The following is a 72,089-nucleotide window of genomic DNA, read 5'->3' as shown; positions in this document are numbered from 1 at the left end:
GACCCTTACTGACGTAAGGTATTACTTGGACGACCCAGTGCACTTGCTGGTTAGTGGTACGAGTTGTGAAAAGTGTGATTTCCAATTCGTGCACCAAGTTTTTGGCGCCGTTGCCGGGGATTGTTCGAGTTTGGACAACTGACGGTCTATTTTGTTGCTTAGATTAGGAAAATTTTTCTTTTTGGTTTAGATTCTTCTATTATTGTTTTTTGTTAAAATTTTAAAATCCTTATTTTATTTTTCTTAATTATTTTCGAAAAATTTTCAAAACCAATAACTTCATAATTTAGTCTTCTGTTTGAGTTTAGTTTCATATTTTAAGTTTGGTGTAAATTGCATAATTTTATTTTTATTTTTCCTTTCATTTTTTTCGAATTATTAGTGCTCAGAATATTGAGAAAAAGACAAATAGGTCTCTGACCTTTTGTCCCGTGGACATTTTTGTCCCTGACCATTGAAAAATACTTTTAAGTCCCTGACCTTCACAAAACTTGGACGGATCAGTCCCTCCGTCTAAATGCCTCCGTCAGGGACTGATCCGTCCAAATGTCTCCATCAAGGACTAATCCGTCCAAGTTTTGTGAAGGTCAGGGACTTAAAAGTATTTTTCAATGGTCAGGGACAAAAATGTCCACGGGACAAAAGGTCAGAGACCTATTTGTCCTTTTCTCATATAAAATTTTTTAAGTTTGGTGTCCTCTGTGTTTCTGTTTTCAAAAATTTTTTTCAAAAAGTTGCTCTCAGTGTTCGTTTTGATATTCAAAGCATCCTTGTTTGTTTTCTTTGTTTTGATCTAAAAATTTAAAGTTTTGTATCATTTTTCCTGTTTTTCTCTTTCTTCATTAAATTCAAAAATATGTTTTCTCTTTATTTTAATTGATTTTTGAATTCTGCCTTTAAAATTTCAGATTTTATTTTAAAAATTTGTTATTTTATCTTAGTTTTGGAATTTCAAAATTCAAATCTTTTTCAAAAATCATATCCAAGGTTTTTCAAATTTTCTTAATTAAGTAATTATTTTAGTTTTAGAATTTATTTTTCCTTTTTCTCTTAATTTTCGAAATTTATATTTTTGATTCTAATTATTTTATTTTATCTTATTTCTTTTTTTTTACTTATTCGGTTGTTTTTAGTTAAATAAAATAAAAATAAAAATATATTTTATTTGCAATTCACATCAATTCCCTTTTTTCCATCATGGACCAAAGTGGAAATGAACAGTCTAGAAGGACTCTAGAGTCATATGCTAACCCCATTACTGCTGCATATGGGAGTAGCATCTGTATACCTCCCATCAGAGCAAGCAGTTTTGAGCTAAATCCTCAGCTCATTGTCATGGTGCAGCAAAATTGCCAGTATTCCGGTCTCCCACAGGAAGAACCTACTGAGTTTCCGGCACAGTTCTTGCAAATTGCTGACACAGTACATGACAAGGAAGTAGATCAGAATGTCTATAGATTATTACTATTCCCATTTGCTGTAAAAGATCAAGCTAAGAGGTGGTTAAATAACCAACCCACAGCAAGCATCAGAACATGGAAACAGTTATCAGACAAATTCCTGAATCAATATTTCCCTCCAAAAAGGATGACACAGCTAAGGCTGGACATTCAAGGCTTTAAACAAGAGGATGATGAATCCCTTTATAACGCCCAGGAGAGGTACAGAGGGATGCTAAGGAAATGCCCCTCTGAAATATTTTCAGAGTGGGTGCAGTTAGACATCTTCTTCTACGGGCTTACAGAAAAAGCTCAGGTATCTCTAGACCACTCAGCTGGTGGATCTATACATATAAGAAAGACTATTGAAGAGGCTCAAGAGCTTATCGATATAGTTGCTAGAAATCAGCATCTGTACATAAGTAATGAGTCCTCCATGAAAGAAGAAACTAAGGCAGTATCAACTGACTTTAGTCCTCAGGAACAAGTTGCTGAATTTAATCAGCAACTATCTTCTATAACAAGGCAGTTAGCAGAATTCAAGGAGATGCTACAAGAAACCAAAAATTCTAACAAGGATATGGAATCACAATTGAATCAGACAAAACAGCAGTTATCAAAACAGATAACAGAGGAGTGCCAAGCAGTTCAATTAAGAAATGGAAATACATTAAATACCTCATCTCAAAGCAGCAGAAAGCCAAGAAAAGAACAACTAACAGAGGATGAGCAACCTACTACCCAAAATCCCTCTGAGGACAGTAAGAGCCCAGAGAGGACTAAGTCTGGCATTCAAATGCAAGAAAAGGGTGAAAAATTGGCGTTAAACGCCCAATCCATGTCCAGTTCAGGCATTCAAACGCCAGAAAAAGAGTAGGAATCTGGCGTCAAACGCCCAATCCATGTCCAGTTCTGGCGTTAAAATGCCAGTGAGGGATCAGACACTTGTAAGTGCTGATAATAACTTCCTCAAGAAGGCTTCCCAACCTGCCTCTGTAGGAATTAAACCTGCAGTAACTAAGGTTGAAGAATATAAAGCCAAAATGCCTTATCCTCAGAAACTCCGCCAAGCGGAACAGGATAAACAATTTGCCTTCTTTGCAGACTATCACAGGACTCTTGAAATAAAGATTCCATTTGCAGAGGCACTTGAGTAAACACCCTCTTATGCTAAGTTCATGAAAGAGATCTTAAGTCATAAGAAGGATTGGAGAGAAACAGAAAAAGTTTTTCTCACTGAAGAATGCAGTGCAGTCATTCTAACAAGCTTACCAGAAAAGCTTAAGGATCCAGGAAGCTTTATGATACCATGCACATTAGAGGGTACTTGTACCAAGACAACTCTATGTGACCTTGGGGCAAGTATCAATCTAATCCCTGCATCCACTATCAGAAAGCTTGGCTTGACTGAAGAGGTCAAACCAACCTGAATATGTCTTCAACTTGCTGATGGCTCCATTAAATATCCATTAGGCATAATTGAGGACATGATTGTCAAGGTTGGGTCATTTGCCTTTCCCACTGACTTTATAGTGCTGGAAATAGAGGAGCACAAGAGTGCAACTCTCATTCTAGGAAGACCTTTCCTAGCAACTGGACGAACCCTCATTGATGTCCAAAAATGGGAAGTGACCCTGAGAGTCAATGAGGATGAGTTCAAGTTAAATGCTGTCAAAGCTATGCAGCATCCAGACACAGCAAATGACTGCATGAGTGTTGATATTATTGACTCCCTAGTAGAGGAGATCAACATGGCTGAGAGTCTCGAATTAGAGCTAGAGGACATCTTTAAAGATGCTCAGCCTGATTTGGAGGAACCAGAGGAAATAAAAGAACCTCTAAAAATTCCTCAGCAAGAGGAGAAACCTCCTAAACCCGAGCTCAAACCACTACCACCATCCCTAAAATATGCATTTCTGGGAGAAGGTAACACTTTTTCGGTGATCATAAGCTCTGCTTTAAATCCACAGGAAGTGAAAGCACTACTTCAAGTGCTAAGGACACACAACATAGCTCTTGGGTGGTCCATAAGTGATCTTAAGAGCATCAGCCCAGCAAGATGCATGCACAAGATCCTATTGGAGGACGTTGCTAAGCCAATGGTTCAACCACAGAGGCGGCTAAATCCAGCCATGAAGGAGGTGGTGTAGAAAGAGGTCACCAAGTTACTGGAGGTTGGGATTATCTATCCTATTTCTAATAGCCCCTGGGTAAGCCCTGTCCAAGTTGTCCCCAAGAAGGGAGGCATGACAGTGATTTATAATGAAAAGAATGAATTGGTTCCTACAAGAACAGTTACAAGGTGGCGTATGTGTATTGACTACAGAAGGCTCAATACAGCCACCAGGAAGGATCACTTTCCTTTACCATTCATAGACCAGATGCTAGAAAGACTAGCAGGTCATGAATATTACTGCTTTTTGGATGGCTATTCAGGTTACAACCAAATTGCAGTAGATCCTCAGGACTAAGAGAAAACAACATTCACATGTCCTTCTGGAGTATTTGCCTACAGAAGGATGCCTTTTGGTCTGTGCAATGCACCTGCAACCTTTCAGAGGTGCATGCTCTCTATCTTCTCTGATATGGTAGAGAAATTTCTAGAAGTCTTCATGGATGACTTCTCAGTATTTGGAGACTCATTCAGCTCCTGCCTTGACCATTTAGCTCTTGTTCTGAAAAGGTGCCAAGAGACCAACCTAGTTTTAAACTCGGAAAAATGTCACTTTATGGTGACTGAAGTAATTGTCCTTGGGCATAAAATTTCAAACAAGGGAATAGAGGTGGATCAAGCTAAAGTGGAGGTAATTGAAAGATTACCACCGCCTGCCAATGTTAAGGCAATCAGAAGCTTTCTGGGGCATGCAGGATTCTATAGGAGGTTTATAAAGGATTTTTCAAAAATTGCAAAACCTCTGAGCAATCTGCTAGCTACTGACACGCTATTTGTGTTTGACACAGAGTGTCTACAGGCGTTTGAAACTCTGAAAGCTAAGCTGGTCACAGCACCAGTTATTTTTGCACCAGACTGGACATTACCATTCGAACTAATGTGTGATGCCAATGACCATGCCATTGGTGTAGTACTGGGACAGAGGCATAACAAGCTTCTGCATGTCATTTATTATGCTAGCCGTGTTTTAAATGATGCGCAGAGGAATTACACAACCACAGAAAAAGAGCTGCTTGCAGTGGTTTATGCCATTGACAAGTTTATATCATACTTAGTAGGATCAAAAGTGGTTGTGTACACTGACCATGCTGCTCTTAAATATCTACTTACAAAGCAGTATTCAAAACCCAGGCTCATAAGATGGGTGTTGCTTCTACAAGAGTTTGATATAGAAATAAGAGACAGAAAAGGGACAGAGAACCAAGTGGCTGATCATCTGTCCTGGATAGAACCAGTAGAAGGGGCGTCCTCCCCCTCTATTGAGATTTTTGAAACCTTTCTAGATGAGAAATTATTTGCCATTCAGGAAACACCATGGTTTGGAGACATTGCAAACTATAAAGCTGTAAGATTCATACCCAAAGAGTACTGCAGGCAGCAAATAAAGAAATTGATTTCTGATGCAAAGTACTACTTATGGGATGAACCATATCTGTTTAAGAGATGTACAGATGGGATAATCCATAGATGTGTGCCCAAGGAAGAGGCACAGAAGATCTTATGGCATTGCCATGGATCACAATATGGAGGCCATTTCGGAGGTGAGCGAACAGCCACCAAGGTTCTCCAATGTGGCTTCTACTGGCCTACTCTCTATAGAGACTCCCGAGAGTTCGTACATAACTGTGACAGTTGCCAGAGAGCTGGTAATCTGCCTCATGGTTACGCCATGCCTCACAAGGGATCTTGGAGATTGAGTTGTTTGATGTATGGGGTATTGACTTCATGGGGATTTTCCCAACATCATACTCAAACACGTATATTCTGGTGGCAGTAGACTATGTATCTAAATGGGTAGAGGCAATTGCAACACCCACTAATGATACTAAGACAGTGATGAAGTTCCTCCAGAAACATATCTTTAACAGGTTTGGTGTCCCTAGAGTACTAATCAGTGATGGGGCACTCACTTCTACAATAAACAGCTTTACTCTGCTATGGTCCGATACGGAATTAGCCACAAAGTAGCAACTCCATATCATCAATAGACAAATGGGCAAGCTGAAGTCTCTAATAGAGAACTAAAAAGAATCCTGGAACGGACTGTAATTACCCGTAGAAGGGATTGGGCAAAAAGCTTGGATGATGCTCTGTGGGCATACAAAACAGCATTCAAGACTCCTATAGGGACCTCTCCATACCATCTTGTGTATGGGAAAGCATGCCATTTTCCAGTGGAACTGGAACACAAGGCCTACTGGGCAACCAGATTCCTAAATCTTGATGCCAAGTTAGCTGGAGAGAAAAGATTGCTCCAGTTGAATGAGCTAGAAGAATTCAGACTCAATGCTTTTGAAAATGCAAAAATTTACAAGGAGAAAGCAAAAAGGTGGCATGACAAGAAACTGTCACCCAGAGTCTTTGAGCCAGGACAGAAAGTTCTACTGTTCAACTTTAGGCTCAGATTGTTCCCTGGGAAACTGAAATCTCGGTGGAAGGGACCATATGTGATTACGAGTGTGTCACCATATGGGTATGTAGAGCTTCAAGATATTAACTCTAATAAGAGGTTCATTGTTAATGGACAGAGATTCAAGCATTATCTTGAAGGTAATGTTGAGCAAGAATGCTCAAAGCTGAGACTAGATTAAAGCTCAGTAAAGTCCATCTAAAGACAATAAAGAAGCACTTGCTGGGAGACAACCCAGCCATTAGCAATGTTTATTTGTTATGCAAATAATAGTTATATGAGTTTTATATAAATTATCTTTAAGAATGATTAACAATTGCAGGAGTTCACAGAGTTACAGAAGAATTCAGAGCATAAAGCAGAGAAAATGAGCTCACTGGCACAAAAATGCCAGTAAAGGGAATTGTGGGCGTTAAACGCCCAAAAGAAGCATCTACTGGGCGTTTAATGCCAGAATTGCAGCATCCTGGGCATTTAGAAAAACGCCCAGTGACAAAGGATTTCTGGTGTTTAACGCCAGCCAGGGTACCTGGCTGGGCGTTAAACGCCCAAAACAAGCAACAAATGGGCGTTTAACACCAGAAGTGTGGAGGGGAGGAAGTTGGTTTTTCACTTCAATTTTTCTCAAATTTTCATATTTCTATCCATGATTTCTTGCATGAACATGTTACAAATTCTCATTTTTCAATTTCAATTTCAAAATAATTTCAAGGCTAAAAATCTTTCTTCATTCTTCTTCAACTTCTTTTCAAATCTTTTTCAAAACTCAACTATCTTTTTAAATTCTTTTCAAATCTTTTTCAAATCTCTCTCTTATCTTTTCAATTTTAAAACTATATCTTTTGCATATCATAATTATCTTTTTACAAATCATATCCCCTAGCATATCTTTTTCAAAATTTTCGAACCCACCCCCTCCTCTTTAAATTCACATTCGGCCACCCCCTTTCCTCCACAATTCGAATTTGTCTCTCCTTCTATTCCTCTCCTTTCCTTTCTTTTGCTTGAGGACAAGCAAACCTCTAAGTTTGGTGTGCTTTTCGTGATCACTGAGCTAAGACTCACTAAGATCATGGCTCCAAAAGGAAAACAAACCACTTCAAGAGGCAAAAAGGAGAATGTTCCAAAACCACTTTGGAATCAAGAGAGGTTCTCAACCAAAGAACATGCAGACCATTACTACAAAATAATGGGTCTAAGATCAGTGATCCCGGAAGTTAAATTCGATCTGAAAGAAGACGAATATCCGGAGATCCAAGAGTAGATTCGAAAAAGAGGCTGGGAAATTCTGGCTAATCTTGAGACAAAGGTGGGTAGAAACATGGTTCAGGAATTCTACTCAAATCTGTGGCAAACAGATAAGCAGAGATTAACAGGAGCCGCCTTCTATACCTTTCGAACCTTGGTCAGAGGGAAGGTTATTTACTTCCACCAGGATAAAATAAGAGAGGTTTTCAAGCTACCTCAACTACAAGATGATCCAGAATCCTTTAATAGGAGAATAGTGAGATTAGATAAGCACTTAAACCAAGTTCTAGAGGACATATGCATCCATGGAACCAAGTGGATAACCAATACAAAGGGAGTCCCAAATTAACTCAAGAGAGGAGACCTCAAACCAATTGCTAGGGGCTGGCTGGACTTCATTGGGCGTTCTATACTGCCCACCAACAACCGCTCTGAAGTCACTATCAAAAGAGCAGTGATAATCCACTGCATTATGCTGGGAAACGAAGTGGAGATTCATCATCTGATTTCTTGTGAGCTTTACACAATTGCAAACAAGAACTCCACTGACACCAAATTGGCTTACCCAAGCCTAATATCTCTGCTATGTAAAGATGCTGGGGTGAAGATGGGAGTAGATGAGTATATCTCAGTCGAGCACCCAATCACCAAAAAGTTAATGAAAGGACAACAAGTGCAGGATAACTCCATCAAAAAGAGGGCACAGGAGTTCCTCCCAGAAATCCCTCAAATTGACTACTGGACCCGCCTAGAAGCATCTGTCACCAAGTTGCAAGAAGCTATGGATCAACTGAAAGAAGAGTAGCAAACTTAAAATAACATGCTCTGCAAACTGCTGAAGGAAGAAGAGAAGTAAGGGCGTGAACTACAGGAGCTGAAGCGCCACAAGCTGTCTCTTGAAGGGCCAGACACCCCACAGATTGAAGGAGCATCCATCTCCCAAGATAAAGGTTGTTGATTCCTAATCTTAACTCTGTGATAACTTTTGCTATTAGAGATCTACCTTAGGAGTCATATGAATAATAGTAATTAGTATCTTTAATTTTATTTTCTTATTGTCTTCAATTAAGGTATAATTTATTTTTCTCATCATCATTAAACATGAATAAAATGGCAGATTTTTTTAGAGTAAGGAGGCAATTTTATTTTCGAGTTCTTAATAAGAAAAATTCAAATTATTTATATGTGGTGGCAATACTTTTTGTCTTCTGAATGAATGCTTGAACAGTGCATAATTTTTGATAGTGAAGTTTATGAATTTTAAATTTGTTGGCTCTTGAAAGAATAGTGAAAAAGGAGAAATGTCGTTTATAATCTGAAAAATCATAAAATTAATTCTTGAAGCAAGAAAAAGCAGTGAATACAAGCTTGCGAAAAAAAAGAGATAGAACAAGCAAGCAGAAAAAGCCAACAGCCCTTTAAACCAAAAGGCAAGGGTAAAAAGGATCCAAGGCTTTGAGCATTAATGAGTAGGAGGGCCTAAAGGAATGAAATCCTGGCCTAAGCGGCTAAACCAAGCTGTCCCTAACCATGTGCTTGTGGCGTGAAGGTGTCAAGTGAAAAACTTGAGACTGAGCGGTTAAAGTCGTGATCCAAAGCAAAACGAGTATGCTTAAGAACTCTGGACACCTCTAACTGGGAATTTTAGCAAAGCTAGGTCACAATCTGAAAAGGTTCACCCAGTTATGTGTCTGTGGCATTTATGTATCCGGTGGTAATACTGGAAAACAAAGTGCTTAGGGCCACGGCCAAGACTCATAAAGTAGCTGTGTTCAAGAATCAACATACTAAACTAGGAGAATCAATAACACTATCTGAATTCTGAGTTCCTATAGATGCCAATCTTTCTGAACTTCAATGGATAAAGTGAGATGCCAAAACTATTCAAGAGGCAAAAAGCTACAAGTCCTACTCATCTAATTGGAGCTAAGTTTCATTGATATTTTGGAATTTATAGTATATTCTCTTCTTTTTATCCTATTTGATTTTCAGTTGCTTGGGGACAAGCAACAATTTAAGTTTGGTGTTGTGATGAGCGGATAATTTATACGCTTTTTGGCATTGTTTTTACATAGTTTTCAGTATAATTTAGTTAGTTTTTAGTATATTTTTATTAGTTTTTAAATAAAAATCACATTTCTGGACTTTACTATGAGTTTGTGTGCTTTTCTGTGATTTCAGGTATTTTCTGGCTGGAATTGAGGGACTTGAGCAAAAATCAGATTCAAAGGTTGAAGAAAGACTGCAGATGTTGTTGGATTCTGACCTCCCTGCACTAAAAGTAGATTTTCTGGAGCTACAGAACTCAAAATGGTGCGTTCTCAGTTGCGTTGGAAAGTAGACATCTAGGGCTTTCCAGAAATATATAATAGTCTATACTTTTCTCGAGTTTAGATGATGCAAACTGGCTTCAACCCCAGTTCCATGATGCATTCTGGAGTTAATCGCTAGAAACAGGTTGCAAAGTGGAGTTAAACGCCAGAAATAGGTTACAAACTGGCGTTCAACTCCAAGAGAAGCCTCTACACGTGTAAAGCTCAATGCTCAGCCCAAGCACGCACCAAGTGGGCTCTAGAAGTGGATTTCTGCATCATTTACTCAATTCTGTAAATCCTAGCAACTAGTTTAGTATAAATAGGACTTTTTACTATTGTATTTACATCTTTGGATTATCTTTTGATCTTTAGATCACGTTTGGGGGCTGGCCATTTGGCCATGCCTGAACCTTATCACTTATGTATTTTCAACGGTAGAGTTTCTACACTCCATAGATTAAGGTGTGGAGCTCTGCTGTTCCTCATGAATTAATACAAAGTACTACTGTTTTTCTATTCAATTCAAGCTTATTCCTTCTCTAAGATATCCATTCGCACCCAAGAACATGATGAATGCGATGATTATGTTACGCTCATCATCATTCTCACCCATGAATGCGTGCCGGACAAACACTTCCATTCTACATGCAAACAAGCTAGAATGAGTATCTCTTAGATATCTAATACAGAGGACCGAGTCTGAGATATTAGAATCTTTGTGGTATAAGTTAGAATCCATGGATGGCCATTCTTGAGATCCGGAAAGTCTAAACCTTGTCTGTGGTATTTCGAGTAGGATCTCGGAAGGGATGGCTGTGACGAGCTTCAAACTCGCGAGTGCTGGGCATAGTGACAGACGCAAAAGGATAGTAAATCCTATTCCAGTATGATCGAGAACCGACAGATGATTAGCCATGCAGTGACAGCGCATTGGACCATTTTCACAGAGAGGATGGGATGTAGCCATTGACAACGGTGATGCCCTACATAAAGCTTGCCATGGAAAGGAGTAGAAATGATTGGATGAAGATAGAAGAAAAGCAGAGGTTCAGAGGAACGAAAGCATCTCTATACGCTTATCTGAATTTCTCACTAATGAATTACATAAGTATCTCTATCCTAGTTATATTTTATTTATCTTTTTTTATTATCAATTCACCATAACCATTTGAATCTGCCTGACTGAGATTTACAGGGTGACCATAGCTTGCTTCAGGCCGACAATCTCCGTGGGATAGACCCTTACTCACGTAAGGTTTATTACTTGGACGACCCAGTGCACTTGCTGGTTAGTTGTGCGAAGTTGTGATAAAGAGTTGAGATTACAATTGTGCGTACCAAGTTGTTGGCGTCATTGATGATCACAATTTCGTGCACCAAGTTTTTGGCGCCGTTGCCGGGGATTGTTCTAGTTTGGACAACTAACGGTTCATCTTGTTGCTCAGATTAGGTAATTTTATTTTAATTTTAAGCTTTTTATTTCTTATTTTCAAAAAATACAAAAAAAATATTTCTTCTTTTTCGTTTTTCCCAAAATAATTTTTGAAAAAAAAAACAAAAAAATTAACAAAATCAAAAAATCAGAAAATATTTTTGTGTTTCTTGTTTGAGTCTAGAGTCAATTTTTAAGTTTGGTGTCTTGCATGTGTTTGTTTTTCTCAAGAATTTTCAAAAATTCATCATATATCCTTCATGATCTTTAAGTTGTTCCTGGCCAGTCTTCTTGTTTGATCTTTATATTTTCTTGTTTTGTATCTTTTCTTGTTTTTCATATGCATTCTTGAAACATTAATGCCTAATGAATAAAAATTTTTAAGTTTGGTGTCTTGCATGTTTTCTTTTCTTGAAAATTTTTCAAAAATAAGTTCTTGGCGTTCATCTTGACATTCAAAGTGTTCTTGGTATTCATCTTAACATTCATAGTGTTCTTGCATGCATTAGGTGTTTTGATTCATAATTTTCATGATTTGTTTCAATTTTGTGTTTTTCTCTTTCATCATTAAAAATTCAAAAATAAAAAAAAATATCTTTCCCTTTTTCACTCATCAAATTCGAAAATTTGAGTTGAATTTTTCAATTTTTTTTAAAATCTAGTTGTTTTATGAGTCAAATCAAATTTTCAATTTAAAAATCTTATCTTTTTCAAAATCTTTTTCAAAGTCAAATCTTTTTCAATTTTCTTTTCATATTTTCGAATTCCTTTTTAAAATTTTTCAAAATCTTTTTCATTTTTTCGAAAATATTCAAATTAATTTTCAAAATCTTTTTCTTATTTTATTTCTTAATTTTCGAAAATTTTATTAGCATTTAATGTTTTGATTCAAAATTTTTCAAAGTTGTTACTTGCCTATTAAAAAAGGTTCAATCTTTAAACTCTAGAATCATATCTTTTTAGTTTCTTGTTAGCCAAGTAATCAACTTTAATTTTCAAAATCAAATCTTTTTAAATTTCTTTTTCAAATATTTTTCAAAATAAATTTCAATCACATCTTTTTCAAAATCAATTTCAAAATCTTTTCTAACTTCTTATCTTTTCAAAATTGATTTTCAAATCTCTTTTAATCAATCATATCTTTTTGTTTCAATCATATCTTTTTCAAAACTGCCTAACTAATTCTTTACCTCTAATTTTCGAAAATTCCTTCTCTTTTTTTCAAAAATTCCTTTTTAATTAACTAATTGTTTTAATTTTAATTTAATTTCAATTTTAATTTTTGAATTTTAAATTTAATTTTAAAATATTTTTATTTTATTTTGTTTAATTTTTGAATTCCTTTCTTATCTCTCATCTCCTTCTATTTATTTATTCATCTACTAACAATTTTCCTCACCCAAAAATTCAAACCCATTCTTCTCCTCTGAGTTCGAATTCTTCTCTTCTTCATTCTTTTTCTTCTTTTCTTCTACTCACACAAGGGAACCTCTATACTGTGGTAAAAAGGATCCCTATTATTATTTTCTGTTCCCTTCTTTTTCATATGAGCAGGAGCAAGGACAAGAACATTCTTGTTGAAGCAGATCCTGAACCAGAAAGGATTCTGAAGAGGAAACTAAGAGAAGCTAAAATACAACAATCCAGAGACAACCTTACAGAAATTTTCAAAAAGAAAGAGGAGATGGCAGCCGAAAATAATAATAATGCAAGGAAGATGCTTGGTGACTTTATTGCACCTAATTCCAATTTACATGGAAGAAGCATCTCAATCCTTACCATTGGAGCAAACAATTTTGAGCTTAAACCTCAATTAGTTTCTCTGATGCAACAGAACTGCAAGTTTCATGGACTTCCATCCGAAGATCTTTTTCAGTTCTTAACTGAATTCTTACAGATCTGTGATACTGTTAAGACCAATGGGGTTGATCCCGAGGTCTACAGGCTTATGCTTTTTCCATTTGCTGTAAGAGACAGAGCTAGAGTATGGTTGGACTCTCAACCTAAAGATAGCCTGAACTCTTGGGATAAGCTGGTCATGACTTTCTTAGCCAAGTTCTTTCCTCCTCAAAAGCTTAGCAAGCTTAGAGTGGATGTTCAAACCTTCAGACAGAAAGAAGGTGAATCCCTCTATGAAGCTTGAGAGAGATACAAGGAACTGACCAAAAAGTGTCCTTCTGACATGCTTTCAGAATGGACCATCCTGGATATATTCTATGATGGTCTGTCTGAGCTATCAAAGATGTCACTGGACCATTCTGCAGGTGATTCCATTCACCTAAAGAAAACGCCTGCAGAAGCTTAAGAACTCATTGACATGGTTGCAAATAACAAGTTCATGTACACTTCTGAAAGGAATCTTGTGAATAATGGGACGCCTATGAGGAAGGGAGTTCTTGAAATTAATACTCTGAATGCCATATTGGCTCAGAATAAAATATTGACTCAGCAAGTCAATATGATCTCTCAGAGTCTGAATGGATTGAAGGAATCATCCAACAGTACTAAAGAGAGATCTTCTGAAGAAGAAGCTTATGATCCTGAGAACCCTGCAATAGCAGAGGTGAATTACATGGGTGAACCCTATGGAAACACCTATAATCCCTCATGGATAAATCATCCAAATTTCTCATGGAAGGAATAACAAAAGCCTCAACAAGGCTTTAATAATGGTGGAAGAAACAGGTTTAGCAATAGCAAGCCTTTTCCATCATCCACTCAGCAACAGACAGAGAGTTCTGAGCAGAATCCATCTAACTTAGCAAATATAGTCTCTGATCTATCTAAGGCCACTGTAAGTTTCATGAATGAAACACGGTCCTCCATTAGGAATTTGGAGGCACAAGTAGGCCAGCTGAGTAAAAGAGTCACTGAAACTCCTCCTAGTACTCTCCCAAGGAATACAGAAGAGAATCCAAAAAGAGAGTGCAAGGCCATTGATTTAACCATCATGGCCGAACCTACAAGGGAGGGAAAGGACGTGAATCCCAGTGAGGAAGACCTCCTGGTACGTCCAGTGATCAACAAGGAGTTTCCCTCTGAGGAACCAAAGGAATCTGAGGCTCATCTAGAGACCATAGAGATTCCTTTGAACCTCCTTATGCCATTCATGAGCTCTGATGAGTATTCTTCTTCTGAAGAGAATGAAGATGTCACTGAAGAGCAAGTTGCCAAGTACCTTGGAGCAATCATGAAGCTGAATGCCAAATTATTTGGTAATGAGACTTGGGAAGATGAACTTCCCTTGCTCATCAATGAACTGAGAGATCTGGATCAACTGAAATTGCCTCAGAAGAAACAGGATCCTGGAAAGTTCTTAATACCTTGTACCATAGGCACTGGTGCACGAAATTACAATCACACTTTTGCAACTCTGCACAACTAACCAGCAAGTGCACTGGGTCGTCCAAGTAATACCTTACGTGTGTAAGGGTCGATCCCACGGAGATTGTCGGCTTGAAGCAAGCTATGGTTATCTTGTAACTCTTAGTCAGGATATCAATAATTCTCAGATTTAATTGTAAAAAGTAAAAGAACTTGAAATAAATACTTGTTATGCAGTAATGAAGAACAGGTTGAGGCTTTGGAGATGTTTTGTCTTCTGAATCTCTGCTTTCCTACTATCTTCTTCATGCACGCAAGGCTCCTTCCATGGCAAGCTTTATGTTGGGCATCACCGTTGTCAATGGCTACTTCCCGTCCTCTCAGTGAAAACGTTCCAAATGCGCTGTCACCAAACGGCTAATCATTTGTCGGTTCTCGATCATGCTGGAATAGGATCCATTGATCCTTTTGCGTCTGTCACACGCCCAACAATCATGAGTTTGAAGCTCGTCACAGCCATCCCTTCCCAGATCCTACTCAGAATACCATAGACAAGGTTTTGACGTTTTGGATCTCAGAAATGGCTGCCAATAATTCTAGCTTATACCACGAAGACTCTGATTTGAATCATGAGGCTAAGAGATATGCATTCAATCTAAGGTAGAACGGAGGTGGTTGTCAAGCACGCGTTCATAGGTGAGAATGATGATGAGTGTCACGGATCATCACATTCATCAAGTTGAAGTGCGAATGAATATCTTAGAATGGAAGGAAGCGTGATAGAATGGAAAACAGTAGTAATTGCATTAATTCATGAAGAACAACAGAGCTCCTCACCCCCAACAATGGGGTTTAGAGATTCATGCCGTAGAGAACACAACAAGAAACGTGTAAAGTGTCATGAGCGACAATATGAATCACTAAAAGTAGTATTTATAGTAAACTAGTGACCTAGGGTTACAGAAAATAAGTAAGCTAGGGTGTTTATTGTAAATTTCCACTTCCGGGGCCCACTTGGTGTGTGCTTGGGCTGAGCATTGAAGCTTTCATGTGTAGAGACATTTCTTGGAGTTAAACGCCAGCTTTTATGCTAGTTTGGGCGTTTAACTCCAGCTTTTGTGCCAGTTCTGGAGTTAAACGCCAAAATTCTTGAGCTGACTTGGAACACCTGTTTGGGCCATCAAATCTCGAGCAAAGTATGGACTATTATATATTGCTGGAAAGCCCAGGATGTCTACTTCGAGTGCAGGAAGGTCAGAATCCAACAGCATCTGCAGTCCTTTTTCAGCCTCTGAATCAGATTTTTGCTCAGGTCCCTCAATTTCAGCCAGAAAATACCTGAAATCATAGAAGAATACACAAACTCATAGTAAAACCCAGAAAAGTGATTTTTATTTAAAAACTAATAAAAACATAATAAAAACTAACTAAAATGTACTAAAAATATACTAAAAATAATGCCAAAAAGCGTATAAATTATCCGCTCATCACAACACCAAACTTAAATTGTTGCTTGTCCCCAAGCAACTAAAAATCAAATAGGATAAAAAGAAGAGAATATACAATGAATTCCAAAAACATCTATGAAGATCAGTATTAATTAGATGAGCGGGGCTTTTAGCTTTTTGCCTCTGAACAGTTTTGGCATCTCACTTTATCCTTTGAAGTTTAGAATGATTGGCTTCTATAGGAACTCAGAATCCAGATAGTGTTATTGATTCTCCTAGTTAAGTATGTTGATTCTTGAACACAGCTAATTTATGAGTCTTGGCCGTGACCCTAAGCACTTTGTTTTCCAGTATTACCACCAGATACATAAATGCCACAGACACATAACTGGGTGAACCTTTTCAGATTGTGACTCAGCTTTGCTAGAGTCCCCAATTAGAGGTGTCCAGAGCTCTTAAGCACACTCTTTTTGCTTTGGACCATGACTTTAACCGCTCAGTCTCAAGTTTTCACTTGACACCTTCACACCACAAGCACATGGTTAGGGACAACTTGGTTTAGCCGTTTAGGCCAGGATTTTATTCCCGTGGGCCCTCCTATCCACTGATGCTCAAAGCCTTGGATCCTTTTTATCACCCTTGCCTTTTGGTTTAAAGGGGTATTGGCCTTTTCTGCTTGCTTTTCTCTTTTTTTCTTTTTTTTTGCAAGCTTTCTATTCACTGCTTTTTCTTGCTTCAAGAATCAATTTTATAATTTTTCAGATTATCAAATAACATTACTCCTTTTTCTTTCATTCTTTCAAGAGCCAACAATTTTAACATTCATAAACAATCAAATTCAAAAATATGCACTGTTCAAGCATTCATTCAGAAAGACAATAGTATTGCCACCACATCAAAATAATTAAACTATTTTAAAATTCAAAATTCATGTATTTCTTTTCTTTTTCAATTAAGAACATTTTTCTTTTAAGAAAGGTGATGGATTCATAGGACATTCATAGCTTTAAGACATAAACTTTAATTTTATTGATGATGGAATAAAAATAAGACTCAAAAATAAATATAAAGGCAAACCCACAATAATAGAAGACAGAAAATTAAAAGCAGAAAAAAATAAATGACTCTTAAAATAGACTCTTAATAATAAAGGTTATCACAGAGTTAGGACTCAACAACCTTGATTTTGAGAAGTGGATGCTCCCTCTTTTTGTGGAGTTGTCTTGCACTTGTCCTTCCATTGAATTCTTGGTGATTGGGTGTTCAATTGGGATGAATTCATCTACTCCCATCCTCACCCCAGCATCTTTACATAGCAGAAAAATTAAGCTTGGGTAGGCCAGTTTGGCTTCAGTGGAGTTCTTGTTTGCAATTGTGTAAATCTCACAAGAAATCAGATGATGAATCTCCACTTCTTTTCCAAGCATAATACAATGAATCATCACTGCTGTTTTGACAGTGACCTCAGAGCGGTTGCTAGTAGCCAATATAGAACGCCCAATGAAGTCCAGCCAGCCTCTTGCAACTGGTTTGAGATCTCCTCTCTTGAGTTGGTTTGGGACACCTTTGGAATTGGTTATCCACTTAGTTCCAGGGAGGCATATGTCCTCTAGAACTTGATCCAACCCCTTATCTACTCTCACCATTCTCCTATTAAAGGATTCAGGATCATCTTGTAGTTGAGGTAGTATGAAGACCTCTCTTATTTTGTCCAGATGGAAGTAAATAATTCTTCCTCTGACCATGGTTCTGTAGGTATGAAAGGCGGTTCCAGTCATTCTCTGCTTATCTGTCAGCCACAGATTTGAATAGAATTCCTGAACCATGTTTCTTCCAACCTTTGTCTCAGGATTGGCTAGAATTTCCCATCCTCTGTTTCGAATTTGCTCTTGGATCTCCGGATATTCATCTTCTTTCAGATTGAATTTAACTTCCGGGATCACTGACCTCAGACCCATTATTTTGTAGTAATGGTCTGCATGTTCTTTGGTTATGAACCTTTCTTGATTCCAAAGACTCTTTAGAGTATTCTCTTTCTTGCCTCTTGATTTGGTTTGTTTTCCCTTAGGTGCCATGATCTTGATGACTCTTAGCTTAGTGATCACGGAAAAGCACACCAAATTTAGAGGTTTACTTGCCCTCAAGCAAAAGAAAGGAAAGGGAAGAGAGAGGAGAAGAGGTAAATTCGAATGGTGTAGAGGAGGGGATGGCCGAAACTATTTTTATAGGAGGAGGGGATGGCTTTCGAAAAATTTGAGAGAGATATGAAAAGATATGGAAAGAATTTGAGAAGATATTTGAGTTTTTGAAGAAGATTTGGAAAGGATTTGAAAGAAATTTGAAAAATAATTTAGAAAATTATTGAATGATGAAAACTGAGGGTGAATGATGAAAGTTTGAAACATGTTTATGCAGAAAATTCTGAGTCAAAACATGAAAATTTGAAAAAAATTTGAAGTTGGAAACAAAATCTCCTCCTCTTGCCTTTCTGCCATTATGGGCGTTTAACTCCCAGCCAGGTACCCTGGCTGGCGTTAAACGCCAGAAACTCCTTTATCACTGGGCGTTTTTCTGAACGCCTAGGATACGGCAATTCTGGCGTTAAACGCCCAGAATGGTACCCATTCTAGCGTTTAACGCCTAAAATGGTACCTTTACTGGCGTTAAACGCCCAGAATGATACCCATTCTGGCGTTTAACGCCCAAAATGCCCCTTACTGGCATTTTCTTGCCAGCAAGCTCCTTTTCTCTGCTTTTTGCACTGAATCCTTCATTTTTGATGATTAACCTTTAATGAAAATGTATATCAAGCCTCTACAAGTATTAATTTAAAATAAATAATTTGCTAATGGCTGGGTTGCCTCCCAGCAAGCGCTTCTTTATTGTCTTTAGCTGGACCTTTACTGAGCTTCATTCAAGCCTCAGTTTTGAGCATTCTTGCTCAAAATTGCCTTCAAGATAATGTTTGATTCTCTGTCCATTGACAATGAACTTTTTGTCAGAATCAATATCTTTAAGCTCAACATATCCATATGGTGACACTCCTGTAATCACATATGGTCCCCTCCACCGGGATTTTAATTTCCCACGGAGTAATCTGAGCCTAGAGTTGAATAGTAGAACTTTTTGTCCTGGCTCAAAGACTCTGGATGACAATTTCTTGTCATGCCACTTTTTTGCTTTTTCCTTATAAATTTTTGCATTTTCAAAAGCATTGAGTCTGAACTCTTCCAGCTCATTTAGCTGGAGCAATCTTTTCTCACTAGCTAACTTAGCATCCATGTTTAGGAATCTGGTTGCCCAGTAGGCTTTATATTCCAGTTCCACGGGCAGATGATAAGCCTTGCCATACACAAGCTGGTATGGAGAGGTTCCTATAGGAGTCTTGAATGCTGTTCTGTATGCCCACAGAGCATCATCCAAGCTCTTTGCCCAATCCTTTCTACGGGAAATTACAGTCCGTTTCAGGATTCTCTTTAGTTCTCTATTAGAGACTTCAGCCTGCCCATTTGTCTGTGGATGATACGGAGTTGCTACTTTGTGGCTAATTCCATATCGGACCATAGCAGAGTAAAGCTGTTTATTTCAGAAATGGGTTCCCCCATCACTGATTAGTACTCTGGAAACACCAAATCTGCTGAAAATATGTTTCTGGAGGAACTTCAGCACAGTCTTGGTATTATTAGTGGGTGTGGCAATTGCTTCCACCCATTTAGATACGTAGTCTACTGCCACCATAATGTAAGTGTTTGAGTATGATGGTGGAAAAGGACCCATGAAGTCAATACCCCATACATCAAACAACTCAATCTCTAAGATCCCTTGTTGAGGCATGGCATAACCATAAGGCAAGTTACCAGCTCTTTGGCAACTGTCACAGTTACGCACAAACTCTCGGGCATCTCTATAGAGAGTAGGCCAATAGAAGCCACATTGGAGGACTTTAGTGGTGGTTCGCTCACTTCCGAAATGTCCTCCATACTGTGATCCATGGCAATGCCACAAGATCTTCTGTGCCTCCTCTCTAGGGACGCATCTGCGGATTATTCCGTCAGTGCATCTCTTAAAGAGATATGGTTCATCCCATAAGTAGTACTTTGCATCAGAAATTAGTTTTTCCTTTTGCATCCTGCTGTACTCCTGGGGTATGAACCTCACAGCTTTATAATTTGCAATGTCTGCAAACCATGGTGCCTCCTGAATGGCAAAGAGTTTCTCATCCGGAAAGGTCTCAGAGATCTCAGTGGAAGGGAGGGACGCCCCAGCCACTGGTTCTAATCGGGACAGGTGATCAGCTACCTGGTTCTCTGTCCCTTTTCTGTCTCTTATTTCTATATCAAACTCTTGTAAAAGCAACACCCATCTTATGAGCCTGGGTTTTGAATCCTGCTTTGTGAGTAGATATTTAAGAGCAGCATGGTCAGTGTACACAATCACTTTTGATCCTACTAAATAGGATCTAAACTTGTCAATGACATAAACCACTGCAAGCAGCTCTTTTTCTGTGGTTGTGTAATTCTTCTGTGCATCATTTAGAACACGACTGGCATAGTAATTGACGTGCAGAAGCTTGTTATGCCTTTGTCCCAACACTGCACCAATGGCATGGTCACTGGCATCACACATTAATTCGAATGGTAATGTCTAGTCAGGTGCAGAGATGACTGGTGCTATGACCAGCTTGGCTTTCAGGGTTTCAAATGCCTGCAGACACTCTGGGTCAAACACAAATGGCGTGTCAGCAGCTAGCAGGTTGCTCAGAGGTTTTGCAATTTTTGAAAAATCCTTTATGAACCTCCTATAGAATCCTACATGCCCCAGAAAGCTTCTGATTGCCTTTACATTGGCAGGTGGCGGTAATTTTTCAATTACCTCTACCTTGGCTTGATCTACCTCTATTCCCTTGCTTGAAATTTTGTGCCCAAGGACAATTCCTTCAGTCACCATAAAGTGACATTTTTCCCAGTTTAAGACCATGTTAGTTTCTTGGCACCTTTTCAGGACAAGTGCTAGATGATCAAGACAGGAGCTGAATGAGTCTCCAAATACTGAGAAGTCATCCATGAAGACTTCCAGGAACTTCTCTACCATATCAGAGAAAATAGAGAGCGTGCACCTCTGAAAGGTTGCAGGTGCATTGCAGAGACCAAAAGGCATTCTTCTGTAAGCAAATACTCCAGATGGACATGTGAATGTTGTTTTCTCTTGGTCTTGAGGGTCCACTGCAATTTGATTGTAGCCTGAATAGCCATCCAAAAAGTAGTAGTATTCATGACGTGCTAGTCTTTCTAGCATTTGGTCTATGAATGGTAAAGGAAAATGATCCTTTCTGGTGGTTGTATTGAGCCTTCTGTAATCAATACACATACGCCACCATGTAACTGTTCTTGTGGGAACTAGTTCATTCTTTTCATTATGGACCACTGTCATGCCTCCCTTCTTGGGGACAACTTGGACAGGGCTCACCCAGGGGCTATCAGAAATAGGATAAATAATCCCAGCCTCTAGTAAATTAGTGACCTCTTTCTGCACCACTTCCTTCATGGCTGGATTTAGCCGCCTCTGTGGTTGAACCACTAGCTTAGCATCATCCTCCAATAGGATCTTGTGCATACATCTTGCTGGGCTGATGCCCTTAAGATCACTTATGGACCATCCAAGAGCTGTCTTGTGTGTCTTTAGCACTTGAATTAGTGCTTTCTCTTCTTGTGGATTTAAAGCAGAGCTTATGATCATTGGAAAAGTGTCACCCTCTCCCAGAAATGCATATTTCAGGGATGGTGGTAATGGTTTGAGCTCGGGTTTAGGAGGTTTCTCCTCTTCTTGAGGGATTTTCAGAGGTTCTTTTATTTCCTCTGATTCCTCCAGATCAGGCTGAACATCTTTAAATATGTCCTCTAGCTCTGATTCAAGACTTTCAGTCATATTGATCTCTTCCACCAAAGAGTCAATAATATTAGTGCTCATGCAGTCATTTGATGTGTCTGGATGCTGCATTGCTTTGACAGCATTTAACTTGAACTCATCCTCATTGACTCTCAGGGTCACTTCTCCTTTTTGTACATCAATAAGAGTTCGTCCAGTTGCTAGGAAGGGTCTTCCTAGAATGAGAGTTGCACTCTTGTGCTCCTCCATTTTCAGCACTACAAAATCAGTGGGAAAGGCAAATGGCCCAACTTTGACAATCATGTCCTCAATGATGCCTGATGGATATTTAATGGAGCCATTAGCAAGTTGAAGACAAATCCGGGTTGGTTTGACTTCTTCAGTCAAGCCAAGCTTTCTAATAGTAGATGCAGGTATTAGGTTAATACTTGCTCCAAGGTCACATAGGGCTGTCTTGGTACAAGCACCCTCTAATGTGCATGGTATCATAAAGCTTCCTGGATCTTGAAGCTTCTCTGGTAAGCTTTTCAGAATGACTACACTGCATTCTTCAGTGAGAAAAACTTTTTCAGTTTCTCTCCAATCCTTCTTATGACTTAAGATCTCTTTCATGAACTTAGCATAAGAGGGTATTTGCTCAAGTGCCTCTGCAAACAGAATCTTTATTTCAAGAGTCCTGAGATAGTCTGCAAAGCGGGCAAATTGTTTATCCTGTTCCGCTTGGCGGAGTTTCTGAGGATAGGACATCTTGGCTTTATATTCTTCAACCTTAGTTGCTGCAGGTTTATTTCCTACAGAGGTGATTGGAGAAGCCTTCTTAGAGGGGTTATCATCAGCACTTGCAGGTGTTTGATCCCTCATTGGCATTTGAACGCTAGGAGTGGGTGCAGAATAGGCATTTAACGCCAGGTTCCCACCTTTTTCTGGCGTTTGAACGCCAGATTTGGGCATCCATTGGGCGTTTAACGCCAGTTTTTCCCCCTTTTCTGGCATTTGAACGCCAGAGTTATTCCTCTCTGGGCTCTTGATGTCCTCAGAGGGATCTTGGGTAGTGGTTTGGCTTCCTCTGTCATTTGTTCCTTTCTTAACTTTTTGCTACTTTGAGCTGAGTTATTCAATGTCTTCCCGCTCCTTAGTTGGACAGCTTGGCATTCTTCTGTTATCTGTTTAGATAGCTGCTGTCTTGTCTGATTCAATTGTGCTTCTATATTCTTGTTAGCATTTTTAGTGTCTTGGAGCATCTCTTTGAATTCTGCTAATTGTTTTGTCATAAGGAGTAATTGCTGATTAAGTTCAACAATCTGTTCTTGAGGATTAGGATCAGTAGTTACTGCCATAGCCTTTTCTTTTATGGAGGACTCACTGTTTGAGTACAGATGTTGATTTCTAGCAACTATATCTATGAGCTCTTGAGCTTCTTCAATTATTTTTCTCATGTGTATAGATCTACCAGCTGAGTGGTCTAGGGACATCTAAGCTTTTTCTGTAATCCCATAGTAGAAGATGTCTAACTGTACCCACTCTGAAAACATTTCAGAAGGGCATTTTCTTAGCATCCCTCTGTACCTCTCCCAAGCATTATAAAGAGATTCATGATCTTCTTGTTTAAAGCCTTGGATGTCCAGCCTTAGCTGTGTCATCCTTTTTGGAGGGTAAAATTGATTCAGGAATTTGTCTGTTAATTGTCTCCATGTTTTTTTGCTTGCTGTGGGTTGGTTATTTAACCACCTCTTAGCTTGATCTTTTACAGCAAATGGAAACAGTAATAATCTGTAGACATCCTGATCCAATTTTTTATCACGTACTGTGTCAGCAATTTGTAAGAACTGTGCCAGAAACTCAGTAGGTTCTTCTTGTGGAAGACCGGAATACTGGCAATTTTGCTGCACCATGATAATGAGCTGAGGATTTAGCTCAAAGCTGCTTGCTTTGATGGGAGGTATACAGATGCTACTCCCATATGCAGCTGTAATGGGGCTAGCATATGACCCCAGAGTCCTTCTGGACTGTTCACTTCCACTTATGTCCATGATGGAGAAAAGGGAATTGATATGAATTATATATTTTTTTTATTATTTATTATTTATTTTATTTAATTAAAAGTGACCGAAAATAATAAAATAAAATAAAAGGGAAATAAAATAAAATTTCGAAAACTAAAAGAAAATAAAATCAAAGCAAATTGAAAACTAAATTAATTAATTAATTGAAAAGATTTTGAAATTAGCAATTATGATTGAAAAATATTTTGAAGAAGATATGATTGAGAAGATATGATTGCAAATTAAAAAAAAAGAGATATGATTGAAAAGATATGATTGAAGAAATTAAAAAGATTTGATTTTTTTTTTTTGAAAAAGATTTGAAAAGATCAATTTTTGAAATTAGAATATTGACTTGACTAAAAAAAAGATATGATTTTGAAAATCTTTGACTAAATTAATCCAAAATTTCGAAATTTATGAGTAAAATAAGGAAAGGATATTTTTTTGATTTTTGTATTTTAATGCGGAAAGAGAAAAATAACAAAATGACACTAAACATAGAAATTTTAGATCAAAACACTGAGAACAAACAAGAAAACTTTGAATGTCAAGATGAACATCAAGAACACTTTGAAGATCAAGATGAACACCAACAACAAATTTTTGAAAAATTTTTAAGTAAATAAAAGCACAAGGACACCAAACTTAAAATTTTTAGAAAATCAAACACAACTTTTCGAAAATTTAAAGGAAAACACAAAGAAGACACCAAACTTAGAATTTTTAAAGATCAAGAAAGAACTAAGGACATGCAATTTCGAGAATTAAAAGAAAATAAAATCATGCAATTAACACCAAACTTAAAATATAAAACTAAACTCAAATAAAAGACTCTAAACCAACAAAAACAAAATATTCCTAATCTAATCAACAAGAATAACCGTCAGTTGTCCAAACTCGAACAATCCCCGGCAACGGCGCCAAAAACTTGGTGCACGAAATTACAATCACACTTTTGCAACTCCACACAACTAACCAGCAAGTGCACTGGGTCGTCCAAGTAATACCTTACTTGACTAAGGGTCGATCCCACGGAGATTGTCGGCTTGAAACAAGCTATGGTTATCTTGTAACTCTTAGTCAGGATATCAATAATTCTAAGATTTAATTGTAAAAAGTAAAAGAACATGAAATAAATAGTTGTTATGCAGTAATGAAGAACAGGTTGAGGCTTTGGAGATGCTTTGTCTTCTGAATCTCTGCTTTCCTACTATCTTCTTCTTCATGCACGCAAGGCTCCTTCCATGGCAAGCTTTATGTTGGGCATCACCGTTGTCAATGGCTACTTCCTGTCCTCTCAGTGAAAACATTCCAAATGCGCTGTCACCGCACGACTAATCATCTGTCGGTTCTCGATCATGCTGGAATAGGATCCATTGATCCTTTTGCGTCTGTCACACTCCCAACAATCACGAGTTTGAAGCTCGTCACAGCCATCCCTTCCCAGATCCTAGTCAGAATACCACAGATAAGGTTTAGACGTTTCAGATCTCAGAAATGGCTGCCAATAATTCTAGCTTATACCACGAAGACTCTGATTTGAATCATGAGGCTAAGAGATATGCATTCAATCTAAGGTAGAATGGAGGTGGTTGTCAGGCACGCATTCATAGGTGAGAATGATGATGAGTGTCACGGATCATCACATTTATTAAGTTGAAGTGCGAATGAATATCTTAGAATGGAAGCAAGCGTGATAGAATGGAAAACAGTAGTAATTGCATTAATTCATGAAGAACAGCAGAGCTCCTCACCCCTAACAATGTGGTTTAGAGACTCATGCCGTAGAGAACACAACAAGAAACGTGTAAAGTGTCATGAGGGACAATATGAATCACTGAAAGTAGTATTTATAGTAAACTAGTAACCTAGGGTTACAGAAAATGAGTAAGCTAGGGTGTTTATTGTAAATTTCCACTTCCGGGGCCCACTTGGTGTGTGCTTGGGCTGAGCATTGAAGCTTTCATGTGTAAAGACATTTCTTGGAGTTAAACGCCAGCTTTTATGCCAGTTTGGGCGTTTAACTCCAGCTTTTGTGCCAGTTCTGGAATTAAACGCCAGAATTCTTGAGCTGACTTAGAATGCCTGTTTGGGCCATCAAATCTCAGGAAAAGTATGGACTATTATATATTTCTGGAAAGCTCAGGATGTCTACTTTCCAACGCAATTGAGAGCGCACCAATTGAGCTTCTGTAGCTCCAGAAAATCCACTTTGAGTGCAGGGAGGTCAGAATCCAACGCATCTGCAGTCCTTTTTCAGCCTCTGAATCAGATTTTTGCTCAGGTCCCTCAATTTCAGCCAGAAAATACCTAAAATCACAGAAAAACACACAAACTCATAGTAAAGCCCAGAAAAGTGATTTTTATTTAAAAACTAATAAAAACATAATAAAAACTAACTAAAATGTACTAAAAACATACTAAAAACAATGCCAAAAAGTGTATAAATTATCCGCTCATCAGGCACCATGACCTTTGAGAAGGCTCTATATGACCTTGGGTCAAGGATAAACCTCATGCCACTCTCTGTAATGGAGAAACTGGGAATCTTTGAGGTACAAGCTGCCAGAATATCATTAGAGATGGCAGACAACTCAAGAAAACAGGCTTATGGACAAGTAGAGGACGTGCTAGTAAAGGTTAAAGGCCTTTACATCCCTGCTGATTTCATAATCCTAGACACTGGGAAGGATGAGGATGAATCCATCATCCTTGGAAGACCCTTCCTATCCACAACAAGAGTTGTGATAGATGTGGACAGAGGAGAATTGATCCTTCAACTGAATGAGGACAACCTTGTGTTTAAAACTCAAGGATCTCCTTCTGTAACCATGGAGAGGAAGCATGAAAAGCTTCTCTCACTACAGAGTCAACCAAAGCCCCCAAAGTCAAACTCTAAGTTTGGTGTTGGGAAGCCACAACCAAACTCTAAGTTTGGTGTTGAACCCCCACATTCAAACTCTAAGTTTGGTGTTGGGAGTTTCCAACAATGCTCTGAACATCTGTGAGGCTCCATGAGAGCTCACTGTCAAGCTATTGACATTAAAGAATCACTTGTTGGGAGGCAACCCAATGTTATCTAATCATATTTATTTATTTTCCATTGTTATTTTATGTGTTCTTTAGGTTGATGATCATGTGAAGTCACAAAAACTACTGAAAAATCAAAAAGCAGAATGAAAAATAGAATGAAAAATAGCACACCCTGGAGGAGAACAGTCTGGCATTTAAACGCTAGAAACAAGCATCTGTCTGGCATTTAACGCCAGAAACAGGCACCAAGCTGGCATTTAACGCCAGAAACAAGCATCTACCTAGCGTTAAACGCCAGAATAGAGCATGGAAGTGGCGTTTAATGCCAGAAACAGGCAGCAGTCTGGCGTTAAACGCCAGGATTGCATGTATAGGGCGTTTTACACGTCTAAAGGGTGCAGGGATGAAAAATCCTTGACACCTCAGGATCTGTGGACCCCACAGGATCCCCACCACTTCTTCTCTCCCCTTCACACCTTTTCATAACTCTTTTCCCCAAATACCCTTCACCAATCACTTCAATCACTCTTTCCCATCACCCCCTCACCACTCGCATCCATCTTCTCTTCCCCATAAATCCCACCTACCTTCTAATTCAAAATATTTTCCCTCCCAAACCCAACCCTAATGGCTGAAACTTAACCCTCCCCCCTCCTATATAAACCCCTCATTCCTTCTTCATGTTCACATAACACAACCCTAACTTCTCACCTTGGCCGAAAACACCTCACCCTCCATCTCCTCCATTTTCTTCTTCTTCTACTACTTTCTTTCTTCTTTTGCTCGGGGACGAGCAAATATTTTAAGTTTGGTGTGGTAAAAGCATAGCTTTTTATTTTTCCATAACCATTTATGGCACCTAAGACCAGAGAAACCTCTAGAAAGAGAAAAGGGAAGGCAATTGCTTCCACCTCTGAGTCATGGGAGATGGAGAGATTCATCTCAAAGGTCCATCAAGACCACTTCTATGAAGTTGTGGCCAAGAAGAAAGTAATCCCTGAGGTTCCTTTCAAGCTCAAGAAGAATGAGTATCCGGAGATCCGACTTGAAATCCAAAGAAGAGGTTGGGAAGTTCTCACCAACCCCATTCAACAAGTCGGGATCCTAATGGTTTAAGAGTTCTATGCAAACGCATGGATCACTAGGAACCATGATCAAAGTGTGAACCCGAATCCAAAGCATTGGCTTACCATGGTTCGGGGGAAATACTTAGATTTCAGTCCGGAAAATGTAAGGCTGGCGTTCAACTTGCCAATGATGGAAGAGAACGCACGCCCCTACACAAGAAGGGTCAACTTTGATCAAAGGTTGGACCAAGTCCTCATAGACATATGTGAAGAAGGAGCTCAATAGAAAATTGACTCAAGAGGCAAGCCGGTTCAATTAAGAAGGCATGACCTCAAACCAGTGGCTAGGGGATGGCTAGAGTTCATTCAACGCTCAATTATTCCTACTAGTAACCGGTCTGAAGTTACTATAGACCGGGCCATCATGATCCATAGTATCATGATTGGAGAAGAGGTGGAAGTTCATGAGATTATACCTCAAGAACTCTACAAGGTGGCTGACAAGTCCTCCACTTGGGCAAGGTTAGCCTTTCCTCACCTCATTTGCCACCTCTGCAATTTGGCTAGAATTGACATAGAGGGAGACATCCTCATTGAAGAGGACAAGCCCATCACTAAGAAAAGGATGGAGCAAATAAGAGACCATAGACCTCAACATGAGCATGAGGAAATTCCTCACCATGAAATCCCTAAGATGCCTTAGGGGATGCACTTTCCTCCACAGAATTATTGGGAACAAATCAACACTTCCCTAGGAGAATTAAGTTCTAACCTGGGACAACTAAGGGTGGAGCATCAAGAGCTCTCCATCATCCTCCATGAAATTAGAGAAGATCAAAGAGCTTTGAGGGAGGAGCAACAAAGACAAGGAAGAGACATAGAGGAGCTCAAAAGCACCATTGGTTCTTCATGAAGAGGAAGACGCCACCCTCACTAAGGTGGACTCATTCCTTAATCTCCTTATCTATTTATTTTCTGTTTTTCGATTTTTAAGCTTTATGTTTGTGTCTTTACTATATGATCACTAGTGTCTAAGTGTCTATGCCTTAAAGTTATGAATATGAATCCATCACCTCCCTTGAATGAAAAATGTTTTAATTACAAAAGAGTAAGAAGTACATGGTTTCGAATTCATCCTTGAAACTAGTTTAATTATTTTGATGTGGTGACAATACTTTTTGTTTTCTGAATGAATGCTTGAACAGTGCATATGTCTTTTGAAGTTGATGTTTATGAATGTTAAATATGTTGGCTCTTGAAGAATAAGGAAAAAGGAGACATGTTATTTGATAATCTGAAAAATCATAAAAATGATTCTTGAAGCAAGAAAAAGCAGTGAATACAAAAGCTTGCAGAAAAAAAAAGAAAAAAAAAGAAAAAATAGTGAAAAAAAGAAAAAGAAAAAGCAAGCAGAAAAAGCCAAAAGCTCTTTAAACCAAAAGGCAAGAGCAAAAAGCCAATAGCCTTTAAAAATAAAAGGCAAGGGTAATAAAAAGGATCCAAGGCTTTGAGCATCAGTGGATAGGATGGCCTAAAGGACTAAAATCCTGGCCTAAGCGGCTAAACGAAGCTGTCCCTAACCATGTGCTTATGGCGTGAAGGTGTCAAGTGAAAACTTGAGACTGAGCGGTTAAAGTCGAGGTCCAAAGCAAAAATAGAGTGTGCTTAAGAACCCTGGACACCTCTAATTGGGGACTTTAGCAAAGCTGAGTCACAATCTGAAAAGGTTCACCCAGTTATGTGTCTGTGGCATTTATGTATCCGGTGGTAATACTGGAAAACAAAGTGCTTAGGGCCACGGCCAAGACTCATAAAGTAGCTGTGTTCAAGAATCAACATACTAAACTAGGAGAATCAATAACACTATCTAAACTCTGAGTTGCTATAGATGCCAATCATTCTGAACTTCAATGGATAAAGTGAGATGCCAAAACTATTCAAGAGGCAAAAAGCTACAAGTCCCGCTCATCTAATTGGAGCTAAGTTTCATTGATATTTTGGAATTTATAGTATATTCTCTTCTTTTTATCCTATTTGATTTTCAGTTGCTTGGGGACAAGCAACAATTTAAGTTTGGTGTTGTGATGAGCGGATAATTTATACGCTTTTTGGCATTGTTTTTACATAGTCTTCAGTATAATTTAGTTAGTTTTTAGTACATTTTTATTAGTTTTTAAATAAAAATCACATTTCTGGACTTTACTATGAGTTTGTGTGCTTTTCTGTGATTTCAAGTATTTTCTGGCTGGAATTGAGGGACTTGAGCAAAAATCAGATTTAGAGGTTGAAGAAAGACTGCAGATGTTGTTGGATTCTGACCTCCCTGCACTAAAAGTAGATTTTCTGGAGCTACAGAACTCAAAATGGCGCGCTTTCAATTGTGTTGGAAAGTAGACATCCAGGGCTTTCCAGCAATATATAATAGTCTATACTTTGCCCGAGTTTAGATGACGCAAACTGGCTTCAACGCCAGTTCCATGCTGCATTCTGGAGTTAAACGCCAGAAACAGGTTGCAAAGTGGAGTTAAACGCCAGAAACAGGTTACAAACTGGCGTTCAACTCCAAGAGAAGCCTCTACACGTGTAAAGCTCAATGCTCAGCCCAAGCACACACCAAGTGGGCCTCAGAAGTGGATTTCTGCATCATTTACTCAATTTTGTAAACCCTAGTAACTAGTTTAGTATAAATAGGACTTTTTACTATTGTATTTACATCATTGGATTATCTTTTGATTTTTAGATCACGTTTGGGGGCTGGCCATTCGGCCATGCCTGAACCTTATCACTTATGTATTTTTAACGGTAGAGTTTCTACACTCCATAGATTAAGGTGTGGAGCTCTGCTGTTCTTCATGAATTAATACAAAGTACTACTATTTTTCTATTCAATTCAAGCTTATTCCTTCTCTAAGATATCCATTCGCACCCAAGAACATGATGAATATGATGATTATGTGACGCTCATCATCATTCTCACCCATGAACGCGTGCCTGACAAACACTTCCGTTCTACATGCAAACAAGCTAGAATGAGTATCTCTTAGATATCTAATACAGAGGACCGAGTCCGAGATATTAGAATCTTCGTGGTATAAGTTAGAACCCATGGATGGCCATTCTTGAGATCTGGAAAGTCTAAACCTTGTCTATGGTATTCTGAGTAGGATCTGGGAAGGGATGGCTGTGACGAGCTTCAAACTCGCGAGTGCTGGGCGTAGTGACAGATGCAAAAGGATAGTAAATCCTATTCCAGTATGATTGAGAACTGACAGATGATTAGCAATGCAGTGACAACGCATTGGACCATTTTCACAGAGAGGATGGGATATAGCCATTGACAACGGTGATGCCCTACATAATGCTTGCCATGGAAAGGAGTAGGAATGATTGGATGAAGACAGCAAGAAAGCAGAGGTTTAGAGGAACGAAAGCATCTCTATACGCTTATCTGAATTTCTCACCAATGAATTACATAAGTATCTCTATCCTAGTTATATTTTATTTATCTTTTTTTATTATCAATTCACCATAACCATTTGAATCTGCCTGATTGAGATTTACAGGGTGACCATAGCTTGCTTCAGGCCGACAATCTTCGTGGGATCGACCCTTACTCACGTAAGATTTATTACTTGGACGACCCAGTGCACTTGCTGGTTAGTTGTGCGAAGTTGTGATAAAGAGTTGAGATTACAATTGTGCATACCAAGTTGTTGGCGTCATTGATGATCACAATTTCGTGCACCAAGCTCCTCTATGTCTCTTCCTTGCCTTTGTTGCTCCTCCCTCATGGTTCTTTGGTCTTTTTTAATTTCATGGAGGAGGATGGAATTCTCTTGGTGCTCCATCCTTAGTTGTCCCATGTTGGAGCTCAATTCTCCTAAGGAGGTGTTGATTTGCTCCCAATAGTTTTGTGGAGGAAAGTGCATCTCTTGAGGCATCTCAGGGATTTCATGATGAGGACTTTCCTCATGCTCTTGTTGAGGTCCATGAGTGGGCTCTCTTGTTTGCTCTATCTTCTTCTTAGTGCTGGGCTTGTCTCCTTCAATGAGGATGTCTTTCTCTATGACAATTCCAGCTGAATTGCATAGGGTGCAAATGAGATGAGGGAAGGCTAACCTTGCCAAACTGGAGGGCTTGTCTGCCACCTTGTAGAGTTCTAGGGATATGATCTCATGAACTTCTACTTCCTCTCCATTCATGATGCTATGGATCATGATAGCCCAGTCTATTGTAACTTCAGACCGATTATTAGTAGGAATGATAGAGCGTTGGATGAACTCCAATATCCCCTAGCCACGGGCTTGAGGTCAAGCCTTCTTAATTGAACCGGCTTGCCTCTTGAGTCTCTCTTCCATTGAGCTCCTTCCACACAGATGTCCATAAGGACTTGGTCCAACCTTTGATCAAAGTTGACTCTTCTAGTGAAAGGGTGAGGATCTCCTTTCATCATTGGCAACTTGCATGCTAACCTCACATTTTCCGGACTAAAATCCCAGTATTTCTCCCAAACCATTGTGAGCCAATTCTTTGGGTTCGGGTTCATACTTTGGTCATGGTTCTTAGTGATCCATGCATTGGCATAGAACTCTTGAACCATTAAGATCCCGACTTGTTGAATGGGGTTGGTGAGGATTTCCCAACCTCTTCTTCGAACTTCATGTCGGATCTCCGGATATTCACTCTTTTTGAGCTTGAAGGGGACCTCGGGGATCACCTTCTTCTTGGCCACAACTTCATAGAAGTGGTCTTGATGGACCTTTGAGATGAATCTCTCCATCTCTCATGACTCGGAGGCAGAAACAATTGCCTTCCCTTTCCTCTTTCTAAAGGTTTCTCCAGCCTTAGGTGCCATTAATGGTTATGGAAAAACAAAAAGCTTAGCTTTTCCCACACCAAACTTAGAAGGTTTTCTCGTCCTCGAGCAAAAGAAGAAAGAAATAAAGAGAAGAAGACAAAGTGGAGGAGATGGAGGGAGGTGAGTGGTTCGGCCAAGGGGGTAGTTGTGTGTATGTTGTGTGAAGATGAAGATGGTAAGGATGGGTATTTATAGGGTAAGGGAGAGAGGGTATTCGGCCATGTGTGGGTGGGTTTAGGAAGGAAATGGTTTGAATTTGAATGGTGAGGTAGGTAGGGTTTAATAATGGATGGATGTGAGTGGTGAAGAGGTTATGGGGAAGAGGTTTTGATGGGATTGGTCAATGGTATTTGGGGAAGAGGTTTTGATGGGATTGGTCAAGGGTGTTTGGGGAAGAGTGTTATAGAAAGGTGTGAAGAGGAGAGAAGAAGAGGTGGGGTAGGTAGGGATCCTGTGGGGTCCACAGATCCTGAGGTGTTAAGGAATTTGAGTCCCTGCACCATTCTGGCATTCAAATGCCCATTCTGTGCCAATTCTGGCGTTTAACACTAGCTCTGCTACCTTTCCTGGCAATAAAGGCCACTCTGCTGCCTATTCCTGCCGTTAAACGCCAGCCAGATGCCAGTCAGCCCTTTCTGGCATTAAACACCCAGAGTACTGCCCATTCTAGCATTTAATGCCCAGAATGCTGCCAGGCTGGGCGTTAAACGCCCATTCTGCTATCCTTACTGGCGTTTAAACGCCAGTAAGTCTGTCCTCCAGGGTGTGCTGTTTTTAATGCTGTTTTTCATTCTGTTTTTGATTTTTTTTTTGTTGTTTTTGTGACTTCACATGATCATCAACCTAAAGAAAACATTAAATAGCAATGGAAAATAAATAAATATAAATAAATAACATTGGGTTGCCTCCCAACAAGCACTTCCTTAATGTCAATAGCTTGACAGTGAAGCTCTTAGAGAGCTTTCATGGAGATTCAGAGCTTGATGTTGGCCTCCCAACACCAAACTTAGAAGTTGAGTGTGGGGGCTTTGTTTGACTCTGTATTGAGAGAAGCTTTTCATGCTTCCTCTCCATGGTTACAGAAGAAGATCCTTGAGCCTTAAACACAAGGTAGTCCTCATTCAATTGAAGGACTAGCTCTCCTCTGTCCACATCAATCACAGCTCTTGCTGTGGCTAGGAAGGGTCTTCCTAGGATGATGGATTCATCCTCATCCTTCCCAGTGTCTAGGATTATGAAATCAGCAGGGATGTACAGGCCTTCAACCTTCACCAAGACATCCTCTACAAGTCCATAAGCCTGTTTCCTTGAATTGTCTGCCATCTCTAGTGAGATTCTTACAGCTTGTACCTCAAAGATCTCTAGTTTCTCCATTACAGAGAGGGGCATGAGGTTTATACTTGAACCAAGGTCACACAGAGCCTTCTCAAAGGTTATGGTGCCTATGGTACAAGGTATTAAGAACTTTCCAGGATCCTATTTTTTCTGAGGAAATTTTAGTTGAACCAGATCATTTAGTTCATTGATGAGCAATGGGGGTTCATCCTCCCAAGTCTCTTTACCAAATAGCTTGGCATTCAGCTTCATGATTGCTCCCAGATATTGAGCAACTTGCTCTTCAGCAATATCTTCATCCTCTTTAGAGGAAGAATACTCATCAGAGCTCATGAATGGCAACAGTAAGTTCAGTGAAATCTCTATGGTCTCTATATGAGCCTCAGATTCCTTTGGTTCCTCATTAGGGAACTCCTTGGAGGCCAGTGGATGTCCATTGAGGTCTTTCTCACTGGAAATTACTGCCTTTTTAGATTCTCTTATGTATTGCTTAGGAGAGTACTAGGAGGGATTTCAGTAACTCTTTTACTCAGCTGACCCACTTGTGCCTCCAAATTTCTAATGGAGGACCTTGCTTCATTTATGAAACTGAGAGTGGTCTTAGATAGATCAAAGACTACAGTTGCTAAGTCAAAATGGCTCTGCTTAGAATTCTCTATCTATTGCTGAGAAGATGATGGGAAAGGTTTGCTATTGACAAACCTGTTTCTTCCACCATTATTATTATTGAAGCCTTGATTAGGCTTCTGATGATCCTTCCATGAGATATTAGGATGATTCCTCCATGAAGGATTGTAGGTGTTTCCATAGGATTCCCCCATGTAATTCACCTCTGCCATTGCAGGATTCTCAGGGTCATAGGCTTCTTCTTCAGAGGAAGCCTCCTTAGTACTGCCTGATGCAGCTTGCATTCCAGACAGACCCTGAGAAATCATATTGACTTGCTGAGTCAATATTTTGTTCTGAGCCAATATGGCATTCAGAGTATCAATCTCAAGAACTCCTTTCTTCTGAGTTGTCCATTATTCACAGGATTCCTTTCAAAAGTGTACATGAACTGGTTATTTGCAACCATTTTAATGAGTTCCTGGGCTTCTGTAGGCGTCTTCTTGAATTGAAGAGATCCACCAGCAGAGTGGTCCAATGACATCTTGGACAATTCAGACAGACCATCATAGAATATACATATGATGCTCCATTCTGAAAACATGTCAGAAGGACACCTTCTGATCAATTGCTTGTATCTTTCCCAAGCTTCATAGAGGGATTCACCTTCCTTCTGTCTGAAGGTTTGGACTTCCACTCTAAGCTTGCTCAACTTTTGAGGTGGAATGAATTTTGGACAAGAAAGCATTGACCAACTTTTCCCAAGAGTTCAGGCTATCTTTAGGTTGTGAGTCCAACCATGTCCTAGCATTGTCTCTTACAGCAAAGGGGAAAAGCATAAGTCTGTAGACCTCAGGATTAACCCCACTAGTCTTAACAGTGTCACAGATTTGCAAGAATTCAGCTAAGAACTGATGAGGATCTTCCAATGGAAGTCCATGAAATTTGCAATTCTGCTGCATCAGAGAAACTAATTGAGGCTTAAGCTCAAAGTTGTTTGCTCCAATTGCAGGAATTGAGATGCTCCTTCCACAGAAGTCAGAAGAGGGAGCAATAAAGACACCAAGCATCTTCCTTGCATCTCCACCATTGTTGTTGGGTTCGACCATCTCTTCTTCTTTTTTGAAAAAATTTGTCAGGTCCTCTCCTGAGTGTTGTGCCTTAGCTTCTCTTAGAGTCCTTTCAGGTTCCGGATCAGCTTCAACAAGAATGTTCTTATCCTTGCTCCTGCTCATATGAAAAAGAAGAGAACAGAAAAGAATAAGAATCCTCTATGTCACAGTATAGAGAGTATTCAAATTTTAAATTAAAATAAAAGGAAAATATTTTTGTTTTTATTTTAATTATTGGTTAGTATTTGAAATTTAAGGGAAGAAATAAAATAAAATTTGAAAACTAAATAAATTAATTAATTAATTAAAAAGATTTCTGAAAAAGTGGTTAGTGATTTTCGAAAATTGGAGAGAGAAAAGTAGTTAGGTGGTTTTGAAAAAGATATGATTGAAATAGAAATCTTTTAAAATCAAACAAAAAGCCAAGTAGTTAATTAATTGAAAAAGATTTGAAAATCAATTTTGAAAAGATAAGAAGTTGGAAAAAGATTTTGAAATTAAGTTTTGAAAAAGATATGATTGAAATCTATTTTGAAAAAGATTTGAAAAGGAAATTAAAAAAAATTGATTTTTTTTTGAAAATTAAAGTTGATTACTTGACTAACAAGAAACTAAAAGATATGATTCTAGAATTTAAAGATTGATCCTTTCTTAATAGGCAAGTAACAACTTAAAAATTTTTGAATCTAAATATTAATTGTTAACATTAATTATGAAAATATAAAATAAAATAAGAAAGAGATTTTGAAAATCAATTTAAAAAATTTTCGAAAAAAATGAAAAAGATGTGATTTTTGAAAAAGATTTGAAAAAGATAGAATTTTTAATTTGAAATTTTGACTTGACTAACAAGAAACAACTAAATTTTTAAAACTTTATGACTAAATCAATTCAAAATTTTGAAAATTATGAGTGAAATAAGGGAAAGATATTTTTTTTTTTTAATTTTTTTGAATTTTAAGGGGTAGAGAGAAAAACACTAAAATAACACAAAACATAAAAATTTAAGATCAAAACTAAAAATGCATGCAAGAACACTTTGAATGCCAAGATGAACACCAAGAACACTTTGAAGATCATGATGAAAACCAAGAACATATTTTTGAAAATTTTTAAGAAAAGAAAAACATGTAAGACACCAAACTTAAAATTTTTATTCTATAGACACTGATAATTCAAGAATGGATATGAAAAATAAGAAAAGACACAAAATAAGAAAATGTAAAGATCAAACAAAGACAATCATCAAGAACAACTTGAAGATCAATGAAGAACACATGCATGAATTTTCGAAAATTTTAAGAAAATTAAAAAAATGCAATTAACACCAAACTTAAAATTTGACACTAGACTCAAACAAGAAACACAAAATATTTTTTATTTTTATGGTTTTATTAATTTTTTTTGTATTTTTTGAAAATTATTTGGAAAAAGAGAAAATAAATAAATTCAAAATTTTTAATAGGAATTCTAGGAATCATGCAATGTTAGTCTAAAGCTTCGGTCCAAAGATTTAGACATGGCTAAATAGCCAGCCAAGCTTTATGTGAAAGCTCGGTCCAAAAGATTAGACATGGCCAAATGGCCAGCCAAGCTTCAGCAGAGCATTATATACAACAACCAAATTGATGGGAATCAAAAAGCTCCTGCAATGATAAGTGGAAGCCTCGGTCCAAAAGAATTTAGACATGGCTTGACAGCCATCTAGGCTTCACATATCATCTGAAACTCTAGAATTCATTCTTAAAAATTCTAAAGAACAAATATATTTTTTTGAATTTTTTTCGAAATTAAAAGAATAAATACAAAAAACTTAAACATAAACATAAAAGTACCTAATCTGAGCAACAAGATAAATCGTCAGTTGTCCAAACTCGAACAATCCCCGGCAATGGTGCCAAAAACTTGGTACGTGAATTGTTTGTTCCCCAACAACGGCGCCAGAAACTTGGTGCGCATGACGTGGTCTCAACACTTCTTCACAACTCCGCGTAACTAACCAGCAAGTGCACTGGGTCGATCCCACGGAGATTGTTGGCTTGAAGAAAGCTATGGTCATCCTTGTAAATCTCAGTCAGGCAGATTCAAATGGTTATGAGGTTTCGATAATTAAAATATAAATAAAACAGAAGATAAGATAGAAATACTTATGTGATTCATTGGTGGGAATTTCAAATAAGCGTCTGGAGATGCTTTGTTGCTTCTGAACTTCTACTTTCCTACTGCCTTCTTCCAACCATGCGTTACCTCCTTCCATGGCAAGCTGTATGATCCTCTCGGATGAAAACAAATCCATATGCGCTGTCACCGCACGGCTAATCATCTGTCGGTTCCTGCTAGCGTCAGAATAGGACCATTGTCCTTTTGCACACTGTCACTGCACCCAACATTCGCAAGTTTGAAGCGCGTCACAGTCATCCCTTCCCAGATCCTACCCGGAATACCACAGACAAGGTTTAGACTTTCCGGATCTCAGGAATGCTGCCAATGGTTCTAGCCTATACCACAAAGGTTCTAATCTTAGATTCAGATGCTCTATTGTCAGGAGAGAAAATGTGATTCGTTGATTGTGAACCCAAGAGAATATACTCCGGTTGTCGTCCAATGACTACGTTGCACATCGTGTAGATCGCTTTGTGGTTGTCAGGCACGCGATCTTGGCTAAGCGAGTAACGAAGATTGGGTGATTGTCACGGGTCACCCCTTCATTCTGACTTAACTGAATTAAGTACGAGAGTATATCTTGGAGAAGAAGTAGGCGTAAGTTGAATAGAAAAATAATAGTACTTGTATTAATTCATGAAGAACAGCAGAGCTCCACACCTTAATCTATGGGGTGTAGAAACTCCACCGTAGAAAATACATAGGTGAAAAGGTCTAGGAATGACCGTGAGGCCAGCCTCCAAACGTGAACAATAATCAAAAGATAATAAGCTAGATGGTCAAAAAGACTCTCAAATAAATCACTAAAAGTAGTTTTTATACTAAACTAGTAATCTAGGTTTACAGAAAATGAGTAACAAAGTGCAGATAGTGCAGAAATCCACTTCCGGGGCCCACTTGGTGTGTGCTTGGGCTGAGCATTGAAGCTTTTTCATGCTTAGGCTTTTCCTAGAGTTAAACGCTAGCTTTGGTGACAGTTTGGGCGTTTAACTCCAATTCTGGTGCCATTTTGGGCATTTTACACCAAGATATTTTAGGCTGACTTTGAACGCCAGTTTGGGCCATCAAATCTCGGGCAAAGTATGGACTATTATATATTGCTAGAAAGCCCAAGATGTCTACTTTCCAATGCGATTGAGAGTGCGCCAATTGGGCTTCTATAGCTGATTTCGAAAAATGGAGAGAGAGAAAGTGGTTAGGAAGTTTTTGAAAAAGATATGTCTTAAAATTAAAGATACTTGTAAGAAAATAAATAAAAGAAAAGATAAGATAAGTTAGGTAAGAGAAGATAAGGAATTTAAGAAAAGATAAGTTTTTAAATTAAAAAGTTTTGAAATTTAAATTTTAAATTTGAAAATTAAATTTTGAATTTTAAATTTTGAAATTTGAAATTTGAATTTTAAATTTTGAATTTTGAATTTTGAAAAAGTCAACAATATAAGATAAAGATTTGAAAAAGATTTAAATTTTAAAAAGGTTTGATTTTTAAGATTTAAATTTAAATTTTGAATTTTGGAATTTAATTGAAATTTGAAATTTGAATTTGAAATAAGATAAGAAAAGATTTTGAAAAAGATATGATTTTTGAAAAAGATTTGAATTTTGAAATTTAAAACTAAGATAAGATAAGATAAAAATTTTAAAATAAAAATCTGAATTTTTTTAATGTAAATTTCAAAAATTCAATTAAAATAAAGAGAAAAGATATTTTTTTAATTTAATGAGGAAAGAGAAAAACAATAAAATGACACCAAACTTAGAATTTTTAGATCAAAACAAAGAAAACAAACAAGAAAACTTTGAATGTCAAGATGAACACTAAGAACACTCTGAAGATCAAGATGAACACCAAGAACAAATTTTGAAAATTTTTAAGGAAATAAGGACTAAAAAAACACCAAACTTAAAAATTTTTATACTTTGGACAATAATTGTTCGAAAATGTAGAAGATAAACAACAAAAAACATCAAACAAGAAAATTTAAAGATCAAATAAGGAAAATTATCAAGAACAATTTGAAGATCAAGAAAGAACTAAGAACATGTAATTAAAAATATAAGGAATAAAAATAACATACAATTCAAAAAATTGAAGGAAAATAAAAACATGCAATTGACACCAAACTTAAAACATGAAACTAAACTCAAACAGAAGACTCAATCATTAGTTTATTAGTTTTTTTCTTCTATTTATTAAAAATTTTGGAAAAAAATCTAGAAAAAGAAAACAAGGATTTTAAAATTTTAACAAAAACAATAATAGAATACTCAATTTTAGTGACTCTAAAAAAAAAGATAAATTTTTCCTAATCTAAGCAACAAGATGAACCGTCAGTTGTCCAAACTCGAACAATCCCCCGCAACGGCGCCAAAAACTTGGTGCACGAAATTGTGATTACACTCTTCACAACTCCGCACAACTAACCAGCAAGTGCATTGGGTCATCCAAGTAATACCTTACGTGAGTAAGGGTCGATCCCACGGAGATTGTCGGCTTGAAGCAAGCTATGGTTATCTTGTAAATCTTAGTCAGGAGATTAATGATAAAAATGATTTTGTTTATGAAAAGTAAATAACATGAAATAAATGGTACTTGTGATTCAGTAATGAGGAACAGGTTGAGGTTCCGGAGATGCTCTGTCATCTGAATCTCTGCTTTCATACTGTCTTCTTCTCCAAACACGCATGGCTTCCTTCAATGGCAAGCTGTATGTTGGTGGATCATTGTTGTCAATGGCTACCATCATCCTCTCGGATGAAAAATACCAGGCACGGTTTCTGTACGGCTAATCAACTGTCGGATCTCTCGTCTTGGATGAAAAATACTAGGTCCAGCTATCGCACGGCTAATCATCTGTCGGTTCTCACTTGTGTCAGAATAGGATCTCTCTATCCTTTTTCACAATGTCTCTGTGCCAAACATTCGTGAGTTTGAAGTTCGTCACAGTCATCCCGTTCCAGATCCTACTCGGAATACCACAGATAAGGTTTAGACTTTTCGGATCTCAGAATGCTGCCAATTGGTTCTAGCCTCTACCACGAAAGTTCTAATCCCACGGACTCGGTCCGTGGATTAGAGACCTAAGAGATACGCACTCAAGCTGTCGCCCAATGACTACGTTGAGCTCAGGTAGAACGGGAGTGGTTGTCAAGCATACGTTCATAAGTTTGAGAATGATAATGAGTATCACGGATCATCATATTCTCTATATTAAAGTACGAGTGAGTATCTTAGAACAGAATCAAGCGTGATTGAATAGAAAACAATAGTAATTACATTAATCCATTGAGACACAGTAGAGCTCCTCACCCCCACCTATGGGGTTTAGAGACTCATGTCATAGAAGATACAATATGAGATGTAAAATGTCATGAGTTACAAAATGAATCTCTAAAAGTAGTTTTTAGACTAAACTAGTAACTTACGTTTACAAAAAATGAGTAACTAAGTGCAGATAGTGCAGAAATCCACTTCCGGGGCTCACTTGGTGTGTGCTTGGGCTGAACATTAAAGCTTTCACATGCATAGGCCATTCTTGGAGTTAAACGCCAGCTTGGGTGCCAGTTTGGGTGTTTAACTCCAGTTCTGGCATTTTACGCCAAAAAAGGGTCTCTGGCTGGCGTTTAACGTCAGTTTGGGCCATCAAATCTCGGACAAAGTATGGACTATTATATATTGCTGGAAAGCCCAAGATGTCTACTTTCCAAAACAATTGAGAGCGCGCCAATTGGGCTTCTTTAGCTCTAGAAAAGTCCACCTACACAATCTTTAGAGAAAAGCATCCACACAAAACCAGTGAGATTTTGAGCCTATTCGATTGGTTGCATTTTATCAACCAATATTTTATTTTTTTTAGTGTGTGTTATTCTCTCTAAAATTGTGATCTTTGTCTTGCTTAATTCTATATTCCATTGTTTGATGTATGTATGCATTTATATGATTGAGGCTTTGTTTCACTGAGCTTATATACCCATATGGCCTTACCCTTTCATTATCCTTTGCAAACCAATGTTGAGCCTATTTTACCCATTTGTTCTTTACTATAGCTCATCACTAACCCTAAGTGGAAAATAATAATGTCCTTAATTTGAATTCTTGGTTAGCTTAGACTAGTGAGAGTGTTCATGATATAAGTGTGGAAAAGTTGGGTTTGGAAACATTTGGTTTAAGAATTGGGTGTTGTATATTCTTGTGAAAATGTGCAAAACAATAGTTGAGCACATATTATTGTATTCAATAATTTAATCATATGCATTGAGAAAAAAAAGAGCAAATAATAAAAATGGGACAAAATGCCCCAAAGTAAATGGTGTTAGCAATGCATATGAGTTGTACTCAAATTGGGATGCATGAATATGTAGCAAAACATAGTTAATGGATAATTAGGTTTTATATTCTGATTATATGGATTGGCTTAAGTTAGGTGAAAAGTTTAAGTAAATTAAGGATTCAAATTTTAGTCCACTTGACCAAATACAATCCTACCTTGACCCTAACCCCATTACAATCCTTAAAAGACCTCTTGATATGTGTATTTGTGCATCAAATTATTTGTTGATTGGTAGAAGAGAGCAAGCCTTAGAAAGTAAGGTTAGTAGAGAATTGAGAGAATTGAACCTTAAACACTTGAGTGATTAGAGCATATACACTACCAGTGAGGGTTCGATGCTCGATTCTTTGTTCCCGGCTTTTATGAGCTATTTTCTTCTTGTAAGTTCACTTGTACTTTATTTTGTGATTTAAATTAGTGGAATACAGTTTATGTTTGTCTTGGAGAATCTGTTTACTTTTAACCAAGTAGGTAAAAGCATTTTGCATTTAGTTGCATTCATATAGATAGGTTGCATTTTATAATTTCTACCATTCCTCTTCACTGCTTTGTAGTTTCTCTTGAGCTTAGCATGAGGACATGCTAATATTTAAGTGTGGAGAGATTGATAAACCACTATTTTATGGGTTATCTTGAGCTAAATTGAGTGGTTTTTATCAAATCTTTGCACACTTATTCATTTGCATAGTTTTACAAATCCTTCCTAATTTTGTGCTACGATTGAAAACATGCTTCTTTGGTATTAAACAAGCTGATTTTAATCCTCTCTTATTACCATTCAATGCCTTGATATGTGTGTTAAGTGATTTCAGGGTTTATAAGACAGAAATGGCTTAGAGGATGGAAAGGAAGCATGCAAAAGTGGAAGGAATACAAGAATTTGAAGGAATTGCTGAGCTGTCAAGCCTGACCTCTTGGTACTAGATCGATCATAACTTGAGCTATAGAGGTCCAAATGAGGCGGTTCTAGCTGCATTGGAAAGCTAACATCCGGGGCTTCGAAAAATGATATATAATTTGCCATAGTTGCTATACTGTTAGGCGATGCGCACGCGTGGAGCACGCGTATGCGTGACCTTGCGAAAGTTCAATCCACGCGTATGCGTGGATGACGCGTACGCGTGATAGAGCCACGTGCTGGGCATATTAGAAATCACTGGGGGCAATTTCTGAGCTATTTTTGGCCCAGTTTCAAGCCCAAAAAATACATATTAGAAGCTACAGAGTGGGGGAATCACATTCATTCATTGACATAACTTTCATTCACAATTTAGGTTTTAGATGTAGTTTCTAGAGAGAGAGGCTCTCTAGGTTTTAGGATTTCTCTTAGTTTTAGGTTTATTTCTTCTCAATTCCAGGTTCAATGTTCCTTTAATTTAGTTTCTCTTCTACTCTTATTTGTTCTAGCATTTTAGTTTATCTATTTCTCTTGTGGGTTTATTTATTTTCCCAATTTAATTTATGAACTCCATGTTAGATTTGATTTCTCTATTTAATGCAATTTGAGGTATTTCATATTTATGATTGTTTTCTTCAATTTATGCTATTGATGCTTTCAATTGGTTGCTTGGATTTTATTATCTCTTATTGCTTTTTATGCTTTTATGTTGTGCCTTCCAAGTGTTTGATAAAATACTTGGTTGGATTTTAGTGTAGATTTCTCTCCTCTTGGCCTTGGTTGAGTAATTGGAGACTCTTGAGTTATCAAACTCCCTTGTTGATTGATAATTGAGATTTGCTAGTTGGTTTGGATCCCTCTAAAGCTAGTCTTTCCTTAGGAGTTGACTAGGACTTGAGAAATCAAATTGATTTATCCACTTGACATACTGATGACAAGTCATCTTAGCCTAGTTTCACTAGCCTTTTTTCTTTTGTTTTCAATTGAATTATGCACTTTCTTGAGCCAAAAGCAAGCCAATTGGGTAGATTTTCATGTTTCCTTTGATTTAATCAACCATGTATGAATTCATGCTATTTCATGAGGTTTTATGCTATAATTGTCATATATTATGAAAGAATGAATATCTCAAGATTTTGAGCATAGCTTTGATGTGTTTGGTTGATTAATGATAGGTGAAGAAAGCTTGGAGAAAGGTTGATGCAAGAAGGAATGGCTAGGAGGAATGACTTGAGTCTTGAATTAATTATGAACCAGGAAGCAAAAGCTAGAGAAAAAGTTAGCCCCTAACTTTTTGGCTAACTTTTGGGCAAAAGCTGGAGCAAAAGTTAGCCCCTAACTTTTTGGCTAACTTTTGGGCAAAAGCTGGAGCAAAAGTTAGCCCCTAACTTTTTGGCTAACTTTTGGGCAAAAGTTGGAGCAAAAGTTAGCCCCTAACTTTTTGGCTAACTTTTGGCATGAAAAACACTCCCTGGATGCACCAAAAGTTTGCTCCAACGTTAGCCCCTAACTTTTTGGCTAACGTTGGCACATGAAAAACACTCCCTGGGCTAACAAAAGTTTGCGCCAACGTTAGCCCCTAACTTTTTGGCTAACGTTGGCGCCATGAATAAGCAAGGGGAGGCCAACGTTGGAGCAAAAGTTAGACCCCTAACTTTTGCCCCAACGTTGGTATCAGCAAAACAAGGGTGCTGATGTGAAAAGTTGGAGCAAAAGTTAGACCCTAACTTTTACTCCAACTTTTACTCAAGCTTTCAGGATTCCAACCCGATTCAATTCGGTTCTTCTCCAAACTCCAAGAGCAATCAACCAAGGCCTCTATCAACCCAATTCCATCAAGAGCAAAGGCCCAATTGAAGGCTTGAAGACCATTTGAAGAAAGTGTATAAATAGCATAGGATTTAAGTTCTTAAGAGAGCTTCCTTTTTAGTTTTTCAGAATAGCTTTCTTTAGAGTTTTGCTTAGAGCTCACTTTTATTTTTCTTAGCATTGTTGTTTAATTGAAGAGAATTTGGGAGGAGAATTGATCTCTCTTCTTCCTTGTTCTTGCCCAGAACTCTTTACTTTTCTTGTCTTGGATTTTGGGTGGAGAATTGAAGAAATTCTGTTTCAATCTCACCTTGGAATCTTGTTTAATTTTCTGCTTAATTGAATTTCAGTTTCGGTTACTTGCTTCTTCATCTACTTTCTTTGCAATTTACAATCTCCTTTGCAATTGTTCTTGTTGGATCTAGGAAGGCATTGAGATCTAGACTTGGTTTTCTAGTCTCTTGGGTCCTGAGATCTAAATTCCAATTTTACATCCTCTGTTTACTGCTTCTTATGCTCATTTTACTTTTCCGTTTTAGATCCGATTCAATCCAAGTCTTCTTCTATTTCTCTGCTTGTTGCAATTTTACATTTCCTTGTTTAATTTCTGCAAATCCAACTCCCCATTCCCTTTACAATTCAAGCCATTTACATTTCTTGCACTTTAAGATTTTGCAATTTACATTTCTTGCGTTCTAAGTTTCTGCCATTTAATTTCTTGTTCTTTAAGATTCAGCACTTTAATTCCTGTTCTCTTTAATTTCATGCCAATTACCCATTCCCTTTACTTTCTATGCAATTTAAATTCTGCAAATCACAAATCTCTCAACCAAATTTTGATTCGCTTGACTAAATCAACCACTAAACTAAAATTGCTCAATCCTTCAATCCCTGTGGGATCGACCTCAATCCCGTGAGTTATTATTACTTGATGCGACCCGGTGCACTTGCCGGTTAAGTTTGGGTGTTTTGGAGAAATTCGTTTCTCCGCGAAAATATCCCATCAAGTTTTTGGCGCCGTTGCCGGGGATTGATTAGATTGACAATGATTAAGTGAGGTGGTAATCTAGATCAAGCACTTTTTCTTTTTTGTCCTTTAATTTTCAATTAACCCACTAACTGTTTGAATTTTTGCTTAAGTTAACTAAAACTTCATTCTAGCAATAGATTGAAGTGTCACTGGTTTGTGTGTTTCTTATGTTCTACTTGTATGTCAGGTACAAGAAGAAATACACCCATCTTTCATGAACAAGACGAAAGAACTCTTAGAAGGTTAAGAAGAGCTGAGAGAGGGAAAAATATTATTGGAGAAGAGGAATCAGAAGAAGAATTCCAAGATATGGAGGAACATTCAACTAATCCACCAGGTGGAGCAGACAACAACAATAACAATCCACCCCAGAGGAGAGTTTTAGCTTCCTATACTTTTGCAAATCCTAGACATTGTGGAAGTAGCATCTTAACTCCAAATGTCAATACAAACAATTTTGAACTAAAGCTACAACTCATCACTTTGGTTCAAAACAATTGCTCTTTTGGTGGAGGACCACTTGAAGATCCGAACCAACACCTATCCACCTTCTTGAGGATTTGTAACACTGTTAAAACTAATGGTGTGCCTCCTGATAGCTACAAGCTATTGCTATTCCCATTTTCTCTCAGAGACAAGGCCACTCAATGGTTGGAATCCTTTCCAAGAGACAGCATCAACAATTGGGATGATTTGGTAACCAAGTTTCTTGCCAAATTTTACCCACCTCAAAGGATCATAAGGTTGAAGACTGAGGTACAAACATTTACACAAATGGAGGCTGAACCCATCCATGAGGCATGGGAGAGATACAAGGCTCTAATCAGGAAATGTCCTCCTGAAATGTTCACTGAGTCGGATAAGCTGCAGAATTTCTATGAGGGCTTAACATTGAAATCTCAAGAAGCTTTGGATCATTCAGCTGGAGGTTCCTTGCAACTCATGAAAACTGCAGAGGAAGCTCAAAATCTCATTGATATGGTGGCTAACAACCAATATTTCTTTGCTCATCAAAGAAACCGCCAACCATCACAAAGAAGAGGAGTAATGGAGCTAGAAGGAGTGGACTCAATCTTGGCTCAAAACAAGATGATGCAGCAGTAAATTCAACAATAATTTGAACAAATGGCCAAGAGGATTGATAGTCTCCAAGTTGCAGCAGTTAACACTAGCCAACCATCAACCACATGGGGACAGAATGAAGAAACTCAAGAAGAACAACAACAAGAGCAAGTACATTATATGCACAACTAAGGACCAAATGAAGTGTATGGTGATACATACAATCCATCCTGGAAGAACCACCCAAACCTCAGATGGGGAGATAATCATACCCAAAACCAACAACCATGGCAGAGGAACTCGAACCAAAACAACCCAAGAAGCAACCAAAACCACAACCAGCAGCAAACTAACCAAAACCCCTACAGAAAACCTCAAAACAACTATCCCAACCCCAACCAAAATGCCTACCATCCACCACCCACATCTCATAACCCACCTCAAGTATCACCTGAAGCCCAGAGAATCACTAACTTGGAGGCCGTGATAGACAAAATATTGAAACACCAGGAAATGACAACCAAGAATCAGGAAGCATCCCTGAAGAGCCTAGAGAGATAGATGGGGCAAATCTCCAAGTAGATTTCTCTTGAGAGACCCTCAAGCTCTCTGCCGAGTGACACGATTCCAAATCCTAAGGAAGAATGCAAGGCGATACAATTAAGGAGTGGGAGAACATTGATGAGTAATGATGACACTATAAAGAAACAAGCAGAGAGCAGCAAAAGTGCAATAGAAGATGAAGAGCAAACAAAGGCAAATAAAGCCAAGGATCAAGTTGTGATGCCAAGTAAGAGCATTGAGAAACTTAAAGAGAAGGACAACCAGCCACACGATTCAACAGAAGTGACTCAGGAACAGCAGCAAATAGGAAAGAGCATCACACCTCTACTGCCATATCCCCAGAGGTTCAACAAAGAAACCAGGGACCAGCATTTTCACAAGTTCCTTGAGACTTTCAAAAAAGCTGGAAATCAATATTCTGTTTGCTGAAGCACTTGAGCAAATGCCTCTGTATGCCAAGTTTTTGAAGGAGCTTATCAACAAGAAAAGAAGTTAGGATGAGAAGGAAACCATACTGCTCACTGAGGAATGCAGGGCTTTGATTCAAAAAGGGTTTCCCCCTAAGCTTGAAGATCCAGGGAGCTTTTTGCTACCTTGCACCATTGGGGAATTAACCATCACTAAAGAAATGTGCGATCTAGGAGCAAGTATCAACTTAATACCATCCTCCTTGGTAAAAAAGCTGCATATAGAGGAAGTTAAACCAGTACAGATATCTCTAGAGCTAGTAGATAAGTCAACAGTATACCCCAGGGGTATGATTGAAAACCTTCTGGTCAAGGTGGACAATTTCATATACCCTGCAGATTTTATGGTTCTAGATTCAGAAGGGGATGATGGTGACTCTATTATTCTGGGAAGGCCATTCTTGGCCACTGCTAGAGCTATCATAGACATAGAGGAAGGAGAATTAACTCTTAGAATGCATGATAAGAGTGTCACTCTGAAGGTGTTACCAGAAGCACAGTTTGGTAATGAGAAGAAAAACTATATGGAACTTGACAAGGAAGAATCACAGTTAAAGGAAGAAAGCAACAAGGCGATTCACAACAACACCCCAAGGCAAAAGATTGTGCAAACTGATGAAGAAGTCCAAGAGAATATTGGAGTATTAGCCACTGAAAGGATGAAAGATCCCCAAGGTAAGCCTACGGCCAGAAAAGAAAGGTCAACGAAAGAAAGGATGAAACGCAGAAACAAAACAAAAAGGGGTTGGAAGAACAGGAAGATTCCAACAGAGGGGCTTTCCAAAGGTGACAAAGTGCAACTGACATATCAACAGCTGGGAGCAAGCCAACAGACTGATGATTATTACACTGTCAGCAACATACTCTCATTAGAGCACGCTGAAATTGAACACCAGAGAACAAAGAGGAGGATCACAGTCAGGGGAGACAAGTTGAGGCACTACAATCCTCAACCACCATAAAAGAAAGCTCCAATGTCAAGCTAGTGACAATAAAAGAGCGCTTGTTGGGAGGCAACCCAACCTGAGGTAGTTTTCTTTTCATAGCTTTCTCAATAAAAATGTTGAATAATTGACATGTATTGCAAGGAGCTAAGTTTGGTGTTGCACAACAAAAACAACTTAAGGGAGAATGGAGGATTCTAAGTTTGGTGTTCCACCAAAACCTCATTCAAAAGCACATTCTAACTTCCTGCACATTGTTAGTTCCAAGCAATCGAACAGATTATTCAACCACTTTACTGCTTTTTAGTCTTAACTTCATAACCTTTAGCAAGGACACAAGATTTTGCCTAGAGTTAACCTGCTGTATCCAGAGAAGTGGCAAGAACGCAAGTTTGGTGTTCCCACACCAAATTAAATCCACAAGCCACACTCAATTCATGCATACTAACTGGTCATCTAAGGGCTTGAGAAGCAAGCAACTTTTGAGAATTATGCAGGGAATTCACCACCATTTGAAGACACTATGCATCATAACTCAAAAGGGCACAACAGAAGGAAGGACAAAGGAACTGCAAACCAATAGGTTGTATTTACACTTAACTCTTACTGTTGAAAAATGTTTTGACTTGTGTTTTGTTAAAGTGTTCATCTAATACAAGTAGAATCACTCTTAGAATAAGTAAGCTAGTCTATATATGTGCTTGTGCATTTACTTTCACTTAACAAAAAGCATGCTTTGTCCCCTGCATTTTCAATTCAATAAAAGAAATGTTTGAATGTGAAGTGAGATAGTTCTCTGTTAGATAGAAGTAAAATAAAAGTAAGTGGTGGTATGTGTGTGATTGTATAATAGCTCACCTTTAATGAATAAGAACACTAGGATGTCTCCTCTTAAGTAGAAAGTAGCTACTGTCTATGAATCTCAATCGAATAAAAATCCTTGGTTAGAAAGAAAAACAAAAAGAAAGAAAAAAAAGGGGAGAAAAAGAAATAGCCAAAAAGTGGCAGAACAAAAGAAAAACAAAAAGAAACAAAGCTGGACACCAATAGCTTGAACCTTAGAATATATGCCTGTGGTGTCTTTGTATTAGGATCTGCTTGGATTATTAAGCTCTTTGGAGTGCATCAACACTTGATGACTTGGGTTAACTAACCCGGGATCATCAGCTGAAAGTCCACTATCAAGAGCAACCTAACTACAAGGCATTTAGTAGCCCAAAGAGGTGCTGGGCATCAATGTTCTAAGAAGGAATGTGAGCCAAGTGTCTATAGTGAATATTGTGTCAAGTATAAAGAAAAGGAAATGAACTTGCTACACATGACACTCAAATAAAGCTTATGAACAAGATAATAGCCAAGGATAAAGGAATAATGAGAGGTCATAGCAGTATGTTACTTGAAGCTTGAAGGAGGCTTTCTAGGCTTAAGAGTCAATAAGAGGTGAGTGTGTACATATCCACATAAAACCCCATGAACTACCAATAACACTCTACTAGCATGAACATCCTCTCCCATTTCATTCTTTCTTCTCAATAAATCATTTCTTGCTTGGGGACAAGCAAGCTTTAAGTTTGGTGTTGGGATGACAAGTCATCTTAGCCTAGTTTCACTAGCCTTTTTCTTTTGTTTTCAATTGAATTATGCACTTTCTTGAGCCAAAAGCAAGCCAATTGGGTAGATTTTCATGTTTCCTTTGATTTAATCAACCATGTACGAATTCATGCTATTTCATGAGGTTTTATGCTATAATTGTCATATATTATGAAAGAATGAATATCTCATGATTTTGAGCATAGCTTTGATGTGTTTGGTTGATTAATGATAGGTGAAGAAAGCTTGGAGAAAGGTTGATGCAAGAAGGAATGGCTAGGAGGAATGACTTGAGTCTTGAATTAATTATGAACCAGGAAGCAAAAGCTGGAGCAAAAGTTAGCCCCTAACTTTTTGGCTAACTTTTGGGCAAAAGTTGGAGCAAAAGTTAGCCCCTAACTTTTTGGCTAACTTTTGGGCAAAAGCTGGACCAAAAGTTAGCCCCTAACTTTTTGGCTAACTTTTGGCATGAAAAACACTCCCTGGATGCACCAAAAGTTTGCGCCAACGTTAGCCCCTAACTTTTTGGCTAACATTGGCACATGAAAAACACTCCCTGGGCTAACAAAAGTTTACGCCAACGTTAGCCCCTAACTTTTTGGCTAACGTTGGCGCCATGAATAAGCAAGGGGAGGCCAACGTTGGAGCAAAAGTTAGACCCCTAACTTTTGCCCCAACGTTGGTATCAGCAAAACAAGGGTGCTGATGTGAAAAGTTGGAGCAAAAGTTAGACCCTAACTTTTACTCCAACTTTTACTCAAGCTTTCAGGATTCCAACCCGGTTCAATTCGGTTCTTCTCCAAACTCCAAGAGCAATCAACCAAGGCCTCTATCAACCCAATTCCATCAAGAGCAAAGGCCCAATTGAAGGCTTGAAGACCATTTGAAGAAAGTGTATAAATAGCATAGGATTTAAGTTCTTAAGAGAGCTTCCCTTTTAGTTTTTCAGAATAGCTTTCTTTATAGTTTTGCTTAGAGCTCACTTTTATTTTTCTTAGCATTGTTGTTTAATTGAAGAGAATTTGGGAGGAGAATTGATCTCTCTTCTTCCTTGTTCTTGCCCAGCACTCTTTACTTTTCTTGTCTTGGATTTTGGGTGAAGAATTGAAGAAATTCTGTTTCAATCTCACCTTGGAATCTTGTTTAATTTTCTGCTTAATTGAATTTCAGTTTCGGTTACTTGCTTCTTCATCTACTTTCTTTGCAATTTACAATCTCCTTTGCAATTGTTCTTGTTGGATCTAGGAAGGCATTGAGATCTAGACTTGGTTTTCTAGTCTCTTGGGTCCTGAGATCTAAATTCCAATTTTACATCCTCTGTTTACTGCTTCTCATGCTCATTTTACTTTTCCGTTTTAGATCCGATTCAATCCAAGTCTTCTTCTATTTCTCTGCTTGTTGCAATTTTACATTTCCTTGTTTAATTTCTGCAAATCCAACTCCCCATTCCCTTTACAATTCAAGCCATTTACATTTCTTGCACTTTAAGATTTTGCAATTTACATTTCTTGCGTTCTAAGTTTCTGCCATTTAATTTCTTGTTCTTTAAGATTCAGCACTTTAATTCCTGTTCTCTTTAATTTCATGCCAATTACCCATTCCCTTTACTTTCTATGCAATTTAAATTCTGCAAATCACAAATCTCTCAACCAAATTTTGATTCGCTTGACTAAATCAACCACTAAACTAAAATTGCTCAATCCTTCAATCCCTGTGGGATCGACCTCACTCCCGTGAGTTATTATTACTTGATGCGACCCGGTGCACTTGCCGGTTAAGTTTGGGTGTTTTGGAGAAATTCGTTTCTCCACGAAAATATCCCATCACATACCTTCATAGTTAGAGGTTAACTAAGTGTGAGCAATGGACAATTGATGTCACAATTGATAAGGATAGCTAGGATAGGACTTCTAATTCTCATACCTTGCTAAGAGCTTTATTAGCTATTAGTTTAATTCTTGCAATTTACTTTACTTGTTCCTTATTCAAAACCCCAAAAAGATACTTTTCCATAACCAATAGTAACATACTTCCCTGCAATTCTTTGAGAGATGACCCGAGGTTTGAATACTTTGGTTATTACTTTTTAGGGGTTTGTTACTTGTGATAGCCAAATTTTTGTATGAAAGGATTCTTTGTTGGTTTGGAAACTATACTAGCAACGAGGATTTATTATGAATTCTAAACCGTCAAAAATCTGTTCGTCATTCATCTTGGTAAGGGTATGGAGGTGATGTATATTGAGATGGTTCTTGGGAGTAATTATGTTGGAATGGTGGTGGTTCTATGTATAGTTCATATGGCTCATAGGGTGGTTGGTATGGTGGATAAGAATTAGGGTCATAATGAGGTGTTTGGTGGTAAGAGGCTTGTAAGTATGGTGGTTCAAAACTATGTTGAGGAGGTGGTTCATAGGCATATGGTGATTGTGGTTGACAACCACAATGAGGGTCATCACATCCATTAGATTGGTAAGCATTAGGAGTTGGATTATACCTATAAGAAACCGGGGGAGATTGTTGCCACGAAGAGTGATCAATTCCTTGAGGCTCCCCTCATCTTTGATTGTTCCATCCTTGATGCATGTTGTCATTGTAGCAAGAGCAAATGAAAACAAAATCTAATGAGAAACAAAGAAAACCAAATCCTAAAACTAGCAAAAACTAACAAAGAAACAAAAGGCAAAGATATTCACAATATTCACATATATACAACAACCAATAACAAGCACACATTACAATTCCCCGACAACGGCGCTAAAAACTTGAAAGTGAGGATTTATATTGGTTCAGAATTTAACCAAATAAGCATAGTTCAATGACGTTAAGATTTTTGCCAGTAAAGAATGTCATAAAAACATTCGCATTGTAGATATAGTCTCTAAACCGAAAGAAATCCCTTCGTACAAAAGTTTTGGTTGTCACAAGTAACAAACCCCTTAAAATTGATAACCGATTATTTAAACCTCGGGTCATCTTCTCAAGGAATTGCAGGGAAGTATGTTCTTATTATTGGTTATGAAGATTGTAAATTGGGGGTTTTGGAAGTAAGGTGGGAATATGTTATATGACAAGTAAAATAAAACAATAATAATAAAATCTCTTGGCAAGGTATAAGAAATTGGAAGTCCAGACTTAGTTATCCTTATCAATAACAATGAAAGTCGAATCTTAATTCCACTTGGTCAACCTTTACTAAAATAAAGGAAAGTCAAGGGACTAATTAGTTTGATCTTCGAATCCTATTTATTTCCTAAGAAAAGATTGGGATTATTGAAGCTCAATTCAATTAGCAAAGATAACAGTTATCAATTATGCTGTTGAGTTGGATAATTCCTGAGTTACTGATTTCTTAACTAAGACCAAAAGGGGAAAAGTAAATCTACTGGAATAAGAATGCCTTCAGATGGGAAGCAATAATCATGTAAATAAAAGAGAGCAATAATAACTGAAATACCTCAAATAACATTAATTCAAGTAATCTGGAACAGTTCATAAACTAAATTGGGAAAATAAATAAAAATAAAGAACCTGGGATTGAGAGTTACTCCTAAAACTAAGAGAAGTCCTAAATCCTAAGAGAGAGAGGAGAGAACCTCTCTCCAAACTAAATCTAAATCATGAGAATTGAATTATGAGAGCCTCCCTATGAATAGATACATTCCGCCACTTTATAGCCTCTAATCTATGCTTTCTGGGCCGCAAACTGGGTCAGAAATAGCCCAGAATTCGCTGGTCCTAAATTCAACCACGCTGGATTTCCGTCACTGCGACGCGGCCGCATGGATCACGCGGTCGCGTCACCTAGCGTCAGAGAAACTATAGCATATTAAATATCAAATCGAAGCCCCAAACGTTAGCTTCCCAACGCAACTAGAACCGCGTCATTTGGACTTCTGTAGCTAAAGTTATAGCCGTTTGAGTGCAAAGAGGTCAGGCTGGACAACTTAGCAATTTCTCCAACTTCTTGTATTCCTTCCACTTTTGCATGCTTCCTTTCCATACTCCAAGCCATTCCTGCCCTATAATCTCTGAAAACACTTAACACACATATCAAGGCATCTAATGGTAATAAGAGAGGATTAATAATAAGCAAATATAAGATCAAAGAAGCATGTTTTTCAATCAAAACACATAATTAGAAAGGAAATATAAAACCATGCAAATAGTATGAATAAGTGGGTAAAGTGTTAATAAAAACCACTCAATTGAGTACAAGATAAACCATAAAATAGTGGTTTATCAACCTCCCCACACTTAAACACTAGCATGTCCTCATGCTAAGCTCAAGAGAAGCTATAAAGATGAGGAGGAATGGTATGAAATGCAACCTATGAATGCAACTACATGCTAAATGCTTTTACTTACTTGGTTAAGAGTAAATAAGTTCTCCAAGACAAATACAAACCAATTTCTACTAATTCAAATCATACAATAAAAAACAAGTGAACTTGTAAGAAGACAGCTCATGAAAGCAGGGAACATAGAATTTAAGCGTTGAACCCTCACTGGAAGTGTATATCACTCTAATCTCTCAAGTGTATAGGGTAATTCACTCTAGTATTCTCTAATCATGCTTTCTAAAACTTTGTTCTTCATCTAACCAATCAACAAAATTTAGTATACCAATGCAAACATCATGAGGTCTTTTCAAGGTTGTAATGGGACTAAGGTAAGGTTAAGGATATATATATATATATATATATATATATATATATATATAAGGCTAAGTGAGCTAACAAATTGAATTCTTGACTAGTCTAAGATCTCACCTAACATATACATACTTTATACAATTTTAAAATACTGTACCTAACTACCCAAATTTTTCCCACTTGTATTACATGCTCATGTATCAAACTTATTTTTGAATTTTGTCCCATGTGCATTGATTCTTTTTATTTTGCATTTGGGGTAATATATATATTTTTTTTCATTTTTCTCTTTTTTTATTATTATTTTTTTGTATCCCCTTATTTAATTACTTAATATATTTTTCTTCAATGCACATGGTAATTTAATTATTTTGATTTTACATGAGCATGCTTCCCAAATTTTCAAATGACTTATTCAATTTAATTCCCTACTTTTTCATATCATCCCATGTTCCCATAAAATTCCCCACACTTAAATTTTATACAATATCTATCTTAAGCTAACCAAGGATTCAACTTGGGATTCTTATTTTGTTTTTCTGCTTAAGGCTAGTAATGTGGTTATAAAACAGAAAGGATTTAAAAGCTCAAGGGGGCTAACAAGGGTGATGTAAAAGGTAGGCTAATTTTGGGATAAGTGAGCTAAAATCAAACAATGGCCTCAATCATATGCAAGCATGTAAATACACTAAATATTGGACATATAGAATGGAACAAAGTAAAGATTACAATCATAGAGAAGAAAACACACAAGAATAAAAATTTATGGTTAAATAGTGTAACCATATAAATAAGCTCAAATCTCACAGGTTGTGTGTTCTTTAGCTCAAAATCCATGTTCCGAATACAACTTCCAAACAAGTTTTAATATAATTTTTTTTCAAATTAGTGAAATGCTCTAAAAAGGTTTATTGAAAAAAAGAAAATATTACTCCAACCAAGTGGTATAATATGCAAAAAAAATCAAACAAATATGCAATCAAACATGCAAATGCAACAATGAACAAACAAATAAAATAAAAAATTTGGTGTTGAGTCAAGAAATAACTAACCCATGGAGATCGGTATCGATCTCCCCACACTTAAAGATTGCACCGTCCTCAGTGCATGCTGAGATGTGCAGGTGGACGGGTTGTTCCAACTGATGCTTTTCTTCAAGGATTGTGCAGATGGACTTGTCTGTCTCCCCATGTAAACGTCTTCCGCTTCCCTTCCGGGTGGCCATCCTGAAAGAAAAAGGGAAGAAAGGTAACCCAGTAATAGAGATAAGAAAATAAATGAAGTATGGGTGGGTTAATGCCAAATGAAAAGGGTCTCATTTACATGGAAGCTTCAACATGTACGTGAGAAAACAATAGAAGCCATGGCATACCAGTGGTGCAGAATTTGCAACAAAGGGGAATGTGAGTAATGCAAGATAGTATAAGTTCATATCAATGCAAGAGAAGTATGAGTATCATAAAAGATTAGCATTGATTTAAATAATGTTACCCAATCAGAATAAAACAAGTTACTAAGCACCCAAAATATTTCAAGAGAAGATGCAATAGTGAAATAAGAAAATTCAGCACCAAAGAAAAAATAATAAATTAGAAAAAAAAATAAAAATATGCACTAAATTAAAATGCAATGAATGAAATATTCAAATAAATTAAGTAAAATAGAATGGAGGTGAAAGAAAATAAGAAAGGAAGAAGAAAGAAATAAGAAAAGATAAGAAAAATAAGGATTAGAGAAGAAAAGATAAGAAAATTGGCTGATCTGGATATTCTGTGCGCCGCTTGTGACGCGGACGCGTGAGCGACGCGGTAGCGTGGTGCGCGATAAGGTCAGGTGACGCGGACGCGTAGGTCATGCGATCGCGTGGCCTGTTTTGTGCGATTGGCGCGAGTGCAGCCTCGCGGTCGCGCAACTCTCTGTTCAAAACTCTTTTTGCCAAAAATCCGGGTGACGCGATCGCGTGGGTGACACGATCGCGTGAATGGAGATTTTTTGAAAATGACGCGGCCACGTGGGGCACGCGTTCGCGTGGTAGGGCTTGGGCTTCCAGCACGAGTCCAGCCCAACTCCAGCTCAACTTTTTGCCATACACCCATTTACCTCGACTTCTCAGAGCCACGCGGTCGCGTGGGTGACGTGATCGCGTGGGAAGCTATTTTTCCAAATGACGTGGCCGCGTCAGCGACGCGGTCGCATGGATCAAATTGTGCCATTAGCGCGCCTCCAGCCACGCTTTTGCGTGACTCTCTGTTCAATTCTTTTCTTCCCGACGCACATACGACGCGGACGCGTCGGCGACGCGATGCGAAAATCCTTTTTTTTATTTTTTTTATCTGAAAAAAATGCAGAATGTAGTGTTAATATGAATGTGATGCAAAACTCCAGGTTTAATATAATAAAATAAAATAAAACTCAAAAACAAATAAAACTAAATAAAAATGGAAAAAGAACGATCATACCATGGTGGGTTGTCTCCCACCTAGCACTTTTAGTTAGAGTCCTTAAGTTGGACATTTGGTGAGCTCCCTGTTATGGTGGTTTATGCTTGTACTGATCCAGGAATCCCCACCAATGTTTATACTTCCAGTAACCTCCGGGGTCCCAGATCTTGCTTTTGCACCCGTCTTCAAGTTGATTATCATGATTCCATCCAGGTGGTTCAGCCTTAGAATTCTCACTGAAGCGTCCAAACAACTTCCTAGATCCATTCAATTGAGCTTCACACCAAACCTTGCGTTTAAACTTAAAGCTTCCAACCATAATGAGCCTTGCAGGACAGTTCTTACCACTGACCATCTTCCTCTTACTCTTTATGCCACAAAGAGCTCTAAGTTGACCATTCGTCTCCAGTAGCCCATATTCAAGTGGAATTAGAAAGCTAAGGGATATGAATTTTACCCACTTGAATGTTGTGAAGGATTATGGCAACTTAGGGGGAGGGGTCTCTAACAAGTTTGGAATAGAGATTTCAAGCTCCATTCCCTTAAGCTCTTCCTTGAAAATTTCCACCTCTTTGCAAGATTCTTCAGTTTTAACCTCATCTTCTTGGTAGCTTTCCTCCAATTCAATCTCTTCTTTATTGCTCACCAAGGGCATAGGAGGTTGTGCTTCTTCTTCTTTAATCTCCATCACTTGATCAACCTCTTCCAAGTCTTCAACTGTGATATGCCTTGGAGGTTGTACACCCTCCTTAACGTCAATTGCAACCGTCTTGGAAGGAGACTCTATGTTTTGACTTTCCCAAGGAGGTTCAGCATCTCCTAAGTCTTCAACCAATTCTTCTTCTTCAATAATTCTGGCTTCCTCTACTTGTTCCAGTACAAAGTCATGCTCCGTACTGTTCACTGGAGTTTCTAGTATCTCCTTCATACTACGTTCTTCATTAGATTGTCCACATGAAGCCATGGGGGTTCCTTGAGTGTCCGAACGTCGGGAAGCTAATTGACTCATTATTACTTGCTCCAATTGATGAATGGTTGCATGAAATCAATCCACTGTTTCCTTGAAATGATCCTTTGTCTCTTGATGCACTCGGCTATCATAAATAGGATCATAGTGCTCTTGGATTGATGGATATGGAGATGGTGAATATTGAAATTGTGGTTCTTGTGAGTAATTGGGTTGGAATTGGGGTGATTCTATATATGATTCATATGGCTCATAAGGTGGTTGGTATGGTGGTTGAGGGTTAGGGTCATATGGAGGTGAATGGCGGAAAGGGGCTTGTGAGTTTGGTGGTCCAAAGTCATGTTGAGGAGAGGATTTATAGGCATATGGTGGTGGTTGTTGATAGTCCATTGGAGGTGGTTGTTGCCATGAGGGTTGATCAAATCCTTGTGGCTCCTCCCATCTTTGATTGTTCCAACCTTGATGCCTGTTCTCATTGTAATTTCTTCTTCCTGCAACATTATTGTAACCAGACTCATAGCCAAAGGGGTGAGAGTTCATAGTAGCAAATAAAAATTAAAAACAAAAATAAAAACAAATTTAAATTAAAAGGTTTTTTAAATTTCGAAATTTGAATTTTAAATTTTGAAATTTGAATTTTTGAAATTTGAAAATTTTTAAATTTGAATTTTGAAAATTTTTTAAATTTGAATTTTGAAATTTAATTTTTTGAAATAAGATAAGATAAGATAAAAATTTAAAAAAAAAACTAATAACCTCTTAATTTACAAAAAAGAAAAAATAAAAACAAAAATAAAAACAAGTAAAAAGCAAATATTTACAATAACCAATAATAAGGCACACGTTTGCAATTGCCCGGCAATGGTGCCATTTTGACGTTAAGATTTTTGCCAGTAAAGAATGTCATAAAAACATTCGCGTTGTAGATATAGTCTCTAAACCGACAGAAATTCCTTCGTACAAAAGTTTTGGTTGTCACAAGTAACAAACCCCTTAAAATTGATAACCGAGTATTTAAACCTCGGGTCGTCTTCTCAAGGAATTGCAGGGAAGTATGTTCTTATTATTGGTTATGAAGATTGTAAATTGGGGGTTTTGGAAGTAAGGTGGGAATATGTTATATGACAAGTAAAATAAAATAATAATAATAAAATCTCTTGGCAAGGTATAAGAAATTGGAAGTCCAGACTTAGTTATCCTTATCAATAACAATGAAAGTCGAATCTTAATTCCACTTGGTCAACCTTTACTAAAATAAAGGAAAGTCAAGGGACTAATTAGTTTGATCATCGAATCCTATTTATTTCCTAAGTAAAGATTGGGATTATTGAAGCTCAATTCAATTAGCAAAGATAACAGTTATCAATTATGCTGTTGAGTTGGATAATTCCTGTGTTACTGATTTCTTAACCAAGTCCAAAAGGGGAAAAGTAAATCTACTGGAATAAGAATGCCTTCAGATGGGAAGCAATAATAATGTAAATAAAAGAGAGCAATAATAACTGAAATACCTCAAATAATATTAATTCAAGTAATCTGGAACAGTTCATAAACTAAATTGGGAAAATAAATAAAAATAAAGAACCTGGGATTGAGAGTTACTCCTAAAACTAAGAGAATTCCTAAATCCTAAGAGAGAGTGGAGAGAACCTCTCTCCAAACTAAATCTAAATCATGAGAAGTGAATTATGAGAGCCTCCTTATGAATGGATACATTCCCCCACTTTATAGCCTCTAATCTGTGTTTTCTGTGCCGCAAACTGGGTCAGAAACAGCCCAGAATTCGTTGGTCCTGAATTCAACCACGCTGGATTTCCGTCACTGCGACGCGGCCGCATGGATCATGCGGTCGCATCACCTAGCGTCAGGGAAACTATAGCATATTATATATCAAATTGAAGCCCCCGGACGTTAGCTTCCCAACGCAACTGGAACCGCGTCATTGGACCTCTGTAGCTAAAGTTATAGCCGTTTGAGTGCGAAGAGGTCAGGCTGGACAGCTTAGCAATTTCTCCAACTTCTTGTATTCCTTCCACTTTTGCATGCTTCCTTTCCATCCTCCAAGCCATTCCTGCCCTATAATCTCTGAAAACACTTAACACACATATCAAGTCATCTAATGGTAATAAGAGAGGATTAATAATAAGCAAATATAAGATCAAAGAAGCATGTTTTTCAATCAAAACACATAATTAGGAAGGAAATATAAAACCATGCAAATAGTATGAATAAGTGGGTGTTCCGAGGGTTACCTGAAACTGGAGGTCGATCTCGGATGAGATCTTTCGTACTGGTCGGAGATGACGTGTCCGGCTGGCTGGTGGCGGCCGGAGCTGTTGTGCCCGACTTGTTGGACTTGCTGCACTGCTGATCCTTGGTCACCGGAGGGTGGGGGGTACCTGCAAGAGACTCCGATGCTTAAGTTAGCACGGGTATTAAGCAGGTTTTTATGTTGAATCAGAGTATATGTTATACCTGGGTGCTCCAGTGTATTTATAGTAGTTGTAGAGTGACCTTTCTAGATAAGATAAGTTAGTTATCTTATCTTCTCTTTATCTTTGAGTTGAGGTCAGCTTATCTTCAAGGGAACCGCCCTTATCTCTATAGGCTTGGACGGCCTTTGGATTTGGGTCGTGTTCCTCTACTTGGGCCCTTTATGGGCTTTTCTATCGATATGGCCGAGTTCTTTAAGAAGAAGTCGGTCCGCTTGACCTGAAGAGGTCGGTCGCTTTGTCGTTTTAATCATCCCAGGTTGGATAGCTCGACCCAGGGTATGAACAGTTCCCCTGCTTGAGCTCGGTCTTATTTGTCGAGGTCAAGTCCTTAACTTCTTGTAGCGAAGCCGAACTCAAGCATTTTGTCGACTCCTTTTTGTAGCAGCTTTGGAATGTAGAACGTTTTTCCTCTATAAGCGCGCGCTTTTGTATTAGCGCTTTTTTGGGAATGCAAAGGGTTTTAATATCCGCATTTAATTGGCATTTAATTGCCACGTTTCCCCTAACTTCTCTATTTTTGAATTTTGCATTTCAAGAAACGGTTTCTCTCCTTCGCCCTTTTCGTAACTTCTTCGCACTTATTCATTTTCTGCCTTTCACCCTCATTTCACCTTTTCTTGCGACGTCGCTTGGTGATTTTCTGAAGCTTCTGTTTTCAGCTGGAGTTTTGTAGTTTCGCATTTCTCTCTGTGATACTGCTTTTGTTCGTGCTTTTTTTCTCGTAAGAAGGCAATACCAGACTTCGTCTTCCATCCTTAATTTCCCTGAAGCTTTGCTACTTTTTCCAGGTTGGTACTAGCTTTCGTGCTTCTTTCATAGCTTCGTCTTCAGTTTTTTAGTGAAGCTTTGATTTTGCATGTTTGAAAGTTTGAATCTTTTTCGTGGTCTTGTATTTGCTTGTCACTGTAATGTGTTTTCTCTGACTTCCTTTTACGCATTCTTTTGGCATTTCCGTCGAGGCTCTCTAGGGTTTTGCTTCTGGTTGTTTCCTGTCTGATATCGATAGCGAATCTGCCTCTGTTCCTCGCTTTATTTGGAGATTTCTTTTTGATTCTGAAAAAGTTTGTATTTTTGATGATTTCTACTTGGCGTGTTCGATGTTGGTGCTTGCTCTTTGCCGATGATTTTTTGTTTGATTTCGAAAAAGTTTGCGCCTTTGCTGTTTTTCCACTGATAAACTGTAGGGGGTGGACCTTTTGCAATTTTTGCTTCCTTTGTTTTCTTTTTGGATTTTATTTTGATGAGTGCCGGGATGTAGGTTGTAGAAATAACTTAAAGATCTTGCTTTGTTTACTGCCTCCAAGGGATGCCCCAAGACCTTTGTCTTGAGTCTTGGGGTTTTCCCTTTTTGTTTATCCGCCTGTCGAGATGTTTTGCCCTCTATCCGAGATGTTTTTATATAATCCATTCTTCTTTTCTTTTTGTAGGATTTAGTTGACCTCATGTCTTCCCGAAATAACATTGTAGAGATGCCTTCCCAGGTTCCCGCGGGTATGGCCGATTGGGTAGACTCCATGGTTCTCATGTGTGTCTCGCTGGTTGATTCTGAATTTTGTGCTCAGCTTAGGCAGTTTCATAGTGTCTGTAGTAATTCTGGTGATGAGAAGAACTATGAACTTGTATCTCTCTCTTCTGACGAGAGAGTCTGCTTTCCAACTCGGGTTGTTGATGGTCACCCTTTCTTTTATGCTCATGATTTTTTCTTTGGTCAGCTGGGTATCACCCTTCCTTTTACCAAATTTGAAACCGACCTGTTATGGTCTTGTAATGTTGCCCCTTCTCAACTTCACCCCAATTCCTGGAGTTTTATTAAAATTTTCCAATTGTTGTGCAATGGTTTTGGTATTCCTGCTTTCCAATCCCTCTTTTTCTATCTTTTTGTCTTGGCTAAGCTCGATGTGGTAAAAAAGAAGTCAGCTTGGGTCTTCTTTTGTTCTACCCAGGGAAAGAAGATTTTTTCCATGTTTGACGAGTCGTTCCGTGATTTTAAAAACTACTTCTTCAAGGTCCGAGCTGTTGAAGGAGCTCGCCCTTTTTTCTGGATGAAAATGACGAACCTGCTTTTCCCTTGGAATGGCAAAAAGACATGAGGGTCTCCAGGTATTCATGGGAGATGTTGGATGATGCTGAGTGAGCCTTTGTGACTATCCTGGAAGAATGCTGGGGTCAACCTCCCCACCTCGACACAAAGAAATTTCTAACCAATCCTTCTCTTCTTCAAACTGAACTGGGTATCTTTGTGTTTTCTTTATTATCCGTGTATGTTGCTTGTAGCTGTCTTTCCGACTTGTCCAACTTGTAACTGATTTTCTGTTTTATTTGCAGAAGAAATGAAGAATAGTGAATCCATGAAAGCTTTTAAGAGAGCGCAGAGGGTGACTGCTGCCAGAAATGTTGCTGCCAAGGCGGCTGGGGAGGGATCCTCCCAAGTGCGCGAGAAGCCATCAGTGCAGAGTTTTGCCGGGGTGAAGAAGGTGATCCCTACACCCCGAGTTTGTTTGGTAGATCCTCACGTCACCTTTGCTGCTCCTTCTGTTGCTCCTCCCAATAAAAAACAAAAGACTGCTGAGCCCTTTGACCTTGATGCTCCTGATTTTAATGCTATTGAATTCGTGGATCAACAAATCGGTCCCTACGGCGCTCTCTCTATGAACGATGTGTCCATCCTCTATCACTTGGAGTTTATGGCCCGAAATCATGTGAAGATAGCGTATATATCGGTTGCCATATATCAGACTGCTCAGAATCTCCCTCTCCACGCTACTAGGGCGTTTATGGAGGAGGCAAAACAAGAGTTTGATCGGATGAAGGAGTTAAAGGAGGAGTTTGAGATGAAGGTAGCCAAGCTGGAGAAGGACTTGAAGAATGAGGAGGCGAGTTCTCAGTCATTGGCGGCTTCTTTGAGGTTGGCTGAGGACGCCGTCCTGATGCACAAGGAGAGTTACCATTCATCTTATCGAGAGGTGATGCACCTGAGGGGGGAGCTTGACAGTGTTCGGGAAGATTATGCTGAGCTCCAAAGTCATCTTGTTGGCAGCATGACTGTTGCTTATGAGAACTTGAGGGAGCAAGTTCAGGTCATTGCTCCTGAGGCCGACCTCACTTTTTTTAGCCTGGATAATGTAGTCAGGGATGGCAAGATTGTCCCTGATGATGAGGGTGATGATGATGATGTTGTTCCTCCCCTGTGTCCTCTACCAAAGTGCCGACCTCTTCCGTTCCCCCTGCTGTGCCCGACTCGGATTGCCAGATCCTGAATCGGGAGGATGGAACTATGGATGCTGTGTCGATCCAGACTCGTCCTCCTTCTCCTTGTCCTGATGCTGCCAAGAAGGCTCCTGATGCTTGCTGATCTCTTTCCTGGGAATTTGTGTAGTTGGCCCGGCTTGTGGGCTTTTTAAAACTTTTTAATTTATTTACTGACACTTTCCTAGTTGCTTTTCTAGCAACTTTTATTCTGACAAACAAAAAAGGTGGCTCGCCACCCTTAAATTTTGCTGGCCTTCGAGGCTTTTGCAACTTTTGCAGATTTTATATTATGCCTTTTGATTTGACATTTTTCTGTTTTCTGCTGATGTGTGATATCTTACGGCTCGACCTCCTTGGGTTATTTTGTTGTTTGTAGCTTGAATCCTTTGAGGTTACGATTTGTGGGGTCCAACTTGTTTCTCGGTTTTCCGTATTTGTGACCGGTTCCTTTGCGTTGGTCACTTTCTAAGTTATTATTGTAATCCTCTCTTTCAGAGATTACTTTTATAACTTGTTTGTAGGAGATTGACTTCGTCAGGTCGATCTCTTTTTAAGTTATTTTTGTAATCCTCTTTCTTAGACCTTTGTCAGGTCTCTTTCAGGGATTATTTTGATAACTTTTCAGTAGTAGGAGTCTGACTTGGTTATGTCGGTCTCCCTTAAGTTATTTTTTGTAGTCCTCTTTCTTGGATCTTTGTCAGATCTCTTTCAGGGACTACCTTAATAATTTTTCATTAGTAGGAGTCCGACTAGGTTATGTCGGTCTCCCTTAAGTTATTTTTTGTAGTCCTCTTTCTTGGATCTTTGTCAGATCTCTTTCAGGGACTACCTTAATAACTTTTCAGTAGTAGGAGTCCGACTTGGTTATGTCGGTCTCCCTTAAGTTATTTTTTGTAGTCCTCTTTCTTGGATCTTTGTCAGATCTCTTTCAGGGACTACCTTAATAACTTTTCAGTAGTAGGAGTCCGACTTGGTTTTGTCGGTCTCCCTTAAGTTATTTTTTGTAGTCCTCTTTCTTGGATCTTTGTCAGATCTCTTTCAGGGACTACTGGTGCACGAAAATTACTTCACAATGTAATTCCGCACAACTAACCAGCAAGTGCACTAGGTCGTCCAGGTAATACCTTATGTGAGTAAGGGTCGAATCCCACGGAGATTGTTGGTTTGAAGCAATCTATGGTTATCTTGCAATTCTTAGTCAGGAAGTCAATTATATTTATCAGTTGAATTGCGAATAAACAAGCGAGCATGGATTAAAGGTTACTTGTTATGCAGTAATGGAGAATATGTTGGAGTTTTGGAGATACTTTGTCTTCAGAATCTCTGCTTTCCTCTGTCTTCTGATTCACACACACACGTCCTCCTACGGCAAGCTGTGTATAGGTGGATCACCGTTGTCAATGGCTACCATCCATCCTTCCAGTGAAAAGGGTCCAGGTGCGCTGTCACCGCACGGCTAATCATCTGCAGGTTCTCAGTCGTACCGGAATAGGATTTACTATCCTTTTGCATATGTCACTACGCCCAGCACTCGCGAGTTTGAAGTTCGTCACAGCAATCCAATCCCAGAATCCTACTTGGAATACCACAGACAAGGTTTAGACTTTCCGGATTCTCATGAATGCCGCCATCAATCTAGCTTATACCACGGAGATTCTGATTAAGGAATCTAAGAGATATTCATTCAATCTGATGTAGAACGGAGGTGATTGTCAGACACACGTTCATGGATTGATGAAGGTGATGAGTGTCACTGATCATCACCTTCTCCATAGTTAGGCGCGAATGGATATCTTAGGTAGGAACACGCATGTTTGAATGGAAAACAGCAATACTTGCCTTAATTCATCGACACACAGCAGAGCTCCTCACCCCCAACAATGGAGTTTAGAGACTCATGCCGTCAAAGAGTACAAAATTCAGATCTAAAATGTCATGATATACAGAATAAATCTCTAAAAGTTGTTTAAATACTAAACTAGTAACCTAGGTTTACAGAAAATGAGTAAACTATAACAGATAGTGCAGAAATCCACTTCTGGGGCCCACTTGGTGTGTGCTGAGGCTGAGACTAAAGCTTTCACGTGCCTGGGGCTGTTTTGCGCGTTCAACGCCAGCTTTGGATCCTTTTCTGGCGTTGAACTCCAACTTGCAACTTGTTTCTGGCACTGGACGCCAGAATTGGGCAGAGAACTGGCGTTGAACGCCAGTTTACGTCGTCTATCCTTGAGCAAAGTATTGATTCTCCTATTTCAGTATGATGATTCTTGAACACAGCTACTTTATGAGTCTTGGCCGTGGCCCTAAGCACCTTGTTTTCCAGTATTACCATCGGATACATAAATGCCACAGACACATAATTGGGTGAACCTTTTCAGATTGTGACTCAGCTTTGCTAAAGTCCCCAATTAGAGGTGTCCAGGGTTCTTAAGCACACTCTTCTTTTTGCTTTGGACCTTGACTTTAACCGCTCAGTCTCAAGTTTTCACTTGACACCTTCACGCCACAAGCACATGGCTAGGGACAGCTTGGTTTAGCCGCTTAGGCCAGGATTTTATTCCTTTAGGCCCTCCAATCTACTGATGCTCAAAGCCTTGGGATCCTTTTTATTACCCTTGCCTTTTGGTTTTAAGGGCTATTGGCTTTTTCTGCTTGCTTTCTCTTCTCTTTTTTTTTTCTGCAAGCTTTGTTCTTTGCTGCTTTTTCTTGCTTCAAGAATCATTTTTATGATTTTTCAGATTATCAATAACATGTCTCATGTTCCTCATTCTTTCAAGAGCCAACATATTTAACAGTCTTAAACAACAAATTCAAAAGACATATGCACTGTTCAAGCATTCATTCAGAAGACAGAAAGCATTGCCACCACATGTTACTAATTAGAATTTTTCTTGTTAAAAACTCGAATTTTATTGCCTCTTATTCAAAAGATCTACTATTTTATTCATGTTTGCTGATGATGAGAAAAATAGACTATAACTTAATTGGAGGTAAAATCAAAATAGACACTAATTACTACTATATGACTCCTAAGGTAAACTCTTATAACGACAATTATCACAGAGTTAAAGCAGAAATTGGAATTTGACAACCTTTGTTCTGGGAAGTGGATGTTCCTCGGATCTGTGGGGTGCTTGGTCCTTCAAGAGATAACTTCTGGTGCTTCAATTCCCTCAAGTCATGCCCTTGCTCTTCTTGTTCTTTAATCAAATAGCAAAGAATTTGACTGTGTTCTTTCTGTTCCTTTATTATTTGTTCCATAGCTTCTTGTATCTTGGTAACTGATGTTTCAAGATACTCCCAATATTCAGATTGAGGGATTTCTGGGAGAAATTCCTGTGTTTTCTTCTTGATGGAGTCATCCTGTGCTTGTTGTTTTTCCATTGATGCTTTGGTGATTGGTTTCTCAATTGAGATATACTCAGTTATTCCCATCCTTACGCCAGCGTCCTTGCAGAGCAGAGAAATCAAGCTTGAGTAAGCCAACCTGGCCTCTTTAGAATTTTTATTAGCAATTTTGTAGAATTCAGTTGAAATCATTTGATGAGCTTCTACTTCTTTTCCCATCATGATGCAATGGATCATCACTGCTCTTTTAACAGTGACTTCAGAATGGTTGCTGGTGGGCAGCAGAGAATGCCCAATGAAGTCCAGCCATCCTCTGGTGACTGGTTTGAGATCTTCTCTTTTGAGTTGATTTGGGACACCCTTCGTGCTGGTGGTCCACCTGGCTCTAGGGATACATATATCCTCTAGAATCTTATCCAGGCCCTTGTCTGTTCTCATCATTCTCCTGTTGAAAGAGTCTGGATCATGTTTCAGCTGAGGTAGCTTTAAGATCTCTCTGATCTTGTCAGGGATGGTATGAACAATATTTCCTCTGACCACGGTCTGATATTCATAGAAAGTAGTTCCAGATAGTTTTTGCTTGTCAGTCTGCCACATATTAGCATAGAACTCCTGGACCATATTCCTTCCCACTTTCGTCTCAGGATTAGCTAGGACCTCCCAGTTCCTGATTCGAATTTGCTCCTGGATCTCCGGATATTCGTCTTCTTTCAGATCGAATCTAACTTCCGGGATCACTGATCTTAGACCCATCATTTTGTAATAATGGCCTGAATGTTCTTTAGATAAGAACTTCCCTTGATTCCAAAGTGGTTTTGGAATGCTCTCTTTCTTGCCTCTTGAAGTGGGTTGTTTTCCCTTAGGAGCCATGATCTTAGTGATCACAGATAAACACACCAAACTTAGAGGTTTGCTTGTCCTCAAGCAAAAGAAAGGAAAGGAGAGGGATAGAAGGAGAGCTAGGTGCAATTGTTGATGGAGGGGGGTGGGTTGGAAAATTTAGAAAAGATATGATAAAAAAAAGGTTGATTTGGAAAAGATAAGATAGAAGATATGATAAGAGAGGATATAGTTTAAAATTGAAAAGATATGAAAAATTTTTTGAAAAAGATAATGTGGAGATTTGAAAAAGATATTAGTTGAAAAGATAGATTTGTTTTGAAAATTTGAAAAAGAGTTGAATTGAATTGAAAAAGAGGGTTTGTGCTTATGGATTAAGATATATTTGATATTTTTAAGGTAGGGTTTTTAGAAATTAGGGATTTTAGAAATCAGGATTCTTAACATGTTTATGCAAGAAATCATGAATTGAAGCATGAAAATTAAGATTAGAATGAAAAAATATGAAGAAAAAATGAATTTACCTCCTCCCCACCATCCTGGCGTTTGAACGCCCAAACGCTGCATGTTTTGGGCGTTCAACACCCAAATGCTGCCTCTCCTGGGCGTTCAACGCCCAGCTGCTGCTTCTTTCTGGCGTTGAACGCCAGGAAGTCCTTTGTTACTGGGCGTTTTTCTGAACGCCCAGAATGCTGTAAATCTGGCGTTAAACGCCCAGAAAGAGCTTCTTTCTGGCGTTTAACGCCTAGATGGCTATCCTCACTGGCGTTCAACGCCCAGTGGATGCTTCTTTTGGGCGTTGAACGCCCAAAACAGACTCTTACATGTGTTTTCTTGCCAGTGAGCTCTTTTTCTCTGTTTTGTGTGCAGATTCCTTCTGTAACTGTGTGAACTTATGCAAATGATTCTTTACCTTGTTATCAATGAACTTTATATAAACAAATAAAAATAAAAATAGGGCAAAATGCTTAGAGGATTGATGCCCCATGGCTGGGTTGCCTCCCAGCAAGCGCTTCTTTATTGTCTTTAGCTGGACCTTGCTGAGCTTTTAGTCTAGCTTCATCCTTGAGCACTCTTGCTCAACATTGCCTTCAAGATAGTGCTTGATTCTCTGTCCATTGACAATGAACTTCTTATCAGAATCAATATCTTGAAGCTCCATATGACCATATGGTGATACACTTGTAATCACATATGGTCCCCTCCACCGGGACTTCAGTTTCCCGAGGAATAGCCTGAGCCTGGAGTTGAATAACAGAACCTTTTGTCCTGGTTCAAAGATTCTAGATGACAGCTTTCTGTCATGCCACTTTTTTTATTTTTCTTTATAAAGCTTGGCATTTTCGAAAGCAGTGAATCTGAATTCCTCTAGCTCATTTAGCTGGAGCAATCTTTTTTCTCCAGCTAATTTGGCATCAAAGTTCAGGAATCTGGTTGCCCAGTAGGCTTTATGTTCCAGTTCCACGGGCAGGTGACATGCCTTACCATAGACCAGTTGGTAGGGAGAGGTCCCTAAAGGAGTCTTGAATGCTGTTCTGTATGCCAACAGAGCATCATCCAAGCTTCTTGCCCAATCCTTTCTACGGGTATTTACAGTCCGTTCTAGGAATCTTTTTAGCTCTCTGTTAGAGACTTCAGCTTGTCCATTAGTCTGTGGATGATATGAAGTTGCCACCTTGTGGCGAATCCCATACCGGACCATGGCAGAGTAAAGCTGTTTGTTGCAGAAGTGAGTGCCCCCATCACTGATTAGTACTCTAAGGACCCCAAACCTGCTGAAGATATATTTCTGGAGGAACTTCAGCACTGTTTTAGTATCATTGGTGGGTGTGGCAATGGCCTCAACCCATTTTGATACATAGTCAACTGCCACCAGAATATAAGTGTTTGAGAATAATAGTGGGAAAGGTCCCATGAAGTCAATTCCCCATACGTCAAACAACTCAATCTCTAAGATTCCTTGTTGAGGTATGGCGTAACCATGAGGCAGATTACCAGCTCTTTGGCAACTGTCACAGTTACGTACAAACTCTCGGGAATCTTTATAGAGTGTGGGCCAATAGAAGCCACATTGGAGGACCTTGGTGGCTGTTCGCTCACCTCTGAAATGGCCTCCATATTGAGATCCATGGCAATGCCATAGGATCCTCTGTGCTTCTTCTCTTGGAACACACCTACGGATTATTCCGTCTGCACATCTCTTAAAGAGATAGGATTCATCCCACAAGTAGTACTTTGCATCAGTGATTAATTTTTTCTTTTGTTGCCTGTTGTACTCTTTGGGTATGAACCTTGCAGCTTTATAGTTTGCAATATCGGCAAACCATGGTGTTTTCTGAATGGCAAATAAATGCTCATCCGGAAAAGTCTCAGAGATCTCAAGAGAGGGGAGGGACGTCCCTTCTACTGGCTCTATCCGGGACAGATGATCAGCCACTTGGTTCTCTGTCCCTTTTCTGTCTCTTATTTCTATATCAAACTCTTGCAGAAGCAACACCCATCTGATGAGTCTGGGTTTTGAATCCTGCTTTGTGAGTAGATATTTAAGAGCAGCATGGTCAGTATACACAATCACTTTTGATCCTACTAAGTATGATCTGAACTTGTCAATGGCATAAACCACTGCAAGTAATTCTTTTTCTGTTGTTGTGTAATTTTTCTGGGCATCATTTAAAATGCGACTAGCACAATAAATGACGTGTAGAAGCTTGTCATGCCTCTGTCCCAATACTGCACCAATGGCGTGATCACCGGCATCACACATTAGCTCAAATGGTAATGTCCAGTCTGGTACGGAAATAACTGGTGCTGTGACCAATTTAGCTTTCAGCGTTTCAAACGCCTTCAGACACTCTGTGTCAAACACAAATGGCGTGTCAGTAGCTAGCAGATTACTTAGAGGTTTTGCGATTTTTGAAAAATCCTTTATAAACCTCCTATAGAATCCTGCATGCCCCAGAAAGCTTCTGATTGCCTTAACATTGGCAGGTGGTGGTAATTTTTCAATTACCTCTATTTTTGCTTGATCCACCTCTATTCCCTTGTTTGAGATTTTATGCCCAAGGACAATCCCTTCAATCACCATGAAGTGACATTTTTCCCAGTTTAAAACAAGGTTGGTCTCTTGGCATCTCTTCAGAACAAGTTTCAGGTGATCAAGACAGGAGCTGAATGAGTCTCCATATACTGAGAAGTCATCCATGAAGACTTCCAGAAATTTTTCCACCATATCAGAGATAATAGAGAGCATGCATCTCTGGAAGGTTGCAGGCACATTACACAGCCCAAATGGCATCCTTCTATAAGCAAACACTCCAGATGGACATGTGAATGCTGTTTTCTCTTGATCCTGGGGATCTACTGCAATCTGGTTATAGCCTGAGTAGCCATCCAGAAAGCAGTAATAATCATGACCTGCCAGTCTTTCTAGCATCTGGTCTATGAATGGTAAAAGAAAATGATCCTTTCTGGTGGCTGTATTGAGCCTTCTATAGTCAATACACATG

At 38.5% G+C, this 72,089-nt stretch overlaps 2 non-coding genes across 2 annotated transcripts; one reads left to right on the top strand and one right to left on the bottom strand.

Moving 5' to 3' along the window:
• Positions 1-13,097: 13,097 nt before the first annotated feature.
• LOC148561776 (small nucleolar RNA R71) lies at positions 13,098-13,205 on the bottom strand. The gene has a single exon (XR_015886784.1). It is a non-coding gene; the product is annotated as a small nucleolar RNA R71 (small nucleolar RNA).
• A 22,016-nt stretch (positions 13,206-35,221) lies between these two features.
• Positions 35,222-35,325, top strand: LOC148561775 (small nucleolar RNA R71). The gene has a single exon (XR_015888143.1). It is a non-coding gene; the product is annotated as a small nucleolar RNA R71 (small nucleolar RNA).
• Positions 35,326-72,089: the final 36,764 nt, after the last annotated feature.

The sequence above is a fragment of the Arachis ipaensis genome, chromosome B6 (genome assembly GCF_059453495.1).
Source record: "Arachis ipaensis isolate K30076 ecotype BB chromosome B6, ASM5945349v1, whole genome shotgun sequence".
Lineage (NCBI taxonomy): Eukaryota > Viridiplantae > Streptophyta > Magnoliopsida > Fabales > Fabaceae > Arachis > Arachis ipaensis.
The sequence above is the reverse complement of the archived record's forward strand: the minus strand, read 5'-3'. Positions and strand labels throughout refer to the sequence as shown.